Raw genomic sequence first — 72,089 nt, 5'->3', positions numbered from 1 at the left:
ATCTACTTACTGTATGTTTTACATGATATAGGAAACTGTATGAGGAAAAAAAGGTCTAAAGAAACAGACCTATTTCTCATTATGCTGCACTTGATGAAAAGTGAACATCCACAGAGAAATAGAATATGTTATAGAATACAAGAAAAGTATACTAAACTGGGAGAAATTTGGGAAGCCTATTTGTTCAATTTTCTCAGTGTCCTTGTGTCTTTGGAGACAAGAATGCTCCTCTCCTGCAGGTAAAGGGAAAGCAAGCACCTGTATGGGTTTTATGATTTGTTGCAGGAAGGGTAGGGGGAAGGTCTGACTGAGCTTGTTTCTGTTGTTTTCTCAGACTCCTTCAGCTTAAAATATCCAGTATGCCAAATTGTCATATTTTGGGGTAGCACATCCTCACCCTAGTCAATGCAAAGTAGAAGTTTAACTATATTTGTTAATGAGCTGTTTATATAGGCATATAGGCAATGAACCAATACTAACCGTGCTATAGATCAAATAATCCTTCTCATTGAATTATTGTGCCACATTTATTATTTATAATAAAACATGTGACTAATCTCTACATTCTATTTTATTGATCTGCTTTTCATTTCCTGCAAATCCACATTAATGTTTTTTAAAAAACAATTGTACATTAGAATCTGATGGAGTCATTCCTTCCCTTAGTTCTTGTTTCTTAGAACTGGACTTAGTTATTAGGACATTTTTTTCCACACACACACAGACAGACAGACACACACAAAACTTTAGAATATGTTCATTTCATTTCACAAAAATATCTTTGAGAAATCTGAACTGAGATTGTACAAAAAGTACATTAAAATTCTCTTGCTCCACAGCTCCTTCTGCCCATGGGACCTGTCCCCACGTTACTTAAATAAATTAAGTTATACCATAAAATGTCTCGAGAATTTTTTCTTGACCATTGCAGTCGATGATCCCATATCATTTTTGATGGCCTATATGGGGAAAGTGACAAAAATAAATACAAGAGCTTTTATGTGGCTTCGTAAGTGTTCTTTACCCCCAGTCTTTGTTCCTTCTCTATTCTTTTCTGGAGATGTCCTGAAGAGTACGACCCATTGGAGTGTGCCTTGCCCAAGTGCTCAGGAGAGAACTTCTTGCTCATGGCTAAACTACAGGAAGGAACTTGCTCCCACAGCCCACCTAGACACCAGTACCTTGGCTATAATGTGTTGGGCTCAGAAATCACTCTCTCTGTTTTACCAGTTAATACTTATATTCTTGTTTGGCATGGGACAACCCTACGTGTCATTGGGAAGGCTGCTGATCTTGATCCCCATGTAAGATTTCCTCCTGATAACCTGGTAAGATCCCTTGAGGAGCATAAAATCCAAGATATACCTGACTGGGTGTTTCCTGAAAGGAACCATCAGGCCCATTACCCAACTGGGGCATTCTCTCAAAGGTGGACCACTCCCTTGGAACTGGATCATGAATAAAGCTCATGAGAAAGTGGCTGGGATTCGATTGGATGTCTATACTTTTTTTTTTTCATGTCTCTCACTTGTCCTTACCCGTGGGCTATTGGGCATTCTTGGTCCTGCTCTCAGATTAAAGATACTTCTAGCTTAGATATATGACACTATATATATATAAAATAAAATATAAAATAGCTGCCCCTTCTCAACGAAGGCCAGACCTCCTCCTCATCGCTTACAAAGGTATTATTATCGGTCCCCAAATATATTAACTCTCAAAACTGAAAGATGTAGCATCAATGTTTGTGGCACCAGCACCTACTGAAGCCTACAGTGTGGTAGGAAAGGAAGGAAGGTCGATATTCCTTCTCAAGTATTTTTTTTTAAGAGTTCATTTATTTATTTGACAGAGATCAGAAGTAGGTAGAGAGGCAGGTGGGGGGGGGCGTGGGGGGAAGCAGGCTCCCTGCTAAGCAGAGATTCCTGATGAGGGGCTCAATCCCAGGACCCTGAGATCATGACCTGAGCTGAAGGCAGAGGCTTAAGCCACTGAGCCACCCAGGCGCTCCATCCCTTCTCAAGTATTACAAAGGTGTAAGAATGGTCTAGAAAAGTGATGCCTCTTGCCACTCTGAACCCCAGGAACTTTCAGCAATATTCTATATGGGATGCCATTTGGAAGCTGAGAGCGATTTTGATAATGAACTCCTAGGTAATACATCTTCCTCATTTTGTGGGATTTAACTATGAGATCGACCTCCTCAGTCCCAAAGGATTCCCTTTTGGGCTGTCTCGTAACACATTGGAGTCAATTTGGATTTAAAGACAAAGTGCCAAACCTTAGCTCCCACCCCCAAATAATAAATATTCCACCCCCTAGTTAACAACTGTCAATAAAAAATAGATACCCAACCCCTAGGGTGTGCACCTCTCTCTTGAGCTAGCCTACTCTCAGATCTCGAGAGTGTACTTCTTGCTTTAATAAACTCCCCCACTTCTTTTACTCAAACTCTGTGCTTCATGTCTGTCCTTGCATTCCTTCTTTTGACAAAGGAATCTTCAGGGATTCCTTTAGGTCTAGCTGGGTCAAGGCCTCAGTGCTGAGGGTCTCCCCACTTCTCCTGGCAACATCATTTTGGCATCCTTAAAAGGGTAACAGCGGGTTGGAAGACTCTTCACCAGTGAATCTCCAACTCTTGCCTTCTTTGTGCTGAGGAGTTGCTCTCACTGTTCTCCTTTGTTCGACTTTTTCTTTCTGATCTATCTGGGAAAAGGCCTAAGAAGGAAACAAAAACCACTGGTTCATCAGATTAAATGCAATCTCAGTGTAGGGGAGACTTCTCCCATCTCCCAAGGAAATGCACGTTAATTAAAAGGAAGGACGGGCTGGGGCTCCCTCTTCAGGAGATGTGGTGGGCCTAAGAGGTTGACATGTTGGGAATGCTCACCTGCACCAGGGATGATAGTTTGATGGTTCCAGGGAGATGTCCCTGGTACAGAGATTTTCCAAGATGAGGCACTTGGGGCCAGCAGGGATACCTCTATCCCAGGTCTATCTTTCCTCTAAATCCTCAATCCCATCTAACGCTCCCTTGTGTTGGGTCCATTATCAAATGAACAAGACTGAGACAAGGTTATGCAAAGCCTTATTCTATGCCAAGCAATAGAAGTTAGACTGACCGGCCAGGGAAACGAGGCTGAGATAAAGTAAAAGTTATGTAAAGCTTTATTCTATGCCAAGCATTAGAAGTCAGACTGACTGGCCAGGGCCGCCTCCGAAGAAAGTGAAGCCCCTTGGTCTTACAGGCTAGTTTTTATAGGGCACAATCGCAGACATCTACATATGTGGCTTTGGCTGATTGGATGTCTCCTACCTGTGTGTTTTAGTAACGGTTACCTGGAACCCATACTAGTAACTGTTGAGGTGTTTATTAAAAAACAAAATGGCCTTGTTTTAGGTATGTGTTTTAGTAATAGTTACCTGGAACTGGCCTTGTTTTAGTAACAGTTACCTGGAACTGAGAACAGTAGCTGCTGAGGCTTCTATTAAACAACAAAATGTCTACCTAGGCAACATGGAGTCACTATGGCTAAGTAGGCCCAGGCAGGCCCTAGGGGGTTAACATGTTTTAACATGGAATCGACCCCAACACTTGGGATATCTTGAGAAACTGGCGCCAGTTTGACCCTGACCCTTTGAATACTTCCTTCCCAAGTCTGCTTCTCTCATGACACTGTTGTCCTTAATATAAATTAGAGGCGGGGAGGGAAGACTGACCAGAAAAATGGACTGAAATCCTATCTGACCAGGTCTTTATGGCCTTACACTCAAACCCTGATCTCTCCATACTCCTTTAGGGGGCCTGAGAACACCCATCTCCTCACCCTCTACTATCCACCCAATCATCATCAGATTAGCTACCTCAGACACTTCTACTTCTGTTAATCCACCACCTTGCCTGTGTTCTGTCCTATTCTCTATGGGACCCCCCCCCACGCCCGTTGTTTCTCACACCTCCCTCTGTACTAAGACACTCTTTTTGTTTGCTTCTCCTTTTGTGTGTCAGATCGGCAATATATCTTGAGAGGACTGGATGAATGTCTCCTGGCTCACTTATGGGTTTTCTCCCTCATTCACTTCCTGGGTTACTCACTATGATAACTGGAGACAATCTTCTGGTTAGTCTACCTTACCAGGACTTTGAGGAACATTCCCAAGCAGCTGCTGAAACTCCTTTTGTTTCAGGGAGGTTCTCTGTCTTTTAGAGGTTCCAACTGAAGGAGGTTCAAACTGAAACAGCTCCCAAATCAGCATGAAGGGATCAAAGGCCTCCCTTGGACTTAAGCCACCTCCTTCATATTACCCCACAGGTGTCCCAAGTAAAACTGACAGTGGAAAATAAACTGACTTCTAGTGGGCAAAGGTGTAACACATTCTGTATCAAAGCTAATTCAAACTTCTTAGTTTAATGAAGATAGACATGTGTTCAGAGTTACTACAGTTAAATATAAAAGGTTTTTTACCAAAGTTTACTGAAGGTAAAATAAGCTCATTTTGTCTTTGTTGCAATTTTTCAGCAAAAAAAATGGCTTAAAATGATGGTTAATTTTGTGTCTTACAGAATTCACGTGGATAATTGTTAAGAATGAGCACATTGGATAAATAAAAAGTTTTCTAGGTAAAAGTTTTAAATAGCTTTCAAAATCTTTGGTAACCTGAAACTTTAAAATTTTGCTAAGTTAAATAAAAATTGGGTGGAACTTATTGGATATCCAAGTCTTTCCCAAATAAGATAAAATACTAAAGCACTAGTTATTGAACATAGGCTTGTGCTTTTGGCTTCTTCTCATGGAGAAACTTCAGTCTGTTGGTTAGCATACGTTATGCTTTACTGAAAGATTGTACTATGGGAAGACATTTTTTTTTAGAAATTATGAAATGTATTCATATACTTGCCAATCTAAAGAACTCTGTTGCAACAGACAGTTCATAATCGGTTACTACTTAATTTTCACTGGAGACTAATTTCAGTGGGGACTTAATTTTCACTGGAGACTTAATTTTCTAACTAAAATGTAATTAAGACTGATGGAAATGATAAGTAAAGTAATTCTGTATGTAGAAAGTAGGCAATGTGTAAGGAAAGTATAAGAAATGTAAATACATTTTGTTCAGGGACAAAGAAAGTAATTGTGTCCAAAATGAGACTGGTTATTTAGAAAGAAAAGACCAAGGACAAATCTGAATGCAAAAGAAAGCCACAGAAGGTTTGTGAAAGGAAATCTTTGGAAAAGAATTTTATATGTTGTCAGAACTAAGATTAAAAGTACACAGGTATATGAATGAAATTCTATTTTCCTCTCTGTTAAAAAGACAGTCTGCTCTTGATAAGAAATTATAAAGAAAGTTTTTTTTCTTCTTTATCTGCCCAGAAAACCAAAGCTTCTGTGTTTTGTCTTATTGAGTAGAAATTCAAAGGAATTCTCAGAAACTTTTGTAATCTGATACTCCCTGCATGCTCCTTCCCTTTGATTACTAAGTATATAATCACCAGCTTCACACGGCAAAAAGTAAAGTTGTTTCTGCCCATGGATCCTGTCCCCATGCTACTTATATAAACTTATTAAGTTGCATCATAAAAAAAAAAAAGAAGAGAAAAGAAATTCTGTTGCCCTCTCTATGACAATAATTTATTACTCTATCTTGTATATCTTCTTTTAAATCATTTCCAAATAGGTCATGGGAAAATTTGATATTTTGCTGCATTGTAAAATGATGCTTTATTTTATATTTTATTTTCTAGGTGTGTATTGATAATATTGAAATAAAATTCATTATGTTCTTCAAATTGATTTTTCCAGCAAAACTGCCTTAATTCACTATTAGTTTAACTAGTTTAAATAGGTTATGTGTTGATTCTGTTTGACATCTCATATTATTAATTATACCATCTCTAACTAAGAAGAATTTTATTATTTCCCTTTCAACTGCTAAGCCCCTTTTTTGTTATATTATTTTGATATTAACATATTGTATAGTAGCAATAAAGATACTGTCTTTTATTGCTTTTTTCCTCCAAATTACACGGAAAATAGCTAAACTTCCCTTTTTAAGTATGATATTTAATATAAGTTTTTGGCAGTTAATCACATTGAAAAATTGCTTGCTATTCCTAGTTCTCATTTTCTTATACAAATAAGCAATGAATAAAAAATAAATGATGAAATTTTTCACATTCTTTTTCTTCTTTTCAGATATAATCAAAGATCTTGTTTGGTCAATTATAATGAATTACATTGTTACGATTTTTATATTATTACTGGGAAATAGATCAGACATACAAATGAATGTATGCACTGTGTATTTAAGTTAAAAAAAATAAAACAAAGGTCGTGCTTCTAGTAATGGCAGAGTAACTACTATTTAACAATCATCTCTCCTACAGTTAAAATTTATGAACTCTTGACTAGATATTCACTAACGACTGTCATTGAAGAACAGAAACTGAAAGTTATTTGACTCTTAAAAGAAGGGAATAGTAGGAGAAATCTATGTTTATATTTACCTTCAGTGAGTGCAATCTCCATTCCATTCAATGCAAGAGAGCTGGAATTTAAATAAAAATTGTAGTCTTTTTGGCTTGAGAGTTGTAGTAGGAAGTTTGTGGGTATGGGAAACTCACAGCTGTAACCCCAAAAGAAAAGACTCACAGGGGTGAAGCCCTGATATGTGCATGTGAACTCCATCCAAATCTTTGTCCCCTGACTGGATTTTTAAGGGAAATTTCAAGGAACTCAATGATAAGCAACAGATGAAAAGCTAAAAGAGCTTAGAGTGTTCAGCTATTGCCAAACAACCAGATCTCTCAATCTGAAGAACACAAAAAATACTGATAATATTAAACACAACCTTAGTGATCTGTAAGACAATATAAAGCAGTCTAACATTCATGGGGATAGGAGGAGAAGTAGATGAGGCACAATAAATGTTTAAATAAATAATGACAGAAATGTTCCATATTTGATGAAAATTAAAATTTTTAGAGATACAAATATAAAAAGAAAATACACACCAAGGCACTATAGTTATATTGCTGACAACCAAAGATTGGTTATAAATCTTGGGAGTTATAAGAGAAATGGTACAATACATATAGGGCAATAATAATATGATAATATGCAATGATGAGCTAACTGCTCATTAGAAGTAATAAAGGACAGAAGACAGTGGAATAATATCATTAAAGTTCTGAAATTAAAAAGTAGAAAAGCTGTTAATCCCAGATAGATAACTAAAACTATACCTCAAAAAATACCAAAAAAGTTAAGGTCACTAAAAAAGAATTTATCATCTGCAAATTTGAACTAAAAAAATATTAAAGTCATTTTGGATGAAGAGAAATGACACCAAAAGGAAATGCAGATCCACAGAAAAGAAGGACTATCAGAAATGACAAATATGTGAATAAATGTGAAATTTACTACATATATTTCAAAATTTTGTTTGGAATTTTATTTAAAGCAAAACTCATAACACAATAATATGCAGTTTAGGATGAATACTGATATAACATAGAGGGCAATGACAGCATACAGGATGATATAAACCGAAATAATCCAAATGTTCATCAATAGATGAAGGAATAAAAAAACATGGTATATACACACAATGGAATATTATTCAGCCTTTAAAAAAAAAAGAAATTCTTCCATTGGTGACATCATAGATGAACCTGGAATGCATTATGCTAAGCGAAATAATTCTGTCACAGAAGGAAAAATACTGCATGATTCCACTTGTGGGAGCTAGCTAAGAATGGTCAAACTCACAGATCAGGGAATACAGCAGTGGTTATTGGGGGATGGGGAAGGGAAGTTCAATGGGTGTAAGTTTACAATTATACATGATAAAAAATATTCTAGAGATCTGCTGTAAAATGAACAAGAGCTTATAGTTAATGATACAGTGTTGTGCACTTGAAAATGTGCGAAGAGGTAGATCTCATGTTCAATGTATGCCCACCATAAAGAAAAAGACATATGAAATCATTTGGAGTTGATGGAATCCTTTGGTTATGGTGATAGCATCACTGGTGTATGACCATGCCCAACTCACCAAAATGTATCCATTAAATATGTGCAATTTTTATATATTGACCATACGTTAATAAAGCTGGAAAAAAATGGTACTGCTGCAAATTTATAATGTTTTACATAAAGTCATCCATTTTAACTCTAAGTAAGTGTGGAAACCTGAAGATATATATCGCTATCATCACAGCAACAATTAACAGAACAAGGCAAAAGGCAGAGCTTTTCAGATTGGGTGTGAAAGTTAGAAACCAGTGCTTTCTAAAAGAGACAAACAGCTCTCTTGAAAGTAAAAAGATGAAGAAATATGTACTATGAGAGCAGGAAGCATAAAAATGCTGAACAGGCTTTATTTTTCCATGCACGTGTTCCCTTTTGACTTCTTGCTTTTCTCTCCCTTGCTGTCCTCCATCCTTCTTGCTATTTTTTCTTCTGTCTGTCATAATTCAGAGCTAAGTTACTAGTTAAGCCATGCAAGGTTTGAGGCTATGTGTCCATGTCAAGGTCAGGGGCCAGTCACCTAGAAAGGAGTTTCAAAGCTTTGCAGGGTAAAGAGGGTCTTCGTATAGGAATGGAAAACACTAACAAGAAATATGCTGGGGCAAGCTGAGTAGGACATCCATGCAAGTGGTGGCAAAAGTCCCATGGTAGGTTTCCAAGCAAAAGAAGAATGTTTTCCAAGCATGGGTGATAGATCACAACAACATGACTTACTATACTTCCCAAATGATGGGACACAGAGAAGAGGACCACGTAACTTCTGTAGTTAAGAAAAACTAGAAAGAGAATTTTTCAGAAGCCGAAGAACTATAGGGTCATGGCAAAAGATAAAATAATATTACCAAGATGGAAGGTTCTGATAAAAAATTTCCCTAAATTTATAATTTTTCAGGATCCCAGGAATCTCTCCAATAATGGGAGTTTTTACACTATGTGCGATTTTTAAGCTTTTTAAAGAGAGACTGTTTTCTCTTTATTCCCAAAGCCCAATATTTCATGTATTTAAGATAAATATATGTCTAGTTCTTAGGACAGTTCTGTCATATGCGGCAGCCAGGAAATCACCTTCTATAACTAATATACATAAGTTTCAATTTTTTATTTATCTGCGCATCCATCCATTATCCACACAAAAAGTCAATATATATTTGTGAAGTACTTACTCTATTAAGTCACCATGATAGGCAACAAAGTATAAAAAGATGAACACTATTTTCCCTTGACATATCATTCTTGAGAACACCCAGGGTATCAGTGATAAGTAAAATTTTGTTTGATTCTAAATATGTCTAGTGCTGTTCCATGATATAAGAACCTTTAAAAAACATTACAATGCAATTTGGTTACTATCATTTGGTTACCCACTGCTTTTGTTGTTGCCATTTTTGGTTCCTCTATAGTATTTAATTGCCTATGTTTGCTGCTGTCACACTTTCCTCCTCCCATTTTCCCACTCAAATCAGGCAACCAGCTCTATCAGTTGAAAGACCTTTGTCAAGATTGCCAATACACCACAACGTTGTTGCATCCTTGATCAATTCTGAGCTCCATCTCGCCTAACCCACTGGCAACATTCGACACTACCCTCTTGTGATTTCAGGACATTGTACTCTCTTGATTATTCCTTTACCCTTCTTTCAGTGTTTTTTGTTTGTTTGTTTGTTTGTTTGTTTTGTTTTGTTTAGCTAGATCCTTCTTGTCCCTGTCCTCTATATGTAGGGCACTAACTTCAGATGCCTTTTCTTCCCAGAAAATCTCATTCAGCCTCCTGAAATTAAATAGCATCTAAATGCATGATTCACAGATTTTCATTTCTAACCCAGATATCTCACATAAACTTCTTTTATAACCAATTGCCTATTCAACTTTGTTATTTGAATATCTAGTAAGCATTTCAGTATAATATATACTAAACAAAGTCCAAGACTTCTTCATCTATACTACGAAACCATACCCGTCCCAGCTATAAAAGATATCAACACCATCCTTCAAGTAGTTCAAGCCAACAACGTCAGATTCATTCTTAATTCTTCTTCTTTCACACCCACCTTCTGTATCAGAATATCATTTTAGTTCTGTCTTTAAAATACATCCTGAAACTATGTAACTCTTGGTAAGTAGTAACTTGATAATATTGAATTCCTAAGTTGGGCATGAAGTTCAAGTCCTCACTGTGAAACTATGTTGAGTAAATCAAAGTACTTGCCCTCAAAGACTAACTGAGGTGAAGAAATAGAGAAAGGTATAGATAGAAATAAGACGCTTATAGGAGTTCAGAGGAGACAGGGGTTAATTTGGGGCTGGTCAGCTTTCATAGTAGTAATGAATTTGAACTTAACCTTGAGGAAGTGTTAAGTATTATACAGCTAAAAATAGGGGAGAAACATTCCCAGGCTGTGTAAACAGCATGAATAAAGGCAAAGAGGAATTTGGCACTTAGCGTGTTTGAGAAACGCTGAATGATTCAATGTGATTAAACCATAAGGAGCATAAGACCACTTGAAACTGGTAAGGTAGTTGGAAGTTAAATTCTAAAAGTCTGTTGTGAAATACTGGCTAGCAAGAAATAAAGAAACTTCTTCAGATAGGGGACAGCAATTGAGTAGACAATTCCCTTTTAAGAAATAATGCTACATGCTTGTTCATAAATTCTGATACCCTCAGATGAAAAGTATCTTTTTTCTACATTATTTTCCCTTTGATTGAAAAATCGTATTTTGCACTCACTTGCTACTCCTTTACTCCTGATAACTCCACAACTATCATGCCTTCCAGTTTTGTGTTTCTTATAAAACTAGTCCACTTTGGGCTGACCACTGTTTTTTAGTTCTTTTTCACTATCACCCCTCAATTCAGCAAGAACTGTCTCTATCTTTAACACTACATAAATAACATTGAAACCCCCTTTGGACATTGTTCTAGAAAAAGATATTTTATAGTTTTTCTGTGGCTGAATTATTAATTTCTTAAATCTCTAACATGTAGATAAAACTCCCCTTCATACCTGTCAACTCTGAGAGCTAGAATGCAAACAATGTACTACTGTTGGAAGAGATCGTGAATTTCCTTTAAAATTAACCACCTCGACTAACCAAACATTCCAAAAGTTTGGAGAGAATTCAAATTTCTGAACTAAAGGTAAAAGTAATTCCAATATTTTATTCTATCTGATCTTCACCTCTCCAGTGTCTTGGTTGTTTCATCCTATAGGATTCAGATATTTTGATTCTCCCATAAACAGAAAGTCTTAATAGTAACATATTAAGTAGACACAAATCTTTCTCAAAACTGAGGATCTAGGAGCGCCTGGGTGGCTCAGTGGGTTAAGCCTCTGCCTTCAGCTCAGGTCATGATCTCTGGGTGCTGGGATCGAGCCCATTGGGATCTCTGCTCAGTGGGGAGCCTTCCTCCTCCTCTCTCTCTGTCTACTTGTGATCTCTGTCTGTCAAATGAATAAATAAAATCTTAAAAAAAAAAAAACCAAAAACTGAGGATCTAATGTTGCTAAAGGACACTTACTGATTTCAATATTAATATTTCTAGATTACAAGTTTTTAAAAAGATAGATGTCTATTGCATGGGCACTATCTTCACAGTCAAAGTGTATCAGCTTACATAACAAAGAGTTGCCTTTATTTAAGGCCATGTTTAGACAGTGTAGTCACCGTCTGGAGTAGTCAGGGGAAGCACTCACACACTGAAAGAGTCATAGACGCAAACCAAAGAAATATGAACCAATGTGAAATGGACAATGATAGAAAATGATTGAGGGAGTGCAGAAAAGAGTGTTGACCAATTTAACAAGGAGAGACTGAAGATGATTTCACAGAGTAATAATCTGAACTGGGTGGGTCTGGAAGTTTTGTGCGCACATGTGTGTGGAGTGGGGCAGGGAGGTGGAGTAAATAAGTGAGGTCAAACAGGAATGCATGGGACAAATGAGGCATATTTAGGAAAAACACACAGTGAAACATTTATAAACAGGATGTGTTAGGAAAAGTCTAGGCAGAGGCGCTGACTGTGGATCAGCAAATAGGAGCATGATATGCCATAAGCAAGAATTCCAACACCATCCCAAAAGCAATTAAAAAAGCACTGTAAGTTTTAAAGCAATGAAGAAGAATAACTAGATATGTGATATAGAGTGTTGCCTCTTATGGCAGAAGCAGGTGGTATCAGTGGAGGTTGGAAAGATCTATGAAAATGCTAAGGCCATGGAGAGCATCACAGCAGGAGCTCAAGTATGACAAGTCAATAGCTGGAGATAAGTTAAATTGAAAAGAATTTTAAAAAAAAGATCCAGATAGCATATAATGCCAAAAAATCTGGAAGACATGAAGCAATCTGTGAATATTTGCTGAAAAAGCTAATTGGTTAAAAGATAAAATAGAAGGCAAACCAGTTATTTCCAAATAAGCAAAATTGGAGTATGATGGTGTCATTGGTGATAGAAGTTCAAGTGAAAGACTCTGGATCAAGGTATATAGTGCAAAATAGGAGAAAAGAGAAAGAAAGTGGAGAAAATACAGACGAGATATTTTGGAGATATGTTTGGTCAAGTTTCTTAATTGTAGGACCTAATTTATAAATAGCAGGCTGAATTTTGCTTAATATCAGTAGAATTTATCATAGCATTTGAATCTGTCATTGTAGTCTTTAAACAAAAGACTACTTTGAGCACGTATATATAGAACTTTACAATAAATGAATACTCAAAGAAATAATAAGATTACATCAGTATTTCAATTCTACCTCAGTACATAATTCTCTGATATTAGTCAAATTCCTTGTTTAGGCTTGGGGTGCCTGGGTGGCTCAGTGGGTTAAAGCCTCTGCCTTCGGCTCAGGTCCTGATCTCAAGGTCTTGGGATTGAACCCCGCATAGGGCTCTCTGCTCAGCACGGAGCCTGCTTCCCCCCCCCCCTTCTCTCTACCTGCCTCTCTGCCTACTTGTGATCTCTGTCTGTCAAATAAATAAATAAAATCTTTAAAAAAAATTCTTTGTTTAGGCTTAATTTTGCCATCCATACAGTAGGGAAAACAATTCTTTCATGTCATTGAAAGGAATAAAGGACATTACATGTGGGGTGCCTGGGTAGCTCAGTTTTTAGGCGTCTGCCTTTGGCTTCGGTCATGATCTTAGGGTCCGGGGATCTAGCCCAGCATTGGGCCCCCTGCTCAGCAGGGAGTCTGCTTCTCCCTCTCCCACACCCCTCTGCTTGTGTTCCCTCTCTCGCTGTGTCTCTCTCTGTCAAATAAATAAATCTTTTGAAAAAAAAAATTACATGTAAAACTCTTAGCCAGTATGTCTAACACAAAATAAGTACTCATTTGATAATATTTATTACTCATAATAGAAAAGACCTTGAAAGATTTCTTAGTAAATTCTTATTGATATTTCCCAGAACATAACTAAATCATACTGGGAGAGTAAGTTTTTCTCTATTGGAGGAACTAGAAAAAACAAACAATATTTTACAAGTGTTTCTTTGGGCAATGGACTTCATTATATTCCAAATTATAACCTTTCCTATCACCAAACAATACTCTTTCAGTGAACACTCAATAAATCACAACTCACTTTCTTAAAAATGTGAATTCCAAATTTAGTTTTTTCTTGTTTCTTAATCTTTTCCATAGTATTATTTTACACGCATATATGCCTCATTATTTCTACTATTCCTCAGAGATTAATTCCCTAGGATCATGGTCTTTGTTCTCGCGCCTTCTCCTACTCTTTTAACAAGATTCTGTAAACCTTTACAGCTATAGCTTATCCACACTTCCTTTCACACAATCCTTGCCAACTGGCTCCAAAAGTGTTTTTCTATGGCGTGCTCAGAGACTAGGTTTTGCTGTGTCTCAAAATTTGAAAACCTCCCTGTGAAATATATCTTAAGTTTTAGGTGGTCAAGAATATATTTTCATATCTAAATGGAATTCCTAAAATTTAAATTAAAGTTGGTCATTACAGAAGAGAGAAAGGTGATTATATCAACTTCGTCTGCTTCTTAGAAACCATTATTATTATTTGAAAATAGTCTTTTTGCAGTGTTCACAACCCTGCCTGACTCAATGGCTCCTTTAAAAAAAAAAATACCCTATAATGCTAATTCTATTATTCTAAAATTAAATTAAAAGATAATGTAGGCTACCCACATGCATAATTTTTTTTTAAAGATTTTATTTATTTATTTGAGAGAGAGACAGTGAGAGAGAGCATGAACGAGGAGAAGGTCAGAGAGAGAAGCAGGCTCCCCGTGGAGCTGGGAGCCCGATGCGGGACTCGATCCCGGGACTCCAGGATCATGACCTGAGCCGAAGGCAGTCGTCCAACCAACTGAGCCACCCAGGCGTCCCCCACATGCATAATTTTTAAATAATAGTAGTGTCTATTCTAATATAATGGAGGATAAAAGGGAAATAATTTATAATTAAATTATATGAAATTTAATATATAAATGCTCACATATAACCACACTGGGAAACAAAATAGAGTGGCCAAATATTTTACATAGTTGTTATATGAAAAACAGTATTAAAAGTAATTCCAATAATCGAAAGTAGTTGAACACAGAGAGAAGAATGGTGCTTGATGGGATGAGGAGATATTGGTCAAAGGGTAAAAAACTTCAGTTATCCAAGGTGAATGAGTTCTGGAGGTCTAACATACAGCATTGTGACTACAGTTATTAGTACTGCATTGTATAACTGAAAATTGTCAAAAAGATAGATCTCAAATCTTCTGAAAATTGTCAAAAAGATAGATCTCAAATCTTCTCAACATACACAGAGACAACTATGTAGAGGTGTTATTTAGCTTGATTGTTCTTTTCACAATGTATAAATATATAAAAACATCAAGTGGTGCATCTTAAGTCTACACACTTTTTAGATGTCAAACATATCTCAATAAATTTATTTTCGAAAAAAAGAAGTAATTCCAATAAAAAAGATTGGTATTAGAATAAGAACTATTGTTTTAACAAGTTAATAATGGACCAGAATTTCTTGTATATGGTAACAGAAAGAGAAACAATTTCATCTTAAGTTGGAATAAAATGGGGTGCCTACGTGGTTCCATCAGTTAAGTCCTTTCAGCTCAGGTCATGATCTCAGAGTCATGGGATCAAGTCCCACATTTGGGGGGGGGGGGTCCCTGCTCAGTGGGGAGTCTGCTTCTCCCTCTGCCCTTCCTTGCTCAATCTCTCTGTGTCTCAAATAAATAAATAAAATCTTTTAAAAAAATAAGTTGGAATAAAATGTTAGAGCAAGTTAAGAATTTTTAAAATAGAGAAACCAAGAAATATTATGTTGTTATAAAGAACCTTATTGATAAGCGTAGTGTCTGCATAATTCTGTATGTTATGATATAGCATGTAAGTGATACAGAAAACAAGTCTTCTTTTGTGAATTCTGAATTCTCACCACCTGTCTAAATAAGACATATATTCAGACTCTAGAACTAGGAAAAAAAAAAAGAAAAATTTATCTTAATTCATTAAGAGTAATAGAAGATGAGTTGGAAAGGAAAAGTAAACAAAGAAGGTATAGAAAGTGAAGTCCTCTGAAGACACTCCTGAAGACTAAAATAAACAGGCAACCCCAAGTAAGTAAATATTTCAATATGTAATGTTCACATCATATATTGTAATATTACAGTTTTTCAGTATATTATAATTTTACCATTATTTACATTTCTTATTCTCTTATATATAATAGTATTTTGCTCAAATTTATTAAAATTGTTATTCATACTTAAATGGGATTCAATGGGTAACTATATGAATGACTAAGAAGACATTCAAAGTCATGTTAAAATTGGGAGAATTTCATGTTGTGAATCCATTCCACTAAGTCCAGTGGTGCTCCACCAATAACTGTGGCAAACCAAATGCTTTTGCAGATTTAAAAATGCTTTCTAGAAGAAGGGTATTATCACCCATACTGAGATAGAACTGTAAGATATCTTCAGCTCCTTTCTGAGATTTATAACATGGAACATTTTTAGAAGAACAGAGAAAATATGGATGACTCTACTATAAAAAGGCATCTTTTTTTATTTTAATCAGACAAGTAAGGTTCAATTCCAAATTTCCACTTATAAATCTATGATGTTGGACAAGCCAATTATCTTCACTGATGCTCAGGTCCTTGTTTGCTGGAGATTTTCCTGGTTTTGCACTAAGAGACCCATGTCACAGGAATCACTTTAGCTAAAAGCAAACCAAGATGATTAGCTGGTTACCCTAATTTCTCCTATTGATAAAATAGGATATCTCATTACGTTTTTATGAAGTTGAGTTATAAATGAAAAAATATTTGGACAGTACTTAAAACAGAGTCTAGCACCTACAGAGGAAAGCTCAATAAATTACAGATATTATTATTTGATCCTAAATAGATAGCAGAGTAATAACCTGGAAAGTGAATATATGCTTCAGTTTCAAAGCTAAAATCTCAACTTGTAGTTCCTGCATATTGAGTACTTAACATCTAGCCTAAACAATAAAATCAAAGGAACAACAATGATAAATGATATTCAATAAGTATTCTTATATATAGCGGAAATTCTCTTGAAGGGTTTGATTATTTCATTTTGTTTTCATAATTTTCTTACTTTTCCCATTAAAACAGACTTAGCAATGTGAATATTTGCCAAAGATCACAGTTAGAAAACAGAAACGGGATACAAAACTTCACATTGATCTGACCCTCAATTTTTTGCTTTTAAGCAGCCTGCTCAGTGGCCTCATTTAAAGAAGGTAAAGGAAATTATAAAGGTATTGAAATGAGGACTAAATTTCTCAGATAATAGTACTAAAATGTTCAGTATCCACATCACACTAAATTATACACTTATACTACTTGTCAAATGCACCTTGCTGGTGAGCTTGAAAGAAAAGAAAAGAAGTTATTGGTGCAGAATCATCACACAGGATGGAGAGGACTCTTGGATTCAGTGACTCTTAGAAAGTATTACGTATCAATTAAATCCAAGTGTTTCAGTTTGTACTCCATTAGTAGCAGGGTCTGCGAGAGTCAAGGGAGAGTGTTTAGCTTATTTAGGTGTAATCTCAAGCAACACCAAGAGGGAAGAAGGAACAGAAGGCAGGAAGAGAGCAGCCAGTAAAGAATGCACTAACAAGACCATTATCATGAGGGAACCGGAAACTCACCCTGCCAGGGAGCTCAAGGAACCGGAATAGAACATGATATTCAAGAGTTGTCCAGTCCAAAGTGAGGAAGCGGGAGCATTAAAGCACAAACTACCTCCAGTCACAAGCTGAAGGAAGCTTCCAGTAGGCATTTACTCTACTATTTTTTCCTCCAGAGCAGGCTTCAGCCACCAGAGAGAGCCCTCAGACAGTTGAAAATGGGTCAGGACGCACTAAAACATACAGCCCGAAGAGATGCGGCCAGGGAACAACAGAGTCTGGCGTCTGCTACCCATGGCAGTCTACCTATCTCTTCTTAATGCTACTTATGTTTGAACACGTTCAAATCTGCTATATTATCTACTCTGCCATGCATGCTTAGGGATTTTAATTTTCTATGTCCTTGTTGAAGCTGTCCAGTCTTTATTAAATTCCTTCATCTCTCTAGTTGGAAAACATGTATTCTAAAAAGTTTGACTTAAATACAACCATTTCCAACCTCTTCTCTGAGAAACAAAACTGTATTTTCACTTAAATTCTCTCTCGTGATATCAATAAGTCTTCCTATTTTATATTTACATATGTTTCTAGATCACCTAGAAGCTACCTGCTAATTTTGATTTATTTAAGAAGTTTCAAAGTACTATTTTGACACCTTTTGGGTATGTGGTTACCTATCATACTGCCAAATACTTACCATGGGTTCAATAAAGGTCGAATTGGAACAAACATAATCATCTTTACCACTGAAATCACAAATGTCGGCCAAGTATTTTGAACACTAATATGGATTTCTGTTCAACAAATGGTTAATACATTTCCCATAGTTTAAAAATATTTACATGAGATTAATCTCAGAATAGCTTTTCCTGATTCCTGATCATATAGAAAAAAAATCATTCACAGAAAATATCTGGAAATGAAACCTCAGGTTAATTTTTCTGTAAAATTACACATTTGTTTAGGTTGATTTACAAAAATTACAATCTAGGCAGATAGTTTGGGAATTTTCCTTTGAAATTCTTCAGGACATATATTTTTCAAAGCATAGATTTAAAATTCTAAGATTATTTTCCTATAATTTTCAACAGATTTTTGCACAGAATATCAAACTTGTCTTATGAAAGTGATTCTTAGGTCAACGTAATTCACCAGTGATGTTCTTCAAATTGCAAGTATTGATCAAAGGCAAAGAACATCACAATGATTTTTCCCTTCATTAAGCAAATAATTATCTTCGAATAAATCACTAGAATTTTTTTAAAGCTACTTTTTATTTACATTAATGTTTGACAAACTATTTTTTCACACTGAAACTTCTTGGTGTTTCAGAGTTTATATCCAGAGGCACAATTGCTAGGGGCAGATATATCTTTTCCTTCTAAGTATACCCAAGAGAAATAAAACTTTGGATGAAGGAGGACAGGAAACTTCATGTTTTGGTATAATAGAATTATCATTTATATAAATGGCTTTAATATAAAATAAAAGATTATAGAATATACAGCTAGACCATAGTTCATAGTTCACCCAAGCATTTTCATTTTATAAAGAAAATGATGCCCTGAGAAGAGTAGTTCTTCTAATATTCAAGGCTAAAAAGAAATAAATTCACATCCTTCTGGTCTCCTAACTACATCTATTTCAAAAGGTAACCTCCCTCTGCCCGTTTCTTAAGTTCAGCCAATTAATAAGTAAGGCACAGAAGATGGTAAGGAGGATCAATACACAGTACAATAGATGTAACCTACTAATCCATAACTTCATGAGGAAGTTCGAATAAGGGGCAGGAAGTGTTACTAGAATTATTGCCCAAGTGCAGGGTTCTCAAACTTAGCCTCAGGGGTCTTTTAGACTCTTAAAATTACCAGGTACTCTAAAGAGTTTTTAATTTAAATTTTTAAATCCATTGATAGTATATAGGAAATTTAAGCCAAGAAATACTTAAAATAGTATTAATTATTTAAAATATCAGCAAACCTATTAAATGTTAAAACAACATTTTATGAAAAATACTTATAGTTAAAAAACAGTGTTGTAAGTGGCATTGTTTTATATTTTCCCATATCTTTTTAATGTCTTCCATAGTAGACAGCTGGAGCCCTACATCTGCTTCTGCATTCAGTCTGTTGCAATATCAGTTGCATTGTCAGATAAACTCTGGAAATCTCTATTGTATATTCATAAGAGAATAAGCATGAAAAAAGGCAAATAACAACTTAATATTGTCAAAATAGTTTTGATCTTCTGGATCCTATGAAAGGGTCTCAAATCTTCATGGTCCCTAGACAGCACTTTGAGAGTCAACGCATTAGTGTAAATCTCTCCTCATAGAAAATGGAAGCTCTGGGAATGGAAACATCCATAACCACATAAACAGACCTATAGAAGAAGCTTGAGCTCTGGACTAAAAGGAATAAGATTCGTAAGCTCAATGACTTTTTATGAATCCCATAACCTTTCTGAAGTTAAGGTTTATCAGAATGGCAAGAACATTAACATATCAAAGGCTTACTTTAAAAACTAAACAATATGAAATCAAAACTCTATAAAACTTCCTACAAATATTTTTCATGATCACTCACATTTTCATCCTATCATTTGCTTGTACAGAATCTTGTACCTTTACTGCAAAAGGTTTTATGGGTTTGTCTTTGCAAACCTAGTTCCTGTTATATCCACATGTATTTCCTGTCCTTAAAAACTGTCATTTCTATTCCTTTTATAATATCCTTGATGTTATAAGAAATGGCTTTAATAAATTAAATACTAATTTAAGAAGAAAAAGCCAGAAAGCCCACTTTCCTTTTCTTGAACTTTCCATGTTGTGATATATTTTCAATAAATATTAACTAGACAATTATATTATAGAACATTACTAGTATTTCCTTTCACCTCAGGCTGTTAGCCTCATTTTCATTTCCCTTGGAAGCTGCAGGAGCATTTCATAATTAGAAAGGACGCCCCGAGAACTCTTCCTGCTTCCAAAGGAAAAGGACTGGAAGTGAGACTAAATCTGACCACATATAAGTCAACTAATTCCTACTTGTTTCACTAATCAGAGAAGTTTCCCAAAGGACAGAATGATCTGTTGCTCAAGATATCCTGAGATCAAAAAATCTGGGGACTGAAAATGTATCAATGAATTGGTTTTAAAAAAAAAAAGCTAATAATGACAGCTATTCACATAAGTTAAGGAGAGTCCAGAAACAGAAACAAGATTACAAAGAAATGAAATGGGAATGGGAAGACATGATAAAAGTGCCAAATGCAAATTACTGTGCCAGAACATATGATGGTTGGATAAGGAGTTCAGAACTGTAGGCTTTCCTTGGACTGGGGGAAATCTGCATATGTTCATGAGGTAATCAAAGGTAAAGACTGAAGGAAAAAAAAAAAGAGTACTTAATGGGCATATGTTGAAAAAAATCTATAGCACAGACAACAATGTTAGCCTTGGAGAGGCATTACTCCACCCTCTAGTAAAGAAAGAAGGAGATAATTCATTCCTTAAATCAAAATTTATTTCGCGTGTGCCAATAGGTGTCGCTATATGTAGACTCTTGGACACTAGCAGTGATTACAACAGCCAAAACTCTGCCTTTGGGGCTTACATTCTAGTTGGCAAAAACTGCCATCCAATTATTCAAAGTAACCATTCAATCAAATGGAGAAGGAAGGAAGGGAAGAAAAGAAGGAGAGAAAGAAAGGGAGAGAGGGAGGGAAAGGGAAAGGGAAAAGGAAAGGGAAAGGGATAGGAAAGTAGGCAGGAAAAAGAGCAAGAGAGAAGGGGAGGGAGGAGAAAAGGGAGAAGGAAAGAAGTAAAGAAGTGGTCCATGTTATGGGGATATTATATGGAATGGCGATCTAATTTTAAATAGGGGAAAGGTGTACTAAAAAAAAAAAATTTGAACAGGGACCTGAATGAAGATGGAGGTTAGTTAACCATGTAAAAATCTGAGGGAAAAGAATTCTAGGCAGAGGAAATGGCCAGTGAAAAGGCCCTATGGTGGGAATGAGCTAATGTGTTAAAGTGAAAGCAAGGCAGGCAGTGAGACAGCCCAGAATGAGCAAGGGAGAGGGTAGTGGAGCGTGAGGTCCATGTGGTAATGAGGGTCTAGTTCATGGATGATGTGATTGGCCATTTTAATATTTTTGGGTTTAATCCTGAGTGATGGAGTTCTGAGCAGATGAGTTATGAAAAGGATTACTTTATCTGCTGTGTGGAGAAGAGATTTTAAGAGGTCAAAGAGAGGGGCAGGGAGGGCCATTAGGAGTCTATTACGATAATGCAGGTGAGAGAAGATTGTGGCTTGGACCCAGATGGTAGCCATGGAGATGATCAAACGTGGTTAGAAGATTCTGGATATTTCTTCATTCTAATCTCACAGAATATGCTGAAAAGTTTTGATGTGAGGTATGAAAGAAATGGAGGAGTCAGGAATGAATCATGAGGCTGAGGAACCTTATAAAGAACGGGAAGAAAAAAAATGGGAATGAGTTCAAGTGAAACGGACTTACACTTAACAGTAAAATGTCTTTGAGGTCATATTCCAAGACAGGGTGTCGGGCAATTTTAAGACAGTAAAACGTTTGAGACAGCTGCTGTGCAAAACTTGATATGGAAGTGGGATAAAGATTTCCCCACATTTTCCAAACTCTTTGAACCTCCCCACCGCTATAAGGAGCACAAGGACATTGATGTGTTCCTTGACTGAAACCTCAGAATTACTATGTACACCACAATTCTGGGTTAACCGGATCCTGTACATTTAATCTTTTAATATCTCCTGAAATTCACTGCTCCATGACACTCATACGAGACTACTTCTTTTCATTGACATAAACTAAACTCCATCCCTGGATCGCTGGCGTTTGCCTTCTGCCCCAACCAGTTTCTCATGGAGTATAATTTTTTTTTTTTGGGTGATATGAATTCTTCTCCAGAAATTCCTTAAGCAGTCTAGGGAATAAAATGTTCGAGAAAACGCATCGATCCATAAACAGTAGTTAAAATAATTAATAATTGTTGGTCAAATATGTAATTAATATTATCTGGGCAATATGTAATGTGAATTTATGGTTAGACAGTTATACAAGATTTTTAGCCTCCCAGAGTGTTATATAAAAATATATACAGTCATTATGCATGACCTTTATGGGGAATTTGGTTGTAGTTAACTACTATTCATGTAGCTAAGTCATCTTACTTCTACCATGGGATGTAAAGCCTCAGCATGCCAAACAGAGTGAAAGGAACAAAGCAGATATGTTGACCAAAAAAGAACAAGTTTTTCTCTTCCAGAGCCATGGATATTTTCATTCATCATTCAGCATGTGTGACATCTCTTAATTTTCAAATCTGTGGATTGTGGAAAGAATAGGAAAGGAAGAAGAACATTATATATTTAAAATTTAATGTGAACAGATTAAAAAAAAATGGCTCTTCCAGTTTCTGGACTGATTTCCAAACACATGAATCTCCTATATCTAATTAATGACCTCAGAATTAAAAAACAAACAAACGAACAAACAACTTCAGTAATACTTTAAGACTAGTATATTTTAATTGGTTAATCAAAAATTAATACATGGATTTATAAAATTATGAATTTTAGTTCTAAAAGGACCTTTGAAGATCACTTCTTGATTTTATGTGATTAGATTACTCGTGTGTTCATTTAATAACAAAAATTTTGAGCACCTGTCATATGCCATTCACTTTGTGAGACACACAGAGTAAGTAGTGAAAATGATAGACACAAACACTTCCCTAGGAGGTTTCTAGGATTCGTAGAAGAGGCAATCAATTAGAACCATACATCAGTTCACAAAACTATAGAACATGTAAGGTTCAGATTAACCCCAAGAGGGCCTGAATCATTAAGGAACATTTTTAAGAGGAGGAGACATTTAAACTGAACCTAAGGAATGTTGAAGAATTGACCAGCTGAAGTTGTGAAACAAACAAAGCCCAGTACATGTTAGAGTCTAGATAGGAGACTCTGCAAAGCAGCTAATTGTGAACCTAAAAGAAGTTCCACAGTGTGTACATTTCAAATTGGCAAAGATAGCAAAGACTCTTATCCTCCTTCAGAATCTGGAATGGTATTGTGATACATTGGCTCTGAATGCCTGTCCTGCATTTTTCTAGGTTTATGTTGTTTTTGCCTTGATGTTAAAGCCCTAGAATTAATGATCTTTTAAAATTTCTGTGTGTGCATATTTAGATTTCCCAACATTACCATGTTTTTGCCCTTTTTCCTGATCAAATCTGTTATTTGCTTTATCCATTAATTCTGCCAGTCATTAAATCTATTCACATTTAATCTTGATTCAGTTTGCCATTTTTTTCTGCAAATAACAATTTTGTTCTGTTTTTGCATAATTGGTAATGTCATTATTTCACCCTGACTCTTGAAGCACTGATAGATTATTTCTGTATAAAATATGTCTAGATTAATCACTCTTTACTAGCACTGTGAAAATATTATCCCATTATCTTCTAGGGTGTGTTTTTACTCATGAGAAGTTGGCTGTAACTCTATTTGCCTTACACTTTAAGTAAACAGTCTATTTCTTTGGGTGCTTTTAAGATTTTTTTTCTTTAAAAAGTGTAACTGTCATGTGTCCACATAGAGATTTCTTTTTAAATGTATCCTATTCAGGATTACATGTGATTCTTCAAAATTTGAACACATATTTCAAATTAAAAATATTTTTTCAATTTCAAAAAATATTCAACCGTTATGAATTGGAGTGGTGTTTTCCCTCCATACTTTCCCTTGTTTGCTTCTGTAACTCCTAAATTCCTTCCCACTCTCTTTTTTCTATCACTTTACTTCACTGTGCAGATTTCTAGATAACTTCCTCAGAGATATTTGTCATTAACAAAATCACTTCCTTTATTTAATGTACTATTTAACCTATCCATTGAGTACACTTACTGCAATAGTGATACTTTCTATTCCTAGAACTCCATTTGTTTTCTTCACATAATTGGCCACTTGAGCATTCAATCCTGTTCTCTCAGTGTTCCCCTCTGCTCATTATTTTAAAATATTTTAAATATATTTCCAAACTCTTTTAGATTATTATCTCTAGATCTCATATATAAATTCATTTAAATACTCTAACTTTCTCAACTCAATTATTTTCCATTTTTTCATACTATGCTTTTACTTGTTTGTTTTCTTAATGGTGATTTCATCTGAAGTGTGTGTTGTTCAGAGTGCAGACTGCGATAGTCTGAAGAATTTTTGAGTGTCTGTGTTGTAAATACTATTCAGCAGAACCCTTTTGTGTTTTCCATCTTTAATGGAAAATTAATGGATTTCACTGGTTTTAGGTCTATTCTCATGTCAATATCTTGAACAACAGGCATTTTGTTCTCTGTCCATAAGTGATCCAAATTTAATATTACCAAATAGTCACAAATGAATCTAGTTCTATTCCAGATCTCAATATATATCAGGCTTCAGGGCCATATTTTAAAATTCCTACTTCATGAAAAAGACATTACTTTGGGTTTTATCTATACCACAGAAGCTCAGTCCAGGTTCTCTGCATCACATAGGCTTCAGGTCTCAATTTCTCTCTCCAGGGATCTTGAAACCCCAAATTCTAATGCCTATTTTAACCTTCTTAATTCCATTATCCATTTAGCTTCAGCAATCTTTCAACACTATCTTTGAGTTAAGTTTTCATTTTGAGTATTTGATAATCAATCATTTTTGGTTTTGATCTTAGATAGGCACTCTAAATTATCTTAATACATAGCTTTCTAATATAGAATTCTAAGTGTTTAGATCCTGGTGTGAACTCTCCCAATGAACACAGTCAGCCAACATAATCTTCCATATCAACATGTCAACATGATCAAGTCTGGAGACAGGAAATCCTGTTTGGAGTGTTTCTCAAATTCATTATACATACATGCATATATATGCATGTATATATGTGTGTGTGTGTATATATATATACTACATATATATATATATATATATACTACATATATATATATATATATATATATATATATATAGTAGTGCCAAAGAATTATGAGACTGATGCGCTGCCTACTGCGCTAAGGAGACAGGTAGTGCCAAAGAATTAAAAGAAAAATTATCAGGTTATTCATTGGATTTTTGAGTTTAAGAAGAGAAATTTGTCATGATTGTGTTAATATTCCTGCAAATGGGATGAGTGAGATGTCATTAACTAAAATAGGAAACATATGAAGAGGCTTAAGCTGGAAAATTAGATTATAAATTTCATTCTGGATACACTGATCTTGCTATCCCTTGAGACATCTATTCATAAACAGTTTGATATATGGTCTAATACCTAGGAAGAGATTTGAACTGGATATTTTAAAAACTGGTAACAATCTGCATCTCATTTATAATTCAAACAAACTGAATGGGTTGAACACTGAACACTCAGCAGTGTATATAAATTGCAAAAAGAACAGATTTAAATTTTACTAAAATATTCACAGGGTATGTTCCCGACTTACTTTTTTCCCTTCCAGATTTACTGAGATATAATTGACGTATAACATTGTATAAATGTAAAGTGAAATCCTATTTTGAAATAGAAGAAGCGATATGGTGGCTCCAGGAGGCAAGATTTATCATGTTAGATCCATGCTGTGCAATCAATAGGAAGGAGGATGTGGGAGGAAGAGTTACAATATAAGAAAAACACTGACACCGTGTTGGTGAGGACTCAGTACAGCGGAAAACATTTCTTTGTTCTACTCTGTACACAGATTTTGCTCTTAGAAAAAGCGTATTAAAATTTATCTAGATTATTGTCTTTGTTTTAAAAATATATGTAAGAAAAAACATGGACAAGGAATTGAAGGCATAGTACTTTCACCTTATTCACTTTTAAAAACGTAGAATTGGGAAACAATGGTTTTTGTTTCCTATTAAGCCACGTTTCTGATAAATAATCTTTCTGGTCATTGCAAAAAAAAAAAAAAAAGAACAGATTTAAGATAGAAACCTGCATTATAGTGACATTTAAAAGATGGCAAAGAACTGGAAAGGAAAACTTAAATAAAGAGCATCCTTACCAGTAGGAAGAAATGCAGAAAAAGATTATGGACTAGAAGCCAAAGGAATAAAATTTTCATAATGGAAGTAGTAGTCAAGAAGTAGTGTCATATACCTGTAGTTAAGCAAAAGAAGAAGCAAAAGTCCCCTCTAAATACAGATACATTGGTGAGCTTGATTAGAAAAGTTTCAGTCACCAAAAAAAAAAAAAAGAAAGAAAAGAAAAGTTTCAGTCAATTCCTAAGTGGTGAGCTGCAAATTGCAATGGAAGTGGAAAGCTTAGGTGTTATGCAAATGGGAATTATTACCATGGATAAATGCTTAATTTGTTAAAGAATTAAGAAATTAAGAGGACTTAATAAACGTTGATGGATTGTAAGACTGGATGTCATAAAAGCTAATTCTCCCCAAATTGACCTATATATTTAATGAAATCAGAATAATTTCTTACTCAGTTTTGCATTCTGTGTAGAAATTAGGAAACCTAAGGTACAATTTCTGGGCAGATGCAAAGGAGCCAGAAGCGTCACGATGAACTTGAAGATGCTAGATAACTTATACTATTAGACCCCTAAACTTAATAAAACTATAAGAAAGAAGACAGTGTGTATTAGCACAGGATTGTGTCATCAAACAATGGAGAAAAACAGAATTGCAAAACATATTCAGATTTTTATTTGTAACAAAGGTGACAAAGTGGTGTAGAAAGGAAGGGATGAACTTTTCAATAAATGATGGTGAGTCAACTGAATATCCATATGGGGGAAAAATTGTCCTTACTTCATACCATTCACAGAAAATCAATTCCAGATGTATTATAGATCTAAGTAGAAAATATAAAACAATAAAGCTTTTAGTAAATACCTAGGAGAATATCTTCATGATGTGGGATACACAGAATTTCTTAACTAGTACTCAAAATACACTAATTATAATGAAAGAAACTGATCAATTGGACTATCATGGGATCCAATCCTGTACCAATTTTGCTAAGATAAGTGCCCCTTAATATAAAGAAATATGTGGAATCCCATGTGTGGCTCAACTGCTTCAAATCGCCTTGAATAGTAGTGCTGGTTGTGAACATGCAAGGAGAAAAGGCAAACCCATGCTTAAAATCCATGTCTATTTCCATGACAATAAACTGCTGACTCTTCCAAGGTGGAAGGATCCAAATGGCCAACCTGCAATCAACTAGTTTGTCCCCTTAAGGAATAGTAACACATTTATAACTCATTGCTAGTCTCTGTTCCTGGAAGGTTGGACATTTGGCAACAGCGGTAAATAAGTCAGCCTTGGAAAGTGGAAGTCCATGTCATGGAACCTATGCATAGCTTTCATCTCCGCCATCATGGCTACTTTCATTGTATACCCCTTGTTCCAACACTGGAGTAGTTGATGGCAAAGACTGGCTGGTCAACTGGCATTTTTTTGGTCTACATCATTATTTAGTGCTTGCTGCATGGTTTGTGCATCGTGGTAGACATATGTATGCTCTATAGATTCTTCATTCTTTTTTTTATTTTAAAGATTTAATTTATTTATAAATAAATGAGAGAGAGAGAGAGAGAGAGAGAGAGAGAAGAGAGAAGAGAGAAGAGAAAGGGAACCAGCAAGAGCACTAGAACAGGGGAAGGGAGAAGCAGATTCCCTGCTGAGCAGGAAGCCCAATGTGGGGTCAGACCCTAGGACACTGCTGCCCCCCCAGTGCCCCTCTTCATTTTTTGTTACCATTTTCCTATGTGTATTTGTGTGTCTTTACCCCCACACATCCTATTTCTTCACTTTTAATTTTTTAATTTTATTTTTTTCCAAGTTTCTGACTAGTCTTCAATCTCATTTAATACTGCCCATGAGTCTATATATTTTCTAATCTTGGGACACTTCTTCCACACAAGTTGGATGGCAGGGTCACAATCTGAAGATCTTCTAACTGGCAGGTTTAGTCTTCTATAATCTCTTTCATGGCCACTCCAGAATGAGGCTGTACTATAATCACTATCAATTTCCAAGCCAACCACCTGTCAACTAAAACTTGTTCATTTTTCTTTTCTTTCTCCTCATTTAGCTAGTTGCAAAACACTCCACACATGCCTACATTGTAAGTGGAGGAAGGGGCACTGATGCAGACTTGGTATGTGCCATGGGATTCTTGGTTATCTTCTCATGCTGCTTGCTTGGGCCCTCTGTTCTTGCTTGGGATTGATCCCAGCTAAACAACTTCCATTTTACAATGACATATATATAGGGCCCTCAACTATATGAAATGATGATTCTGATAGGATTTACTTCATGATCATCATTACGTGATGGCAGGGAGCAGAAGGCAGGAGCAAACTTGTCCTTAATTAGGAACCATTGTTCTAGAGCACCAGTGATAATCAGTAATAGCTATTTGGTCCATTTTTCTTATTATTATGCTTTTTCTTCAATACCTGATTCATTTTCTTCCATCAGTGACATTCTCCCAGGTCACTACTGGTGAACGTTTCAATAATTGGACCATGACTTTGTAGGTGGGATTGTCTGTGCTCTGCCTGTCACCAGTAAGGGAGTCCTCATTGCCAATCGAACATTAGTGATCTAGTGCTGAAACACCATCTTACCTCCTGTGTTCTTGGTTTCAACTGTCACTGGTTAGGAAACAGACATGGACAAGATGTTTATTAGGAATGAGCATGTGTTAAGGGGAAAGGAAAGAGGCATGATTGGGAAGAAGAACTAAACTGTGATGTAGGTCTGACATAATGTCAGTAATCTCTGGGGGGTGGAGATCTGGAGGGAATATTGCCCATCAGACTGTCCATGATGGGAACCAAATGACCAGATTTTAGATCCTGACTCTCAGCAGATGTAAGCTTCCCTGGAGAAAGATATGAGCTCTGTAAAAAGTGGCTCTCTGAAACTTACGCAGACCCTGAAAATGTGGAGAACTGAAGGATATCTGCTGCCCATGTTTCCAGCAGCCAGGCAGCAAGCCCTTCCTTGAGAGATCTAGGTGGCACACCTCCACATTAACTATATATATATACACATACATATATGTATATATATGTGTATTTTTTTACACAATGAAAAGAGTATAAATTAAACAATTGTTATATGAAAACACATGAATCTTATAAGTGTAACATTGAGTGAAGGAGGCCAGACCTTCCTGCAAAAAGGAAGACTGTCTATATTATGATTCTAAATATCTGCATTTCAAAAAGAGGCAAAACCCACAGATACTGTTGGAGGTCAATATAGTATTTGTCTTCAAATGGTGAAAGCCTAGGGCTTATCTAAGATCTTTTGCCCCACTGTTTATGTTCTATTTCTTTATGTGGGTACAGGTTACACAGCTAAATTCCCTTAATGATTGCACATTTTTCTCAGCATATTTAACACTTAAATTTTTTTAAGGAAGTGTTAAAATATGGCTATTAAATGGATGATAAAAATAGGATAGTAATTATGAGTTACTTTACTTAAAAGTTGTATTAGTCTACACTTCAGTGTTACAAAATTTCATGAGAATCACAGTATATTATTTAAGATTCAATCATAAATTACAATGATCACAAATAATAGCTTTAAATAAACGAAAACTTGATTTCTATCTCATACAAAAATTTAGAGGCAAAAAGTTCAGAGGTGCCGTGTTAGTTCTGCTCCCCAAAGTCCTCAGGGATACAGCTCATTCCAGGTAATTATTTCCCATTCCTATGGAAGGGACTTGTCATTGGGCACATGAAAATGGCTAAAACTGTAATGATAACACCCTATTTTAGTAGTAATAACACCCTATTTTAATAAAAAGTAATAAGAAATAAAGAGAAAGGAAAGAGGGTATGAGGCAAATGTTATTTAAATAAATGTCCAAGAAACTGCCACAAGACTACAGCCATACCATGGAGATGGTGTGGTTCCAGTTCCAGACAACTGCAATAAAGCAAGTATCACAATAAAGGGAGCCAAATGAGTTTTTCAGTTCCCCAATGAATATAAAAGTTATATTTACACTATACTGTAGTGTATTAAGCACACAAAAGCCTTAAGTCTAAAACAACATACATAACCTAATTAAAAATGCTTTACTGCTAAAAATGCTAAGCACTATCTGAGCTTCCAGCAAGTCAAACATAATCTTTTTTGCTGATGGAGTTTGTTGCCTCTTTGTGGAATGCTACTAACTGATTGGGGTGGTAGTTGCTGAAGGCTAGAGTGGCTGTGGCAATTTCTTAAAACAAGACTGTCGCCCTCGGCCCGCAAGAACGACAATCAGCCTGGTATGGTGTTAATGCTTCATCCGCTTATTTTGTCAACTTCCTTAGCTTATATGCAGCAGGGTGACCAATAAGGGGCCAAGCAATGGGGAGAGCCAATGAGAGTCCTGTTACTATGCTGATTAAATCTGAAACAGCCAATGACTATGTCCTCCTTTAGGCGGGCTTCACCAGAACGTTTGTTGTTTACTTGCAGCATATTTTGCTGGCAGTGAGCCAAGCGCCATCTTGTAATGGCGGGGACTTTCCCAGCCGGAGGCGGTCCCCGACAAAGACAATTATGTTTGCCACATGGATTGATTCTTCTTTCACAAAAGAGTTATTTGTAGCATACAAAGCTGTTTTATGGCATTTTCCCCACAGAACTTCTTTCAAAAGTCAATCTTCCCAAACCCCACTGCTGCTTTATCAACTAAATTTATATAATATTCTAAATCCTTTGCTGTCATTTTGACAATCTTCACAGCATCTTCACCGGGAGTAGATTCCACTTCAATAAGCCATGTTTTTTTGCTCACGCATAAAAGCAACTTGAGATTTTTTTCATGAGACTACAATAATTCAATCTCATATACAGGCTCCACTTCTAATTCTGCTTCTCTTGGGGCACTTGAGTGGCTCAGTCGGTTAAGCATGCAACTCTTGGTTTCTGCTGAGATCATGATCTCAGTCCTTGGGATGGAGCCCTCTTTCACGCTCCCCACTCAGTGGGAACTTTGTTTGAGATTTTTGCTCTACCTATCCCTCTGTTTCTCCCTCACATACACACTCTCTCTCTAATTCTACTTCTCTTGCTGTTTCCACCACATCTGCATTTTCTTCCTCCATTGAACTCTGAAACCCCCAGAAGTCATCCATGAGGACTGGAATCAATTTTTTTTCCAAATTTTTGTTCATGTTGATATTTTGAACTCCTCTAATAAATCATAAGTGTTTTTCATGGACCCTAGAATAGTGAATCCTTTCCTGAAGGCTCTCAATTTACTTTGCCCAAATTCATCAGAGGAATCACTGTCTATGGCAGCTACAGCTTTACAAAATTTTCTTAAATAGTAAGACTTAAAAGTTGAAATTAGTCCTTGATTCATGGGATGCAGAATTGATATTGCATTAGCAGGCATGAAAACAATATTAATCTCACTGCACATCTGCATCAGAGCTCTTGGTAACCAGATGTATTGTCAATGAGTAGTAATATTTTGGAAGCAATCTTTCTTTTCTGAGCAGTAGTTCTCAGTGGTGGGCTTAAAATATTTAGTAAACCATGCTGTAGACTGACTGATGTCTTCCAGGCTTTCATGTTCATTTACTGAGCCAAAAAGAGTAGATTTTGTATAATTCTTAAGGGCCCTTTGATTTTCAGAATGGTAAGCAAGCACTGGTTTTAATTTAAAGTCTCCATCTGCATTAGCCCTTAATAAGAGTCAGTCTAGCCTTTGAGGCTTTGAAGCCAGACATTGACTTCTCCTCTCTAGCTAGGAAAGTCCTAGATGACATCTTCTTCCAATAGAAAACTGTTTTGTCTATATGGAAAATCTGTTGTTTAGCACAACCACCTTTATGAGTTACCTTAGCTAGATCTTCTGAATACAGGAGTAGCACTTTTGACTTCCTTCAAGAACTTGCTTTTGCATTCACAACTTGGCCAACTTTTTGGTGCAAGAGGTCTCTAGCTTTCTGTTTCTCTCAACTTTAGGCATGCCTCCTTCACTAAGCTTAGCCATTTTTAGCTCTTGATTTAAAGTGAGAGATGTATGATTCTTTTACTTGAACACTTAGAGCCCATAATAGGGTTATTAACCAATTTTAATATTGTTGTGTCTTGGACAATAGGGAAATATGAGGAAAGGAGGAGGGATGGGGGAATGGCTGGTGGATGTAGCAGCCCAGACACACACATTTATCAATTACATTTGCTGTTATCTATGGGTGTGCTTCATGGTGCCCCAAAACAATAACAATAATATCAAAGATCACTAATCACAGATTACTCTAACAGATATAATAATAATGAAAAAAAGTTTGAAATACTATGAGAATTAACAAAATGAGCCACAAAGACACAAAGTGAGCAAATGCTATTGGAAGAATGATGCCAATAGACTTGGTCAATGCAGGGTTTCCATAAACCTTCAATTTGTTAAAAAAAAAAAAAAATAACTACAAAGCTGAATAAATCAAGGTATGCCTATGTTTCTATTCATGCCATTGACCCCAAATTAGTCACATGTCAATCACTTGGAATAAAAACATTCGGGAAATAAAAGACTCACTTTGAACAGTTGTGTATCCCTCTAAAAAAAACCAAGATTCTTTGCCTCGGAAAAAAGGAGAAAACAGCTGTTTGGTTCAGCCATCAATCTCTATGGCACGGGGGAAACAGGGACAGTTTTTAGGTTCCTGGTTTAAAATAACACTACTGAGTTTTAAAATGTCACATTCACCACAAGGAACTTTAAGAAAGAGTTAGCATGAATAATTCTTACATCATTTGGGAAAAAATGATCACCTGAATGAAAGTGAGGTAATACAACATAACTAAGACAAAGAACTGTGTCAGTAATAGACTGTTATTAATTTTTAAAAACATAGTCTGTCACCAGCTGATTGCAAACACTTTTGAGGAGAGGCAAAGTTTCAGGAAACACAAAGTAATAGGTGGAGGAAAGTAGATGTTCTCACAGATATTACATGTCATTAGTTTAATCATATTGGAGAGTACCCAGGAAAGTATACTTCCTTTATAATTTGTTAAGGTGAAAAAGTCATGTTCACTGAAAATTGCTCCTGATTTAACTCATCCCGAGATAAATATTCTGAAAAGCAGGGAAATATTTTACATTTCTCCATTAAATTATAGCCATATGCATTGCACACACGTAAGAAATGTAAATATGCTGTAATGAAGTATACTTTGAAATATGTAAGAAATTATTTTTTTCCATTTCTATAAAATTATGTTTAAGTATCCTCTCCAATCCTTGTCCTTCTCTGCCTAGAATTTTATCTCCATTTCTTTAAAAGTATATTTCTTGAAAATGTTGATTTTCACCACTAGATCCGTATCCTTACCTATCATTCGTTATTTCTAATTTTATGATCTGCTATTTTATGTACCAGTGAAGTGCATCAGCTCTTACAAATTCAGCCTTAATAATCAAATAAATCTGGAATTTTTTCAGACTGTACTTTACAGATTAACTGTATAGTGTTTGATACTATTGACCACTCTTTCTGCTCATGTATTCTTAAAATCCTGATCTTCCCTCTAATAACTTCTTATACAATCTTCTTCATTTCACTTGCTGGTGACTGCAAAATTTTGGCTGCTCAAACTTAAATCTTTGGGGGTCATCCTAGATTGTCAGTTTCTCTTACACCCTACTTCTAAATCCATGAAGAAACCCCCCTGGTTCCACCTTACATTTCATTCTCTCCACTGGAACACTGGAACTACCCTCCGCCATGCACAACACCTCTCACCTGATTCATTGCAAAGGCCTCCAACTGGTCTCCTTTCTTCTTTCCTTTATTCTGATATATAAGTTAGCACTATAAGTGATTCTCCCAAAACAGAGATGAGGCCACTTCTCTCCTCAAAAATCTGAAATGGTTCCCAACTTCACTGTGAATATAAGGGAAAGTTATCCAACGATGTACCAAGTCCTGTGACACCTGCCCCCATTCCTGTTGCCTCTCTGACCTTATCTCCGAACACCTTTGTATCTTTTTTAGTGGCCAACAAGTCTACTTGCTACTAATAAAACATTGCTTTAGATGAGTGCTTTAGAAAACCCATTCGATTGCCAGAAAGAAAAAGTAGTGACCACCCAAAGCACAGAAAAATGCTAGCATGTAAGTGGTCTCCAGAGCAATCAAAACAAATCCCTAATACTGCCAGTACTCTTTCTCTCAGCATGCTTTGTTTCTCCACACTGGCTTCTTTCTTTTTTCAAGCTGCCATTCTCCACAGGTGGGAAATACCCCCTCCTGGCAGATCCTAGATTCAGACCTTCCCAAGGTGAGCCATAAAATGAAAAATTCAAGAAACATTAGGGTAACAGACTTCATGTTTGTAGCCCCATAAAACTCGTATGTTAAAGCTGCATTTCCCAGTGTGATGGTATTTGCATATGGGGCCTTTGGGTAATTAGGTAATTAGGTCATGAGTGTGGAGACCACATGATAGGATTAGTGACCTTATAGGAAGAAACAGAAGAGAGTTTGCTTCTCTCTGTGTGTGTCCACCATGTGAGGCTACAAGAAGACGGCTATCCACCCACAAACTGGAAAGAGAGTTCTCACCAAGAACCAAATCTGCTGGTATCTTAACTTTGGACTTCAGAGTTTTCAGAACTGGAAGAAATAAGTTTGTTGTTTAATTCACTCAGTCTATCGTAATTGGCAGAGCAGCCCCAGCAGACTAAACAACTAGCTTGGCTTGAAGTATAGGAAGAGACTGAACTCAGGAAACAGATTGTTTTATTCAAATCTCATCTCTGATACTAATTAACCATGTGACTTTTAGAAAGTTACTTAATTTTTCTGGACCTTATTATTCCCAGTAAATTGTGAATAACAATAGTGCCTATCCAATACAAATGTCATGAGATCAATGAATATATGTAAGGTACTTAGAAATGCTACCAATTTCCTGTGCTCAGAATAAAGATTTTCCACCTCTATAGAATTATGTGTTTGAAGTGAGAGTGGGGTATTTCTCCAAAACTAGGAATACTAGTTAGAGAAAAAAAAAAAAAACCCTGATAACAATGAGAAAAATGATGAACATGATACATTCATAATATATCACCATTAATGCCATTAGATCTCCTATAACCTTAGTCTAGCACAAATTATATATTGTGATTTTTTTTGAGTTTTTAAAAATCAACAGAAGAAAGAACTGTTATTTGTTATATTGATGATAATAACATTTGTTGCAAAATCTTGACTTGAATAGCATCTTTCTATGGGAACCATCTGAAAACACTGAAGGCTATATAAATGTCTGTGCAATGGAAAACATTACTCAAGTGAGCACATTAGCGGATGTCAGAAGTGTCTTGGGAAGCCGAAATCCAAGGAGCTGGATCACTTAACAAATGACTGCTAAAATACTTAAATTATGCCAGCATAGCACAAAAGAAAGGAATTGGTGATTTTTGTACTGTGAGAATTTATAGTTAGCTGATTGGAATGAATCAGGAGCTCCTGTTTTGCCAGCAGTGCAAGTTCATTGTACCATGCCAACTAAGGGGCAATAGGAAGAATAATGTTTGGGCTCATGAGGTTCTGCCATTTACTAATAATAAATCAATCTCGTTTTAGAATTCAAATGTTTATTGCTTTTATGTAGTGTCTACTATGTAAGGGTGTGTTTAAATTTAAAACTGGTTTGAATTTGTTTCTCTTTGTGATTCCAAGATAAAAGACTTACCACCAAGGAACTCTACATGGTTAGAATCTGAAGTAGCCGGATACCTGCAAGAGATTTAATTCACATACGGTGCATGGAATTGTGGTTTCAGAGAATCTAACAACATACCAAGGCATGGGAGTTGATATTATGTTTGAAAAGAGCATAAAGATTTCAGATTGTTCTGAAATTCATAAGACTCCCAGCTTCTAGTTCTTTGAAAAATAAGTTTCGGTTGTCTATAAGGCAAAAAAAAAAAAAAAAAAAATTAAATACAGAAAATAAACACAGGAAAAGTGAGTTGATTGAAAATATTCACTAGAACAAGCTATTTTCAGGCATAACAAAAAAGAATTCTGAGTATTTGCAGCAATATTATTCTATGTGTGTGCATGTGTGTGTGTACTGTACATGTATGAATGTGCTTTAACACCTACCTACATGAATACATATTAAAAATCCCAGAGAGGCTGATGGCTTCCACTGAATGAGCCATAAATGTCAGGTGTCAATCCCTGTGACTCACTGTACAGATTTTCAACATGGCTACAATAACAGATCCACTCTGTGGAACACTCTGTGGAACAGAGTGGATATGTAATTTTAAGTATGAAAATTTAAAACAATAATAATAATTTTGTATTTATTATTTTATTGGGCATTTTCAATGTGTCTAATTCAAACAACACATATTAATTAGATTATTATAATCCTTTTATTTCTGTAGTAATTTGACTCATTTTTTCCTTGAGTGTAAATACCACAAGAATGAAGGGTCAATGCTGATTTTGTTCCATTTTACCCTTGATCCTAGAGTACAGCCTCTGATTCAATAAATATCTGGTAATTAAAAAACCCTCCATGACCTAGTCAATTAATTTATGATTTTTTTTAAAGATTTTATTTACTTACTTGACAGACAGAGATCACAGGTAGGCAGGGAGGCAGACAGAGAGAAAGAGAGGAGGAAGCAGGCTCCCCTCTGAAGAGAGAGCCCGATGTGGGGTTTTATGCCAGGACCCTGGGATCATAACCTGAGCTGAAGGCAGAGGCTTTAACCCACTGAGCCACCCAGGCACCCCAACGTGTGTGTTTATATAATTAAAATACATATAAAAATTTAACAATTTTATCATTCTAAAGTATACAGTTCCATGGCATTTAATATATTCATTACGATGGGGAAGTATCACTACTAGCTAGTTCCAGAATATTTTCATCACATTACAAGGAAAGTCCATTCCCATTAAGCAGTCACTCTCAATCCCTTCCTCCCCCAAATCCCTGATACTAATCTGCTTTTTATTTCTATGAATTTATCTATTATGGCTTTTTTCAATCAGCACACTTTCAATTTTGATCCAATTTGTATCATTTATTTGTATTTCATTTTAATGACTGAAATAATTTCACATTGCATGGGTGTACCACATTTTATTTACCCATTTAGCAGTTGATGACATGTGGCTTATTTCCACCATTCAGTTACTGAATCATCCTGTGACAGCCATTCATGTACCTGTTTTTGTTTGCACACCAGCTTTTAATTCTTTGGGATATATACCTAAGAAGAGAATTCCTGAGTCATGTGGTATTGATGCTTAATGCACTGGAAGTTCTAGTGATCTGCTGTACAACAGAGTACCTGTACTTAAGAGTAACATATTATGCACTTTAAAATACATGAAGAAGACAGAGCTCATGCTAATTGATTTTTTTCAACAAACAAATAAATCCAAAACACATACACAAAAGAACATAAGGAAAGGTGATAGATATATAAATATCTTTATTGTGGCACTGGTATTAAGGATTATGCATATACCCAAAGTCATCAAGATATATACATTAAATGTATACAATTTTGAGTATCAACTATACCTCAATAAAGTTTTTAAAAAACACTAGTGAGGATGCAGTGTTGCAAAAATGCAAGTTTCCACAGAATTGAGAAAAAATATACTTACAAATGGAGATAATAGAAGAAAAAAAACATGATTTTAAGAAAAAAATATTAGACATTTTTCCAAAAAAGACTTACAGATGACCAGTATGTATATAAAAAGATGCTCAACATCACTAACCATCAGGGAAATGCAAATTAAAACTGGGGATAGCATCTCACCCTTGTTAGGATAGCTATTATCAAAAAGACCAGAGGTAACAAGTGTCAGTGAGGGTGTGGAGAAAAGGGAATTCTTGTACACTGTGTTAGGAATATAAATTGGTACACCATTTTGGAAAATGGGGTTTCCTCAAAAAATTAAAAATACAACTACCCCATGATCTATCAATACAACTTCTGGTATATATCAAAAGATATGAAATTAATATCTTAAAGAGATATATGTACTTCTATGTTCATTGCAGCCAACATTTTTCAAAATAGCCAAGACATAAAAACAACCTATGTGTCTATCAACAGATGAATGGACAAAGAAAATATGTCATAATACATATATAATAGAAAATTATTCAGCCATACAAAAAAAGTAAATCTTGTTATTCACAACAACATGGATGAACTTCAAGGACATTAAGCTAAATAAACCAAACACAGAAAGCAAAATATTGTATAATCTCACATGTGGACTCTAAAGTCAAACTCACATAAGCAGAGGGTAGATGGTGATTGCTAGGGGTTGGGAGGTGGGGAAAATAGGGAGATGTTGGTCAAAATGTACAAACTTTCAGTTAGAATATGAGTAAGATCTGAAAATCTAATGAACAGTATGGTGACTTAGTTAATAATACTGCTTACTTGAAATTTGCTAAGAGAGTAGATCTTAAAAGTTCTTAACCACACACAAAAAATGTCAACTATGTGAGGTGATGGATGTGTTAATTAGCTTGATTATGGTAATCATTTTATAATGTATACTGATATCAAATCATCATGCTATACACCTTAAATACATACAATTTTATATCAAATCATCATGCTATACACCTTAAATACATACAATTTTATTTGATAATTATACCTCAATAAAATTGGAAAAATAAATGCCTTAATTAAAAATATTAAAAGTGAGTATAACTATAGTAAGAGGCTAGGAAAACAATTTTATCAAGAAGTAGGCTTGAGCTAAAATACATGAAGTGAGGAGGTTGAAAGAAGAACTTTCTGGGCAGAGTTTACAACTCATTCAGAAACCCTGTGCAGGAATCTGAGGAAGTAAAAGGAGGCCAGTACATCTCAACTTCAGAGAAAAAGTTGGAGGTTGGTACGCGAAGAGGATGGAGAGATATGCAGAGTCCAGGCATGTCATGGAGAATATGCTTGAAACACAGGCTTATTTAAGATATTTATTCTTTATCCAAAGAGCAATGACAGTTTCTGGAAGGCTTTAATTGTGCAATAGAGAATAAAATCAATTTTGGGATTTTTAAAGACTATTATGGTGATAACCTAGAAGACAGAATATGAGGTGATGAAAATGGATGTAGTAAAATTAGTTAAGAATTTATTCCTTACAAATAATTAATTGTGTCTGTCTATACTTGGACCATCATAGCAGTGATGTGGGAAAATAAAATATGCACTACTTGGTGATGATTTATATATGGGGACTAAAGGAAAAATAAGGGAAAAACCCAAGTGAAGAAATGGAATTAAGAGTTAAATCTATAGAGTTCGGAACAGAGGTCTGAACTGTATATAAAAAGTTGGAAGTCCTTGAAATATAGGTGGTGACTGAAACCAAAGGTTGGATTAAGTTTGGAGAATATGGACCAAGGAAAGCCTTAGCAAACTTTTGTTTTTAATATTTAATTACCAGTTAGAGAAAAATGAACTACCAAGTTGGGTTGGCAAAGAACTACCAGACAAGTAGGAATAAAGCACAGCACAATGGGATTACTAAAAATCACTGAGAATTAAGTTGGGCAAATTTTGAAATCAGTCCTTTGAATTTAGCAACATAGAGAGGCTTGCTAACCTTAGGGAGAACTACTTCAGGAGTAGTAGTAGAAGAAATCTTCCTCAGATTGAAAAGCAAGTGAAATAGGAAAAAAAAAATTAGAAGAGTTTTTTTGTTTGTTGTTGTTTTTTTTTTTAAAGTTTGGCTGTTATGGGGAAATGAGATTTAATGTTTCAGCAACAAAAAGATGTATTGGAGAAAAGGACAATTGAGAGGGCATTGATATTTGGTAGGGATCTGGAGGAAATACATCTAAAGCTCACTAGAAAGATTATCTTTACATAGGAGAAAAAAGTACTGTATGTATAAAAGTGAAACATCTAATGATGGGTAAGATTTGGGTAGCTTTATAGTTTTGTAGTGATGAGTAGAAATTGAGAGCTTCAATTTTTTTTTTTCTGGAAAGTAGAATGAAAGATTATTTGGAAGGTGTTGGGAGAGGTAAAGATTTGCAAAGAGGGAAAGATTTCAATGTATATTTCAGTCTCTAGGAAATTTCTCCAAGTAGGTGAGGAAGCTTGACTCTGGAATCTGACTCGGTAGAATCCCACAGATATGAAATTTTCCCATTTGGACACTGCTTGCATAGACGTCATAATTAAAACCAATCAATTTTTTTAGTTATAGCTCTCCATCTGGCATTGTTTTCTGATGGTTGCAAGCCCCAGGTAAATTCTTATTTCAGAGATTACAATTATCTAAAATACAGAGCGTAGTAAAAGAGATTAGAGGGCATGTGGACAATGCACTGGCTGAGGAGCCACCATGGGCACCTTGTTGCATGAGCACCAGCCTACAGCCAGCGCTGAAGCTATAAGAAGCTTGACCAGGACCCTGGGGACAGTAGCACCTCCAATGAATGGTGGCCTCAAGCATTGGGATTGTGGTCACCTCCCTCTTCATGACACTCCTGGGTGTGATGAAGGTATGCTTGCAGTCTCGGTGCCCCTCAGTGGCCAATAAGCCAATGCCCTCTTGCAGACTCTGGAGCCCACTCTCAATCCCATTTCTGATATATATCAAAAGATATGAAATGCAAGTAGGCCAAGAGGAAGTACCACTTCTACTGCAGTAGTGCCCTGGAGCCCCGGTTCCTGTGCCCAAACAGTGCCTGCTGTGCCACCTGATTTCAGGACACGCTCCCTTCTCTGGCACCATGACTGCCGTGGTGAAGATGATAAGACATGAGGTCACTAGGACCCCGTGGAGCAGCCTCCCAGCCACCTGGTTGTGACTATGCCAACCTCTGCCTTGTACTTCCCTGCCTACAGCCAACCCAACCCAAGACCTTCTTTTTGGTTGACCCAACTTTTGACCTCTTCGCACACAGGGTGGCGGGGGCACAGGCTGGCATGGGCACCGTGACAGTGACGAGCTCCCTGGAGCTAGTGTGGACAAAACTGCTAGCTCTGCACATGTTACACCATGGCTGGTACTCCTGTCTGGGTGGCCGTGACCCAGGGCACCTGGTGATCAGTGTGGCAGGGCTGGGACCCCACTGACCTTCAGGATGCACCCTTTTCTGCTCTGTACTGGTTCAACTATGAGCTGGTGAAGAGCTGATTGAGTGGGCTCAGGTCAAAGGACCAAGCACTCATGGGCATCAGCTTTGTGGCTGGTGGCATCTCAGGGATGGCGGCAGCTGGCAGCTGTGCAGATTCTACCACCCTTCCCCGGGGTGGAGACTCAAGGCCAGGTCACACTGAGAGCTCTGGAGGCTGTGAGAGTGACACCCCTCTCTTACCCCCTCCGCCTGACTGCTGCTGCTACAGAGGATCCAGCTGAGGGATGTCTGGGGAGCTCACCGGGCCTCCTTCCCAGGACAAGGGTCTTCAGGGGCACCCCTCCCTCATGCGTCATCATGATCAGCTCTTATGAGTTGAGTTCAGCAAAAGCGTCTTCCAGAGGCTCAACGGGGAAAAGCCTCTGGGTTCTTGAAAGGAGCCAGGGGGCAAGGACCCTATCTCCTCCATGGATGAGGGTGGGGCAGAAGGAACCTGAGCCAAGAGCCTAGTCCTTAGCATTGAGAGGAGGGCCTCATTTTCCTTCCCTTTCAACTATGAGCCCCAGGCGAAGGGGGCTGCCCCTCTGGGCCTGCCCCCACCCCATCTTAGAAAACTTTCTTCCTGCTGCTCCTCATTTCCAACCCCCAGTGATCATCAACTTTCCACCCTCCCTGCCAAGTTAGAGACCTACTATGCGTCCCCTCCCCTCTCACCATTTCCCTGTGTTTGCCATAGCTGTGTCTACTCCCAACAGACTCAAAACCCTGGGTCTGGTGTAGTCTGTATCCACACTCCTTAAGTCTAAAGAGGATGAACTTCTTAAAAACAAACAAACAAACAAATAAAGTGCTTTACTGATTATCCTTTTTTGCCTTATTTTGTTGGAAGCATGTTCTCCCAGATTTTTTGCCTCTTTCTGGCCATTACTGAAACAATTCCATCATCTCAATCTTTAGGAATTTACTTATAAGAAAAAGGGGATATTTGGGGCACCTGGAAGGCTCAGTCAGTTAAGTACCTGCCTTTAGCCCAGGTCATGATCCAAGGCTCTTGGGATAGAGCTCCATATCGGGATCCCTGTTCAGCAGGGAGTCTGCCTCTCCCTCAGGCCTCCCCCTGCTTGTTCTCTCTCTCTCTCTCAATAAATAAAATATTTAAGGGACACGTGGGTGGCTCCATTGGTTAGGCAGTTGCCTTCGGCTCAGGTCATGATCCCAGCGTCCTGGGATGAGTCCCACATCGGGCTCCTTGCTCGGCAGGGAGCCCGCTTCTCCCTCTGCCTCTGTCTACCATTCTGTCTGCCTGTGCTCACTCTTTCTCCCTCTCTCTCTCTGACAAATAAGTAAAATCTTTAAAAAAAAAAAAAATATATATATATATATATATGTACACACACACACACACACACACACATATAGGCCCAGACCAGATAAATTACGCTAATTTCTGGGAGGTTAAATATAAAGCTAAACATATTCTTTAGAAATAAACTAATGTCAAATTTATTTTTTAGAAATATTAATTTTATTACTATTAATTTAATTTATTAATTAGTTTATGTTAAAATTATAAATTTTAGAAAATTATTTAGAAATAAACTAGTGTCAAATTATTCTTTTAAAAAATTTTATTAACATATAATTTGTTTTATTATATAATGTTTTATGTTATATTATTTATATGTTGTTATATTTTATAATATGTTTTATTATATTATAATTTGTATTACTTGTTTCAGAGGTACAGGTCTGTGACTCTTCAGTCATACAATTCACAGCACTGATCATAGCACATAGACTATGTTATTCCTAAAGTCTAAGTGGGAGGAATTTTTTTATTTTTTAGGAGACCTATCCTTTAAGAATTTTTTGAAATCTTAACTGGAAAAAACCATATTACAGTACTTTTTCATTAAAAAATAAAGCTGACATGGTTACTTTCTCTAGGAAATAAAATTCTGTTATTCGTAATATGCCAATATTACAATAATACTTGGCTAACAGTTAAAAGATCTTACAAGCCAATAAATAAAAACTGCAATGAAGCTGAAATTTTAAAAAGAGCCGTATAGAGAAAAAACTATCCAAATAAGCAGAAACAAGTTTTTTGAATTATCTACTCTCCTGTCACCTTCTACCAGCACAGTTTTCATGCTGCACATCAAAGTCCAACATAATAATCTCATTGGGAGGGGAAAGTAGAGAAACGTCTTCTGTAAGTGTATAAAGAACTATCAGTGGCAATGAATAACATTTTTTAGTGTTTAGGATATGTTTCCATAAGTACTAAACTGTATCTCTGGCAGGGATTTCTTAATGTTAACATAGTACCGTGGTAATAGATTCTCCACTACCTACTTATAATATTGTTTTTATCCCTCAAATTATCTAAAATGGTATATTGATATGTTTTGAGTCTAAAAGAATGGCAAGAAAAGAATACTGCAGTCAGTGAACTAATAACTCACACTTAGGATGATGAGAAAATTTTGGAACCGACGATTCCAGTCTCATAAATGCTGTTCCACAGCAGATAACTGGGTCTAACAGGATGCTGCCAGCTTTCTCTCTCTCCTTACAATTGGATCTACATCATTCAATTAATTCAACACATGTGGTGTTCACTATATACTCCACACTGCGTTGAATGTTATGCAAAGTGATATTAGATACAGTTCTTATCCTCAGAATTTCACAGCCTGATATATTAAAAATTTTTTTCTACGGATCCATTGTCCTCTGTGACATCCACAGGGCATGAACCCAGCGTTCATCCGGAATTCCTTGCTAACCATTTAGTCATCTTAAAGGTGCTTAATGCTTATGATATCCCTTATTAAAATAGAATCATTACATCCTATTATAAATAAGAAAATAGAGCTGGGTGCCTCGGTGGCTTACTCAGTTGAGCCACTGACTCTTGGTTTAGGCTCAGGTCTTGATCTCAGGGTTGTGAGATCTAGCCCTGGGTCAGGCTCTTTTTGGATCTTCTCCCCTTCTTCCTCTGCTCCTTCCCACTACCTCCCCACTGAATAAATAATTAAAATCTAAAAAGAAAAAGAAAACAGAGCATTTGAGAGATTAAGAAAATTACCAAAGGGAAAAATGCCAGTAAGGAAAGATCCATGATTAGAAACCAGGTCTTATGATTCTACAATCTATGGTAAGAATAACGTCATCAATTGTCAGCAAAATCAGCTGCCTGTAAACATAAAGACACGTGTTACAAAACAGTCTGTCAGTATTTCTCCTCTATCCTTCTCTAAACCAATCTCAGTCTTTACCAGGGCTCCTAGCCTCAAACCACTACTAATTCCAAATCCCAGCCAGGCTTCCTATTATCATCCTATACTTGATCCAGGCAGGGAGCAGAGCCAGCTGCACATAATTATTCATAAAATAAATTCAATTTAGTATAGCATTTCAGAAACCTAAAGACCTCAGGGCCAGCTTTGGTCTGGAGGTTATTCTCATTACCACAGCAAAGTATCTATGACCACAAAAGACCGGTAAATCTTACAAACGATTGAAAAAAAAAAAAAAAAAAAACCAGACTGTCCCTCTAAAATCCCCTATCTCCACTTGTAGCCATGGAGAGGACAAAACAGAACTGGGATTGAATTTGCCTTGGACATTCTGTTTACGCAGGGAAAATTTATTCAAGACCTGGAACTTCTCCTGGCACCTGACCGAGATGCTGACATATTTCCCCTGTGCTCTGATCGTGTCCGACACTTCACACGCCGATGATCAACCAGTCACAGGAAGAGCTAAAGCTCTCAGAAACCCTTGGAATTCCTAAAACCCTGCATGTATACACACGATAAATCCAGAGAGTCTGAATAGAGACGATCTCTTAATGAGGACTAGTAAATCTACATCAGGCTGATGGAAATGTTTTGTCAACGGAGATTTTCCTGTACATTTTTTTCCCTACACTTTCAACAGCAAAACAGAAAAGTCGGGAACATTACATCTGGGCAAAATGTCTTCAATGTAGGTGTAAAATTACTACGGTGGGGAAGGCAAAGAAAAATAGAGAACGGGGAGCATATGCTAAGCCTAAGCGTGGCTTGATTTCCCAAAACATGTGTTCAATAAGATGATGCCTTGTGCAGCTTGAAAAACACGGCTGCAAGTTTTTTAATATCCATAAGATAAAAGTTCTAATTGAGATACAGCATAATAATATCTCTAGTAAAAACATGGTAGTATTGTTTTTTTTTCCAATTTATTTATTTTCAGAAAAACAGTATTCATTATTTTTTCACCACACCCAGTGCTCCATGCAAGCTGTGCCCTCTATAATACCCACCACCTGGTACCCCAACCTCCCACCCCCCCGCCACTTCAAACCCCTCGGATTGTTTTTCAGAGTCCATAGTCTCTCATGGTTCATCTCCCCTTCCAATTTACCCAAAAGCACATACCCTCCCCAATGTCCATAACCCTCCCCCCTTCTCCCAACCCCCCTCCCCCCAGCAACCCACAGTTTGTTTCGTGAGATTAAGAGTCACTTATGGTATTGTTTTGACAGTGCATTTGCTTAAACATTCTTTGTGCCCAAATAGGGATTTGATGTTCTCTCAGGTTTTCTGAAAGCTAGGCTAATTAAAAGCATCTATTAATTCAAGCCATATTACATATAAAATGTTCTAAGTATATCTCTCACCCCTGAAGGAGCACAATAAATTTAATCCTGTCTGCATCGGTGCGTGTGTTGCTCCGCTGTTACTCTGTAAGTCTAAGAGGCCGTCTGCTGCTCCCGTGTAATAGTAAATACCTCATTCACAAGGTTTTGCATTATGCATAGTTTGTCTCCTGAAGGCATTTCACACAACAGGAGCCATCGCCGATGAAAACACTCAATCCTTAAAACACAATAGTTCATAATAATATGGGGGGAATTTTAACTATACAAGCTATAAAAATCTTAACAAATTGCCAGTAGTTATGCCCTCACTGATGCATTCATTTCTTTACTTTCCAGGGTCACCCTGGTTAATCCAACCATTTAGATCGAAACTTTGTACAGTAGCTGATGGATGACATTTTCCATTAAAGATGCTATAGGAAATAAGAAATAATTAGGTGCTACACCATTCACCATAGTAGCTGGTATAAAATATGAGTATGCTGGACCAAGAACTGTTCACCTAAGAGCTTACTTAATTATAAAGGATAACTTTATCATGTGCATGAGTTACTGCTCCTCAAAACCATGAGTACATTTCATAATATCCAATTAGGTTAAAACTGACCAAATGCAGATGAAGTTAGAAAAACAAATTATTAGGAGAAGGAAAGGTAAAGTGAAGGGGGGTGGAAATTGGAAGGGGAGAGAAACCATGAGAGACTGTGGACTCTGAGAAACAAACTGAGGGTTTTAAAGGGGAGGGGATGGGGGTTGGGTGAGCCTGGGGATGAGTATTAAGGAGGGCACGGATTGCATGGAGCACTGGGTGTGGTGCATAAACAGTGAATCTTGGAACACTACATCAAAAACTAATGATGTATTGTATGGTGACTAACATAATACAATAAGAAGAAAAAAATAAATAAAAGGAAAAACAAATATTATTTTCTGAGATTAAAGAGTATGCACTGCTAGATGTTAGTAATATACGCAATCAGTTATCCTAATAGGGAGTTTATGGGTGTTACTTGTGTCAAAGGAATGCTGCATGACAATTTAGTCCTCTCTTGGAATTTCCAATATTGGTTTTGTGACTGAGGACAATGAGGCTATTATAAACTCTAAGTATAAATTCTACTCCTGGAAGTTTGTTAAGTTTTCTGAAATTTGATTTAATTCTCTTCAATGACCAGTTTTCAGCAGGCTTCCCTTCTTAGTTTTAATCTTGATAATGATCTAATTTCATCACTCGGGATTCTGCGCAGACTTTCTTTGTCATATCTAGTTTGCCTCAACCAGTTAGTCTCAACCAGGGGGCAGTGCTCCTCGCCAGGGGATTTTTGACGATGTCTGGATATATTTTTCATTACTGTAACTGGGAGGATGCTACTGGCATCCTGCTGGATGCAAAGGGGCTGCTGTTAAATAGTCTACAATGCACAGGATAACCTCCCACAATGAAGGATTATTCCGGGGGGGGGGAAGGTAATAAAGCTGAGATTGAGAAACCTTGATCTAGATCTAAATTTCCCCTCTCTCCTCCCAAAATGGTTGTCAATTAGGAGCATGTTTATAATTAGAAGAAAAAAGAAGAGACAATGTACAGTCTGTTATGTTTTTTCAAAGCTGGTATGCTGTGGGAAGTCAAACTGAACAAGTAGGCAAATTTTTGTATTCATTTAAATTTTATTGAAATTGACATATGGAGAAAAGCACATAAACCATAAATGTGCAGCTCCCCTAAATTAAAATAAAAACACAACTAGGTAACTCTAACCCTAAAACAGAATATTACCATGACCCTAGAAATGTCCTAAATTTGAATATTCACCCCTGGATTTCTGAATTCTACACTTCTATTTTCAACTGTCTCTTGACATGATGCCCTTCTATCAATTTCAGTGGAAAGTTAGAGAAGATATATGTGGGTTTCTTTCTTTCTTTTTTTTAGCAACATGTTAAGTCGGAAAGGTTTCTTTTAAAAGTAGACTTAAGGATAGAGTCAAGAGAAAGGTAACATCAAGTTAAAACACTATTGCACCACCATCTTAATAAAACACATAATCATTAATATACATTTAATAAATAGTTGTTTTTTTAATATTTTATTTTTATTTATTTGACAGACAGAGATCACAAGTAGGCAGAAAGGCAGGAAGAGAGAGAGAGGGGGAAGCAGGCTCCCGCTGAGCAGAGAGCCCAATGTGGGGCTCGATCCCAGGATCCTGGGATCATGACCTGAGCTGAAGGCAGAAGCTTTAACTCACTGAACCACCCAGGCGTCCCTAATTAAAAGTTTTTGTGTCATCATCACAAATTATATTGTAGAATTCATATATATATATGTATATATATATATATAGCACTGCACATTTATCTTTTTTTAACATCTTAATTTTATTTTTGTCAGTGTTCCAAGAATCATTTTTTATGCACCACACCCAGTGTTCCATGCAATACATGCCTCCTTAATACATTTATTTTTTTTTTAATTTTATTTATTTATTTATTCACCAGAGAGAGAGAGAGAGTGCACACAAGCAGGCAGAGTCAGAGAGAGAAGCTGGCTCCCCACTTAGCAGGGAGCCCGGATGTGGAACTCATCCCAGGACCCAGGGTCATGACCTGAGCCGCAGGCACCAGCTGAGCCGACTGAGCCACCCAGGTGTCCCAATACATTTATCATTTTAATGGGTATCAGATCTCCAAAAAACTGCATCAATTCCCATTTTATTCTACAGTGTATACTTTCCTCTATATTCCCACTAGTCATAAGTATTATCATTACATAATATTCCACAATACTAGGACATGCAAACCATGCTTAATTATATCTATTGAATTTCAATGATAAGCTAAGAAATATTTCAGGCATTTATAGTATGTAATCCATTTATTTAAAACAAGGTACATATAGGTGTATATATAGGGATATAATTACTTAAGGAGAAAGTTATAGGGGAATACATACCAACTTACTGAAATCAGTTCATGAAGCAAAGAGGGAACAAAAGAAAAGCAGGCAGTGTGGGGAATAGGTGGTCTTAATACTTTTACAAATAACTAAACAAATACAAGTAATAGAAGTAAAATGTAAATACAAGTAATACAAGTAAAATGCTAAAAAAATTCAGCAAAGATTGATTGGTAAGGAGGAGAAGAGGGGAGGGGGAGAAGAAGGGGGAGGAGAAGGGGAAGGAGAAGGGGGGAGGGCGAGGAGAAGGGGGAGGAGAAGGGGGAGGGGAAGAGAAAGAGGAGGAGGAAGAGGAGGAAGTGGAGGGGGAAGAAGAAGAAGGATTCCAACACAAAACTGAATGAAACATGCATAGAAAGATCTGGAATTGTATTGGAACTCTCTTCGTAGTTAGACCCACTGGTTAAATATTGTTACAAGTTCTTTAAGGAAGAGATATAGGAGGCTGCTACGAAAAGCCACATTCTGCCTTAGAAATTTAGCTTTGTATTAGTATCTGTTGTGCTATGTAGTGTTCTTATTAAAATATGCACCGTAAAAAATCCAGCTGAAATTTTGTGGTTTGAGCTCACAGAAATCACACAAATGTCCCAGCTCTTTGAATTCATTATTCTTAATAGGATTTCTGTGGGCACACAAATATAGGGAGAGTTCACTGTAGTTAAGTAACTCCCCACACGATATTTATACCAGACACTAGCTGGGAGTTGGAAAGGAAGGGTTGTCTAATCAGATTTGTTTGGGAATTCTGGATTAAATGAAATTAGATAGATTGCTTCACTTTAGAGCTCTAATAGGCAATGTGTAATGAAATCCCCTAAGGGAATAAAAATGGAAAACTCTTGGCCCTGTTTTGAGGAAGTAGATAGATGGAGATGTGTCTTGTGCTGACACAGCAAGATGCTCAAGGTATAGAATCAAACCATTAGAGCATTGAGATGTGTCTTGCTGAGAAGCAGTATCATTGCCTTATAGGATGGCATAAGTTGCTTCTGGGTACTGATAAGTTTGGGGATATAACACGTAGCAACTTTGCTGTTCTGGTTCCTCTGACCTAGCAAATGCTTCAATCCATGTGGACTGCCAAGACCAGATGACCTAGATGGCCAACTGGAGGAATTAAGAGGGTCTACAGCTATTTACTTTTCCACCGCAACTTTCTCCTTATATTTACCTGTTCCTTCTTTACTAGTAGTTTCTGGAGCAAAGTAAAACAAAGACAACAGATTTGGGAGCCCAGCAGGAACATCTCAGAGATGTGAATATGCTATAGTGGATCACAGATTTCCAGGGAAGGGAGAATGCATGCAGCACCTTACACAATGTTTAACTACTGCACTTCTTTTTATCAACCATACATTTCAAAGGCAAGCAACCATAGAGTGCATTTTGTAAAATAATGCCAAAATGTAGTCAAATAATGTACAAGAGTATTGCAGTAGCACAGAAGACCAATAAGACAATCTTCCTAGAACTTACCAACTAATAACAGAAAGACAGAAGTTGGAATAGAGTCTGTGTGTTTGGTTTGGAAAGTGCAAGTTCAATAAAATAGTACTTCCTGTTTAAATATATATTATCTATGCAAGACCAACGAATATTTCTGGTTTTTTTTTTCTTATTTTGAATGATTTCTTTAACACATTATGATTCCACTTTTGAATTTAGTTTTGACCTGGCCAAATGAAGCTGAAAATTTTTATTTGCAGGGTAAACATAAATTAAAGCATCACACATCACTATCATGTTTCTGTTATATTATCATTAATTTTGTGTTGTTTGAGAGTAGTCTATACAGTCAAGTGTCAAACCTGCCACTCAAATTCAAACATTTATTTCGGGGTTCCACCCCGTATTTTAAATTAATGCTTTTATTCTTTATAAAAAGTAAAAGAAAAGAGCATTCTAATAGATTTATGTGTTAGTAAATTCAACTTATTTGTGGAAGGTTTGCTGGATGGAGGTTTGCTGAGATCTAGTGTTAGTGACAGGATGAAGTTAAGTGCTTCTTGAAGTTATTGATTATACAAAAGAGCTTCATTGTTATAAAAACCTGTAAGAAAACAAGTAAAGTAATCTTAAAGCTGTATATTTTTGACCACGAATTTTTACCATGATAAATTTATTTTTATTTTGATCATGATCCTCAAAAAATGTTGTTTAGATGCTCATGTTTTTTAATCACTCTACATATGAGTATAGCAAGGCTGAGACCTCAACATCAGGTCAGGCTTTTGCTTCTTGGAATGGGAGCACATGCACAATGGAACTTGAGGTTGGTTAAAATCAGTCCTCAAAAACCAATATAATGTGAAACCATCAAAAAAAGTAAAAGCAACCTACTGAATGGGAGAATATATTTGCAAATCATATATTCAATAGGGGATTAAAATCCAAAACATATGAAGAACTTATACAGCTTAGTAACAACAACAACAATCCAAACGGGCAAAGATTAGGATCTCAATAGATTTTTCCTAAGAAGACATACAGATCTCTGTTGACACATAAAAAGATGTTCAACACCACTAATCATCAGAGAAATGCAAATAAAAATCACAGTGCGATACCATTTCATACCTGCCACAATGACTACTATCAAAAAGACAAAAAAACAAAACAAGCAAACAAACAAAACAAGTGCTGTTGGCAAGCACATGAAGAAAGGGAATTTTTATGCATTACTGGTGGAAGTGTAAATTGGTGCAGCCACTATGTAGACCAGTATGGAGGTTCCCCCCAAAACTAAAAATAAAACTACCATGTGATCCAGTAAGTCCACTTCTGGGTATTTATCCAAAGGAAATAAAAATACTAATTCAAAAAGATATAGTACACCTATGTTTGTTGCAACATTCTTTGTAATAGCCAAGATATGAAAGCCATCTAAGTGTCCATTGATTGATGAATGAATAGAGAAGATGTGATATATATATACATACAATGGAATATTCAGCCATTAAAAAAAAAAGAATGAAATCTTGCCATTTGCAACAACATGGATGGACTTTGAGCATGTTATGCTAAATGAAATAAGTTGGACAGAAAAAGACAAACACTGTATGATTTTATTTATACATAAAACAAAACAAAACAAAAAGAACCAACCAACAAAACAAAACTCAAAGGTGCAGATAACAGATTAGTAGTTGTCAGAGGAATGGAGTTGGGTGTGTAGGCAAAATGGGAGAAGGGAGTCAATAGGTATAAACTGCCAGTCATAAAATAAATAAATCATAAGAATCTAATGTACAGCTTGGTGAATATAGTCAATAATATTATGTTACATATTAACTTTATATGGTGACAGGGGAAACCAGACTTAATATGGTGATTGTCTTGCAGTGTATACAAATATCGTCATTATTTGTCCTCCTGAAGCTAATATAATGTCATATGTCAATTAGATCTCAAATAAAAAAGATATGAGAGTTTCCTACAATGTTCTAACTTACAATAGAAACTGTATCCCATGAAGAATTTTTTTTGACTGCTACAAAAGCTAATCAGGTCAGAACCACTAAGATAAATCATTTTTACTGGGGTTTTCTTGAAGCAGAAGGCATACATTACAGATCACCTTGATTGCCTTGGTAACTTTTGCCTACTAAAGAAGAATATTTTGGACTTCAAGGAGACTCAAATTATTATAGGAGAGATGTGCATATTTATACTTTATCAAGATCAAATTCAAATACCTATCCACATGAATACTTTTCAACATTTCTATCACCATCTTGTTACCATTTCATTAAGTTAATTCATTTGTGTACGAAGTATTCATTGAGTAAGGATTGTTTGCTTGGCTTCTTGAAGGACCTACAATGATAAGTTCCTGACTTCCTACAGCTCACTTCCTGAAGCTTAGTTGATAGGACAAATATTATAAATTTTAAAAATAAATAAATAAATAAAGGTAGTTTGATCAATGAAAGTATGTGTGTGTGTGTGTGTGTGTGTGTGTGTATCTTTTTTATTTTGTGTGATAACAGAAACTTTCTCAGAAGCAGTGATATTTAAACTGAAATGTAAAATATGAAGGAAGAGTAGGTGTTTCCAAGGGATAAATATATTCCAAGTCTTTGTATTGGGAAAGACTAAGTATTTGAAGAATTCAAAGCAAGTGTGCTAAGAGTATAATGAGGTAGAAATAGCACATGAGGTCTTGAAGAAGAAGGCAAGAATGTTCCTAATTTTGTATTTTATACTTAGTAGAATGGGGACATTGTGAATGGGATTTAAGAATGGGAGTAATGTGATCCAGACATATCTACATGGATCTTTCTCACTGCCTTGGGGATATTAGAATATTAGGAGGTCAAATGAGAAAAAAAAAAAAAAAAAGGCAGAAGGGGCACCTGGTTGACACAGTCAGTTGAACATCCAACTCTTTGTTTTGGCCCAAGTCATGATCTCTGGGTTGTGAAACTGTGCCCTACGTCAGGCTCCAGGCTCAGTGAGGAGTCTGCTTCAGATTCTTTCTCCCTCTCCTTCTGTCCCTCCTGCTTTTGTGCTCTCTCTCTCTCTAAAGTAAATAAATAAATCTTTTTTAAAAAGGCAAAAATATAAATGATACTTTGCCAAAGAAGCTATATGATGACAAATAAACACATGAAAAGACAATCAACAAATTGTAATAATAAAATACAAATTAAAAATCATTATGAGGTACAGCTTTACACCTATCAGAAAAATCCAAAAAACCAACAATACCTAATGTAGACAAGGATGTCGAACAAAAGAAATTTCCATTCAGTAGCAATGGAATGCAAAATTATATAGCCACTTTCAAAAACGGGTTGGCAAGGTTTTATTTTTATTTTTAAGTTGCACATAGACTTATACAATAAAGCAACTGTTAACCTAAATATTCCTCCAAATTAATTAAAAATTTATGTTCACAAAAAAACCTGTACATGAAAGTTTACAGCACATTAATTCATAACCACTAACAACTAGAAGCAACTAGAAAGATGTCTTTCAAAAGAGGAATACATAAAGTACTTGTGGTACATGCACAGAATGCAATACTATTCATTGATAAAAAGGAATGAGCTATTGATTCATCCAACATGGACATATCTTAAATGCATTTTACTAGGTAAAAGCATCTGGACCCAAAAGGTCACAGATTGCATGATCCCTTTTGTTTATTTGACATGCCACAGAAAGGAAGAAAGGAAGAAAGAAAGAGAAAAAAACTACAAAAAGAGAAAGAAACTACAAAATGGAAAGCAGTTGCCAGGGATTGATAGCGTAGGGAAGGTGACTGTGAAGAGGACAAACATGGGAACTTTGAGAATGATGGCACTGTTATATATGCTGCTGAGGTCGTGGACCCACGACTGTATACATTTATCAAGACCCAAAAGACTATGCATCACGAAAAGTGAATTTTGATGTATAACAAAACAAATACACACACGTGCATATACACACTAATCCCAGGATGCAGTGCAAGATGTGGCCACTGTATCAAACTTTTAAATTGTATGACACAACCTCAGTGAAACAGGTTCTATGAAGGGCTGACCTAAGAAACTTTGGGAAAACAGTTTGATTAGGAGCTGTTAAGTATAAAGACAAAAGGAACTGTTCATGAAGATTAGCCCTCAGAGCACCAGGAACAGTGTATTTGAATACTTTTTATATACTCTATATAGTCAAAATATATCGTGTCTTTCAAAATTAATGAATTGGCTAGGCAAAATCAGATTTATCACATCAACAAAGTTAAACTACCTTATTAATATACCAGGCACTTAAAATTTGTGTATTTAGGGATGCTTCAGTTTATTATGTGGTTTGAGATATGAGAGGTTGGTATTCTCTATGTTCAAGTAGACAGCAATGGAATCCAGGGGAAAGGAATCTACTGACACTATCTTAGGCACAAATATCAAACCTGATAGACTACTGTTAATTCAAGAATCAATAAACAGGAAAAAAAAAACCACAACATTTCGATTCAAAAGGCATTCTGTGACTTAAAGACAAACTATTCTTTTTTTTTTCTTTTTTTTCTGTCAGAGAGAGTGAGCACAGGCAGACAGAGTGGCAGGCAGAGGCAGAGGGAGAAGCAGGCTTCCTGCTGAGCAAGGAGCCTGATGTGGGACTCAATCCCAGGACCCTGGGATCATGACCTGAGCTGAAGGCAGCTGCTTAACCAACTGAGCCACCCACGCGTCCCAAGACAGAAACTATTCTAAAACTATAAAGCAAGACAAGTGTTAGATAAATATTTATAACAGAAAGCCAAAGAATAATCTAGATTGTATCTGCATTATAGAAAAAAAGAAGAAGAAACATAGGAAGGCAGAGAGGGGGGAATATCAGATAAATGTGAATTGATAAAGCAAGTGAATCAGATAACATAAATGATAGCAATAAAAATAAAATGAAAAGGGTTGAAAAAGTATTAAAAAGTACATTAAAAGCAATAATGGGAAATTTGAAATACAGACATTGAATTAGCAAACTAAAACTAGACTAGAAAAGATCTCAAGATAAAAGGAAAAAAGAAAAGCAGAATGAATATTTTAAAACAACAAAGGAAATGATAGACACAGAGGCAAATGAGACAGTCAAACCAAATAAGAGGCTGTCTAAGAAGGAAACAGACTAGTTTAAAAAATGCAATAGAAGTCATATCACTGGAAGAACATAACATTCTTCAGGTTCTTGACTAAATTAAGTATTTGAAACTTGCAGCAATTTGTACTATATCATCAATACAACATAATATTTTTTTCTTTCTCTACCTAAACCACTTTGACAAGAAAATTGGAATATTATATTTATGTCTTTGCTATTATGGTGAAAATATGTACGAACTTATAACATAATAGAAATTGAGATAGTATCAATAATAGCTGAGCGCTTACAGTGTGCCAAACACTGCATTACTTTAGTTGATCTTTCTTATGAAACTCAGAAGTTGATACTTACTATACCTACATTATACATGAGCTATTAATATTTAAAGAGATCAAGTAACTTTTCCATGGTAAAATGGCTAACACGTAGTTAAGCCGCAGTTCAAACTTGTCTACTCTTAAATCAGAGTTCTGAAATTCTACTCTACACTGTTTCTTGTATAAACTCTTTAAAGATTAAGGACATTATCATTTCTCATTCACGCACATAAAAAGCTATTACTCGGGTTGCTGTTTGGAATTTAGTTTATATTTTTGACCATATCAAACAGTTTTTTTCAATACATTATATTCACAACTAGAAAATCCCTTGCCAACTGATTATGTTAATATCCCTGTCAGATTTTAGGAAATATTTTAATACTTTAAACTCTAACTTATTTAAGAAAATCTACCTGACATTTATTTCAATTTTGCTATAAAGTTGGGATATAAATTACTTATTAATAATGGATTAGTTTTTCAGTACTATTTATTTTATCACATACCCATTCCTACTAGTTAGTAATTCTTGCACATGATTTATGAAACATTTTAAACACTAGAGTCGGCAAGTATGTATCATTGATCAAAACACCCACTGATGTGCTCTAATAGCTATGTAATGTAGCTTTTAAATGTATGTGCATATCTGGAAGATCAGATACACAGTTATACTTCTCTTTTCAAAATATTATGAGATTACTGATCTGGTTTATTTTTCCAAGATAAATCTGTATTAAATCCTGAAATAGACCCTAAGTACAGAATGAGTGCTCTTAAAATCTTATGACATTGCTATTTCTATGAGACAGCTAGATGATAGATAGACAGACAGACATAGATAATATAATATTTCTATTAGTATATTACATGTATTCCAAAAATGCACAAAATATGCAGAGAGCAAAATGAACTATTGCAAATGGAATATCTATATTGTCCAGGAACCTTTCGGGGGCCTCTTCCAAGTCACTACTCTCTTTTCCCAAGAAATAACCACTATTTTGACTTCTAAAGCTGTAGATTATTTTGGTTTGATTCTTAACATTGTATATTTTATTTATATAAAACATATAATCTGTATTGAATTTGGTTGGGCTTCCAAAACAAAATGCCAGGACTGGGTGGCTTAAATAACATACATTTATTTTCTCATAGTTCAGCAAGCCAGGAATCCAAGATGAAGGAGTTTCTTCTGAGGTCTCTCTCCCTGGCTTGAAGACTGTATCTTCACATGACTTTTGTCTGTGTGAGCACATTCTTCGTGTCTAACGTAGGTATATGTCTTGTTTAAGGCATATTTTGTTTTATATCTGGCTTCTTCAATATCATATTTAAGAAATTTGTAAAGATTGCGCTTTGTAGCTGCAGCTAATTCATCTTCATTCTTGCCTATTATTCTGTTTTATTAACAGGCCATTCAGTTTTTTAACCTATTCTACTCCTAATATTTGGGTTTTCTTCTAGTGTTGACTATTAAGAATAATTCAGTTAGGTACATTCTCATATATAAGACTCTTGGTATGCATATAAACTTTTTGTTGCGTTTATACCTAAGATTGGCTTTACTGGGTCACAGATTACATGATCAACCTCAGAAGACAAGCCAAACTGGGTTTCAAAGTTGTAACAATTTACATTCATTCTCTCCAGCAGTGTACTAGAGTTCTGATATCCCAAGTGTCTACTAATATTTGGTACCATCATTCTTTCAATTAGGAAATGCATCAATGGTGAGTGTGACATGGTATCTCATTAATCTCTCTTTTAATCAGTATTTCCCTTAGTAGTAATGAGGTTGAGCATTTTTTTTCTGTTTATTAGATAACCGGATGTCTTCTTTTTCTGAAGTGCCTGTTCAACCACTTTGTCAATCATTATATTGGAAGTCTTTCTTTTCCTTTTTAATCCATAGGAGTCCTTTTTTCATTTTGGGTATAAATCCTATCACATATATGAGTTGAAAATTCACTGTTTGCTCTTTTTTTTAATTCTCTGAATGCTATTTTTTAATTGACAGAAATTTTACAGTTTAATTTAGTTCAGCAAGTTTTCCCCCTTATGGTTAATTTTTTTGTAAGTTGTTTGAATGTTTTTCCCAATTCAAGGTTGTAAGAATATTTTTCTGTATCTTCACAAGTCTGTTTGGCCTTTAACATTTTAGAACTGTAATTTGTATAATTCTTTGACCCAGTACCATTCGCTAGCCAGGCCTTTCTATTACCCCTGCTCAGCAATGCTGTCTTTGTCATAAGGCAAGCGCTCATACAGCTATGAAGCCACAAAAACACACTGATGAATCCTAAATCATACTGACAGGTAAAAGAAACCAGACAGAAAAAAGCTACCTACTATATAATTCCAATAATATGACTTTCTTAAAAGGCAAAAATATAGAGAGAATAAAAAAGATCAGTGGTTCCCAGGGGTTCAGGGGTGAGAGGTGAAGTACAGCAGATATTTTAGGGCAGTGAAATCATTCTGTAGCATACTCTAATGGTAAATACAATAAATCAAACATTTCTAAAACCAAAACTTTATAGCACAATGAGTGAGTTTTAATATATGTAAAGTTTTAAAAATTTGAAATCTCAGGATGGATTCAGAATGTAGACAAATGTATATTTGTCTCTTCACCCTCAGTGAAGAGGGTGAGGGAGTAAGTGTTGACCTCAGTGACTTTGGAAATGAGTGGGGTTTATAAGTCTAAAGAAAAATGAAGAGTATGTAAACATTTTACTGTAGTTGACAGCTTTTCTACCCTATGGGGTACTGTTTAACAATTCTGAAAACATTATAAGTCCATACTTAAATTGAACAATTCAGTAAACAGTAGAGGGTGGAAGATGGGCTTTTCAGTGGTGCAGCGGGAGGTTAGAGAAAACCAAGGGGAAGATCTTAAAATCATTCTTGTGATAATGATTCAGAGTTTGATACATCAGTATGAAGTTGTGTTTAGCTTGACACAGATAATTTCAATTTGAAATATTTAGAAACACACGTTTGTATCTCCTTGTTCTTTCAACTGGGAGGACCTAAGAGAAATAATGTCCCAATCTTATCAAGCATACCAAGTGCCCAGATACTGGTCTCTGATTTTACTTTTTGCCCATTAAGAGAAGCCAGGGCTCCTTGGAGAAATGGATGAGTTGGGGATTGGGGTAGGAAAGAGATAAGATGATCCTGGAACATCTTGTGGAGACAGAAAGTAAGAAAATGCTAAAAATGAACAAACATGCAACAAATAATGATGGAGTGTGTCTAAGTAACGAAGAAATCAATGGAAAGAGGTTCCATTTTTCCAAAGCTGGAACAGCTTGAGCAATAACCTAAATAAAGCAGCATTGTATTTTAACCTAAATTATAACATACTTTATATTTCATAGTGCAGACTATACTCTACTATGGACCATACTATGGACTCAGTCCATACATACTGATATAAACAAATTACTGAGTCCAAACTGATGTAAACTATTGAGTAATTTAATAAATGGAGAGAAGAGAGATATTTCCCATTCAGAAGAATTTCAAATCATTGATGTAATTACCCTTATTAAAAAACAGAATAGCTCTTCATTCCTTAAGTTTGGGCCGCACGTAGTGCTTTTCTCCTACAAAGCACAGTGTGAGAAGGTGAGGGAAAAAGAGTAACTTTATAGCGCAGAAACCTGATGAACACTATCTCAAGCTAGGTGATCAAGGCTAACCTCAATATCAATGATCATATTGATATGAAGTGATGAGAATGACAATTCACCTCTCCAGTCTTCCTCCCCAAACCTATAACCTCAGCCTAATTATAAGAAAAATTTTAGACAACTGCCAATAAAGGGACAGTCTACAAATTAGTGACCAGTACTCCTCAACATTGTCCAAGTCATCTAAAACAAGAAAAGTCTGAAACGCTGTCACAACCATGAGGAGCCTAAGGAGACACGAATACCAAAATGTAATGTGGTATTCTGAATGTAATCCTGGAAATGAAAAGGGCATTAAGAAAAATCTGGAACACTTGAATAAAGTATGGACATTAGTTTCTAATAATATATCAATATTGGTTCACTAATTGTGACTAATGTACTATACTAATGTAAGATGTTAATAATAGAAGAACCTGCTTATGGGGTCTATAGAAACTCCGGTACTATCTTCAAAATAATTCTATAAATCTAAAAACATTCTAAATAAAAAGCGTATTTTAAAAAAGAAATGAATTAACACAAAGACCCCAGTAAAAAAATAAACAAAAAATGTTTTGTGATTTTAATAATGTTTTAAGTTTGTTTTAGCTTAATTCTACTGTGAAGAATTTATGCTGGGGCCCCTGGGTGGCTCAGTGGGTTAAAGCCTCTGCCTTCGGCTCAGGTCATGACTGACTCAGGGTCCTGGGATCGAGCCCCGCATCGGGCTCTCTGCTCCGCGGAGAGCCTGCTTCTTCCTCTCTTCCTGCCTGCCTCTCTGCCTACTTGTGATCTGTCTGTCAAATAAATAAATAAAATCTTTAAAAAAAAAGAATTTATGCTAAATGATTTCAGTTTTAACTTATGTTCAGAGATTATATGTCATGATTTAACTCATCAGAAGTCCACTGAAACTTTCTTAAGGCCCTATATGTGCAATTTTTACAAATATTCCAAAACAATATGCATTATATGTGTTTTAAAATTTCCCCAATGATTATAGATGGTTATCTTTCTCTTTTAGTTCTTTGAACTTTCACTTTATGTGAATTACATAATTTATAGAAGACGCATATTATAAATTCTATAAGTATAAATTATATATAAATTTTTTTATATATACATACTATATATACATAGTATGTATATATATATTACATACAATTGCATTTAGAATTGTTACAGCTTCTTAGTAAATCTGTTCTTTATTTATTATGCCATGACCCTGAACCCAATCTCCTTTGTCTAATACCAGTGCAGCAAGTAACAGTTTTCTATGGCTAGTGTTTGCCTGGGTTATCTTTTTCCAGTTTTTTTTTTTGTTTTGTTTTTTTGTTTTTTTTTTTACTTAAACTTCTTATCTTTAGTCACCTATCATGATTTTCTAAGAGCAGATAGTTGTTTATTCTTAATCTGGTTTGGCAATTTGTGCATTTAATTGAAGTAATCTATTCTTGGTAATTGTCAACAGTTACTGTTGAGTTTAACTCCATTTTACTACTGCTCTGTATTTGTACCAGTTATTTTTCTTGTCTTCTTTTTTATAGATTAACTTTATTATAACATTTTTCTCTTCTGTTAGCATGACACTTATATACATTTTATTATTACTTTATTGATTATTCAAGAGGTCATAACATGCATCTTTGCTTTATCAATGCAAGGGTTTTAGAATATTTCAACTCTATTTTTTCTTTGCCTGAGTTTATATTTGTCATGTATCTCAATTCTATGTCTATTTTAATATTCAGAAAACAGTATTCTTGCATTATTAGTTAGTATTAATTTTTGTTTACCATATATTTAACATTTCTGTTGTTCTCCATTCCTTCCTGTATCTCCAAGCTTCTATATACACTCTTGACTGTGTCTAGAAGGTAGGAAGCTTACCGAATGGAAATAAGAACCCAAAGCAATATTTGATTCTTTTCTTCTTCCTGTGAATCACCTATGAAAGGGTATATTATGGATCAAACTCCATCCCCTAATAACTATGATCCTGTATGTATCTGATTCTTACCAAGTGAGCTACCAAATCAGCAGGTGAAGAGTTTGAAATTTCCTCCCCCAGCACAACTTCCAAGGGTATAAAAATATAGAGAATATTTTCTCAGCTGTATCGAGTCCAGAAAATAGAGACAAGAAGGAAGTTCTTTCTTGACATTGTAATGTAATTTTTATTATTGTATGTGTGCTCTTTGAGAGATGAAATTTTGCTATATTTATGTGTATAAATTATTGACGCCAAGCTGAAACAAAGTGATGAAAATACCAGTAAAAACAGCATACTCTTATTTAATTTACATTTAGAAACAAGCAAAGCCCCCATTTTAAAAAAAGTGGGTTCTTTTTTACTGTTTGTTTTTGGTTATTTTCAATAGTCAGCATGACTGTATCTGGATGAAATTTCTGAAATATTAATCAGTAGCTTTGATCTCTGTAGTCACTGTTGTTCCTGCTTAGCCTAACATTCCCAGTCCATTTAATCACAGGTGTTCATTGCTTCAGGAAGAGTAGGTTATAGAGCAGAACAAAGATATCTGTTGAGCTGAATGGATTTTCAACTCACATCAGGCACAATCGACCGAAGGCAAACAATTTTTGATTTACAATAACTAGGCACTTGAGAGAGAAAAAAATTTGCTTTGAATTTCAAAAAGGGCTTGGTTTGGCTTGGTTTAACTCCAGTCAGCTCATGATACAGAACCCAAATCTCTGGATGATGAGGTTAATAACAATCAGAAAAGAACATAAGATAGGGCATAGATCAGTTTTCCTGCTGCCAATATATACTGACTCATGTATACATTTGACTGAAAAAGTAGCAAGTGGATAGAGAGAATATGAGAAGGGAGAAAGGGAACTGAACCAATAGTGCCTTGATAGAGTTTTATCCTTGGCTCTCATTCAATATTGAATTTTTTAATATGATGTCTTGGAATACAGGACCTGACCTGATGGATGTAGGAATTTATAGGGAAGAGGAACCAGTCCCTCCCCTCCTTTGCCTAGAACCCTGGAAGTATGAAGACCCTCAGTGGGCCACAGACCATGTTGATATGGACAAAGTAGGGGAGAAATTTTGGTAAGATGGGTCATGAAAGAGTCTGACATAGTATCTATTCCTCCTTCATCCTGAAATTTCTCCTGGGTTCCATGTTGTGTGAAGAGTATCCAAGGGTTCCCACATGCCCCAGTGGAGGAGTCAGAAGATAGCAGAGAATGCTGGCTATCATGTGCCTCAGGGTGTGTGGACTGGGGGAATGGGCTATGCCAGTTTACTAAGGACCTATGCTTTCCAGAGCTGGAGAGAGGTTGGAGGTTGATTCACACCTCAAGAGGCCTGTATGTCATTACTGTATGTCAATGCAGAAGCTTGGTCAGGCAAGAAAGATGCAGGAAAAAAATGGCCAACCTCCTCAGGACAAAGTACCATGAACTGACCTTGCTGATAAGTATAAAAATAAGTTATAACAGTGGTGGGTGCAGTGGAAACAGAGGCAAATCTAGGCAGAAAGTGTCCCTATGACACTGACCATGAAAATAAAATGTACAAGGAAGAACATGTGAAATCACACGACATTGCCCAGTAACTATGATATTACATAAGCTTCTGCTGAACACAGATTCCACCAAAGGCAAGGAAAAGCAGGAATTAAGGAAAGAAACCTAAAAATTTAATGTACTCCAAAGGGACTTAGTTAATCTGGAAGTAACCAAGTTACTTTTAACAGGCAAATTTAATTTGATATTGCTGTGGGGCGGAAAATGGGGTCAAGAGCTAAATAAGTAATACTAACAGAGAAGTAAATACAGTTACATTTTTGCAAACTTGAGTGTGGAGACAATGAATTATAAATCTTCTCTAAACCTAAAAGGAAGAACCAACAATAATCAACTCATTCTATCTGTGCTAGGCATATCATGTATAAAAATGTTCTACAGCTTCTACATTGGAACCAATAGTAGAACACGACTATTTATCTACAAATTGACTTTTAAATCCAGGATAGCCTCACCTAACTTAAGTGAAGAGAAAAAAAAAAAAAAGTAATTTATTTTGTTCTTTCTTTTTTTCCAATATTACAGAAAGCAATATAATCATATGGAACTGTCTGAATATTACAGTCAGGATATCCTTAATGTATGCTGTATTTTAATTTTATTTAAATTTTTGCTATATTCCTTGATTTAAAAAATCTACTATGCATGCTTGTTATATTTATCAAATTTGAATAAAAATCTTAAAAAAAGAATAAACATGCAGCCAGTATACCCACCAATTCAAATACCTTTTCCACATCCACAACCAAGCAGTGAACATTGAATCAGCAGTAAATTTACATCTCTCAGATCATTCCTCATTTTTGATTATATGTCATATTCTCTTTTCTGATTCCTGCAACTAAGATTTTACCATTTGCCTGCCCACCTCCCTCATTCATCATTGTGATTTTTATTTTTTACGTCTACTCATTTTGATTCAAATTTGTTCCATGCTAAATGACATTTATTGCCTGAAATAAAAATTGATCCTACAAAACATGTTTCATTTAATTTGCTTTCAATAATTCCTACACTAATGGCTCAAAATAAATTTACAATAAAAATCAAGGTAATACTTGAGGACTAAGTGTTCAAAAACACTTGATCATAAACCAATTTAAAAACATTCTTAAATAAAATAATAGCAACATAAATTTAAAAACTAAACTTTCTACACTTTCACCAACTGAAGATAATCAGCATTCTGCTCTATATCATTCACTGCCTTTTCTATACAGTGTTCTACTGAAATCTTTCCACAGTGTTTTCTCCTAGTTTATCTTCTTGATTGTGTTTTATAAATTATTAAGATTTTTAATATGGCTGTTTCTTGTGTCCATTCCAATACTGAACATTCTGTGGGAGCTAAGATGACATCACCTAGTTACAAAACATCTCGCTAATCTGAACTAAGACATATACAAAATATGCATATGCATACATAAAATTGGCAAAAACCCTTTCCATCTGTCTTCTTTTTTTTTTTTTTAGATTTTATTTATTTATTTGACAGAGAGAAATCACAAGTAGATGGAGAGGCAGGCAAAGAGAGAGAGAGAGAGGGAAGCAGGCTCCCTGCTGAGCAGAGAGCCCGATGCGGGACTCGATCCCAGGACCCTGAGATCATGACCTGAGCCGAAGGCAGCGGCTTAACCCACTGAGCCACCCAGGCGCCCCTCCATCTGTCTTCTTTAAATAGAGCTTCTGCTGGCCAGATGTATATTAGAGTAGAGTGGTAGCCAATCCAGGTAGAATCTTTGACAGAAGCCTGTGCTTTTCGGGCTCCTGGTTCCTGACTTGGGGTGATTCATATCCCTTAAATGTTATTTAATAGGATTTAAATTTTGTTTTCAACATTGAGATCCCCAGAGGAACTTCTACCCTACCTGTGCATGGAGATAGGCTTAAAGATTACCGAAAAGCAGACACAAAAGTTTGCTCAAGGCAGAATTTTGAAGTTTCTCCCATGTCTAGATAAGCAGGTGATGAAGACCTCAAGGTCCATTCTATATAGAACAGCATTTCCAGGGCCTGGCAACAGAACTTAGTAAGTGGTTTCAATTAACAGGTAAGGAAGAATAGCAGAGAGTAACAAACTGAGAAGTGAAAGACAAAAAAGATGGAGTAGTCGCTTGAAAAGGGTGTAAGTCCCAGGAAAGATTGTTTGTTCAGAATTGTACTAACAAGGCTAGGCAACCCCAAATTTTCAGAGGCTTAGAATCACAAGGATGTTTTCTTGTTCATACTACATATCTATCCTTTGGCTGCTCAGAGATTCAGGCTAATGTAGCAAGTGCCTTCTCAAAGGTTTCTAGTTAGAGTAGAGATCTAGCCATAAATTGCTTATCAGGTAATGCCTTATTTCACTTCTGCTTGTAACTCATTGTCTGTAACTCATTACTGGCCCAACTAAACCACCAAGAACCACAACATGAACTCCTATCATTTGACCCAAGCATGGAGAGCTGGAAATATTTGAAAACATCACTAGATATTACCACAAAGAACTTGGAAGGAAAAAAGACAATGGAGAGAAAATAAAAATAGAAAATGTGAGAGCAATCGTTTTTAGAATAAAGTATAACAGCAGGGGAAGATAGGAAACAGTGTCAAGGTAGAGGAGTCCTCTTTCTCTGAGAGGACAGAAAATATTGAAGTAAAAATTGAATTTAAAGGAGCAAGTGTTAGAAGTTGAGAATATCTTAATACTCTCAGTGTTTTCTATGAAAGAAGATTTTGACTTAGAATAAGGGGAGTGATTAAGAAATAACTCACTAGGGGTGCCTGGGTGGCTCAGTGGTTTAAAGCCTCTGCCTTTGGCTCGGGCCATGATTCCAGGGTCCTGGGATAGAGCCCCAGTAGATCGGGCTCCCTGCTTCCTCCTCTCTCTCTATCTGCCTGCTTCTCTGTCTACTTGTCATCTCTGTCTGTCAAATAAATAAATAAAATCTTTAAAAAAAAAGAAAAGAAAAGATATAACTCACTTAAAATACTGGCAAAGATTTGGAAAATTGGTTAACATTGACGGGGTAAAAGAAAGTCAGTGGAATGTTAAATAATACTCAGTACTGGGGAGCCAACTGAGGTTGGGGACCATACGTTTCATAGGCTGAAATCTTCGGTTTAGGTTAAGTGTCCCAGAAGCAGAAGCAAAGAAAGCAGCAGGTTACATTTATTCAAGACTCAAGACTGAAGTGGTGAAAGCGAAGAACCAAGGTATAAACATGGTGAGGGTTGTGATGAAATGCTTTAGTTACAGACCACATTTGTAAGGATTTTGGCAAAGAAAGAGAAGTACGGTTGATGTTTAGAGACTGAAAAATAGGAAAATCCTGGGACTGAACTTTTCAATCAGATCAAAGGAAAAGGTTATCTGGAAGCAAGGAGGACAAGAGTAAAATGATGGAAAATCATGGTTCTTTTATATGTACATATAATAAATTTGTCATGATATTAAAGCTTGCTTCTCTAACAAGCAGCTCCGAAATTTTAAGGCTTAGCACAATACACACTTACTTCTTCCACACACAGTGATTGATGGTGGTGTTCCTAAGTGAGACAGCTTTCCTGGGCAGCTTTTTCTAAGCCATGAATTAAAGGGATCCAGGCTCCTCCCTTTTTGTGACTCTACCATTTCATGATTCTTTGTCTTCGACCATAAAGGCAGGGAAGAGAGAGCATGGAAATTCACAAGGGATGATTATTAGGCCAGGTCTACATAACTTCTGCCTATAATTCTTGAGCCAGACCTATTTATCTTCATCTAAAAGTAAATATATTCAGAAATGTAGTCTTCTTAGTTTCTAATAAGGAAAATAAAAAATGGTGTCATGAACTTGGAGTATTTTCTATCCCATGTCCTCCCCTCTAATCACAATTCATGTAATAGCCATTCCTACATGTAGAAGACACCATCTTCCCAAGGAGACAACCCAAGTCCTCACTAGTCCCCATATCCAATGCAAAGTTCAAGATGTCTTATTTTTGTACAAACTTTCACATCAAGTTTATATGTAGCTCCTAGTGTTCCATATTTATAGATAGCACAGAACAGGTAGGTAATATTTCAAGAAATACTAAAAATAAGAAGAAAAAAAGTTTTACATATAGATCTTCTTTGTTCAGCAATCTAGAAACTTCAAGGACAGCTTATCTGCCCATACCCTCCCCATTCATGCATATTCACAGATTCAATACCCAATGGTGGAATAGGGACAAATATACTACGATGACACTTTCTTTTGGAAAAATAAAACCGGAAGACACAATACAGTTATTAGTCCATACTACTTTTGAAATCCCACCGGAAGACATCAAGAATGCCTCTGATCCCGAGGTTGAGGACGCCCTTTAATAATACTTTCATTCTGCTCACTGGAAAGAACACTTTGACCCACGGTTCTCAATGACTCCTGGCCCTGCCCTAGAGTAGGTTCCTTCTTGCCCCATATTTTCCTTGGTCATATATGATATGTGTGTATATTGATGGCATCCTTACCTCAGGACCATGGAGTTTCAAAGTCTGCAACTACTCATAGAAAGTTGCAGGTCCAAAGGATTTTTAAACTTCAAGAATTAAAGGTGTTATTAAACGGGCACACTTTTTTTTGTTCTTTTGCAATACAATTCGCTCAACCTAGTGGGCTTCTGATCTATTTGCTTTTAGTTTCTTCCATGTGCTGGTAACCACACCAAAGTTTTTTCTTGGACTTTTCCAGAATCCCAGTACTGATTCCTTTTCTTTCTACTCTCATTCCCTCTCTTTGAAATTATAGCAGCTAACTTGAAGGTATCTGGAAAAATAATTAGGAAGACCACACCTTAATTTGTTCTTTTCCCTGAGTCACTTTATTACTTTCTTTAGCTGAGATGAGAGCTGTTTCACAAAGCTTCTAAAACAGCATTTCTTAATATTTAGGGTCTGGAAGATGTTGATTTCTTCAACCCAATGAAGCTCAAAATATCTGTACTCTCTCTTTCTCTGCCCTTTCCTACCTGTCTGTAAACTGGTTATTTCCCAAGCTCAAGTTTTGCTTTCATTAACTTACCAAATGTAGCTAGTAATAATCAACATACATTATCCTGTTTCTTTCTCACCTACAGTTAACAGATCAGAAACCCTATAATCTGCCTCCCAGATTACTACAGGCAACTATTTTGCCAATATTGTTTTCTACTGTTTCTATTGTTAGATTGTGATTTTTGTAAAATCTGATATCAGTGTTTTTGTTGTTGTAGGAACACTATTTTGAAGTATCAGTTTCTATAATTCTCACCAAAATTCATGCCTACCCCAAATCTTAGGGACTTGCATAAAGGTATGTATATATATGTGATATGTATATATACATGCACACATATATGTATACATACACACACATATATGCAGAAGTTTTTCCCAACCAGTACCAAGTCCAATGTGATGTTTCTTATTGGACGATTCTCCTGAATAGTTCTCTTTCAAAATAAGAAATAGTAATTTCAGAGGTTGTTGCTCTTTACCTTTTCTTGCCACCATTCACCAGGTAATCAGACTCCTGAGCTGGATCCCATGTAACCAGCCAGCCTGGAAGAAGAGAAAAAGAAGCACAGAGAATTGTGTGGGGATCTTAGAGACAGAACAGGAAGTAACTATATCACTTAGTAACCACACTGTATTGACCAGAAATATTTACATGATTCACCTGGATAGAAGAAGTCTAGAGAAATATGTCTTTATTGGGGCTCTAGAGGAAAATAAAATAATGCATTAAACACAGCATTGCCCCCTGGTACATATATACATGACATATATTTATGTAAATACATTTATAAATCATTTACATATTCTCTAGTTCTTTGCCTCAAAATGTTTAGACTAAAATAGACTAAACTATTTCCTGCTAATTCTCCTCCAAAGCTATTTCTAATTACTACTTTCAATTAGTGTAAATTCTCTTCTGTATAGCAAAATTTTAAAAAGCATAATCATGATTTGTTTTATATAATTTTACTATGTAATCCAAAAAGCAATTACACTGAAATAAGCAAAACATAAGATATAATGATAGCTTAAAAAATATTTAAGTAAAGGGACATCGGGTGGCTCAGTGGGTTAAGTGTCTGCGTTCAGCTCAGGTCATGATCTCAGGGTCCTGGGATCCAGCCCACTTAGGGCTCCCTGTTTAGCAGGGAGTCTGTTACTCCCTCTCCCTTTGCCCTTCCTGCCCACCCCCCTTGTACTCTGCCTTGCTCTCTCTGACTCTCTCTCATAAATAAATAAATAAATAAGGGTGTACATAATTTCAAAGACTGGCCCACTTTGAATTTACTTTTTTTTTTTTTTTTTTTTTTACATTTTACTGTATCCTGATACTGAATCACTAATCTGCCCTATCTCCTTTCAGAGTTCAATCCCTTCCTTGGACGCTGATCTCCTGAAAACTAATTAGCATATCTCCATATCAACAGTAACTAATTCCTGAAACCTTTGAAACAAATAGCTCCCCATCTGTTCAGGGAATAACATGATGTTTTTATTCACGTACATGCAAGAGGGAAGGAAGAAGCTTCAAGAGTCCTGGATCACGTGGCTGGTTCTGCAGAAGGAAGAGGCTGACTACACTCTCTGAACACTTCTGGTCTACAGGAAGTGGGGGCTGGAAGAGGAGCAGCCCCGTACATTTCTTTTTTTTTTTTTTAAGATTTTATTTATTTATTTGACGGAGAGAAATCACAAGTAGATGGAGAGGCAGGCAGAGAGAGAGAGAGGGAAGCAGGCTCCCTGCTGAGCAGAGAGCCCGATGCGGGACTCGATCCCAGGGTCCTGGGACCTGAGCCGAAGGCAGCGGCTTAACCCACTGAGCCACCCAGGCACCCCAGCCCCGTACATTTCTAAAGGCTTTGGATGGAGCACCTTTGCAGGTACTTGCAAATATACTAGATTGCAACATGAAATGACTAAAATAAGACCATGTTTAATTACTACAACATTTTGATCTCTTCTATTCTATCACAGAATGATAGATTCTTTCATACTGAGTCTCTTCTTTCAAGAAATACCTGAATCCCCTTTAAACAGACTTGCATGGTTGAGTCAGACCCACCCAAGATACACTCCCTTTTGATTAATTCAAACTCCATCTGCTTTGGAACTTCAGCAGCATTTAGACTAGGTGCACAGATCAGAGAATTCAAGCTGGATAAGAAGGAATAAACACGGGAGAATGGATATATATGGAAAAATTGAATACGCCATGGAATTAGAAGTACAGGTATACCTCGTTTTATGGCACTGTGCTTTATTACACGTCATACATATTGTGTTTTTCACAAATTGGAGGTCGGTATCAAGCAAGTCTATCAGATCTGTTTTTCCAGTAGCATTTGCCCACTTAATTGTTTCTATGTTATATCTTGATAATTTTCATAATATTTCAAACTTTTTCATTATTACTATATTTGTTATTGTATTTGTTCTGATGATCTGCAATCAGGGAGTATGGCTTGCTGAAAGCTCAAATCATAGTTCACATTTTTAAGCAATATTTCTTAATTAAGGCAAGTTCATTTTTTTAGACATAATGCTATTGCACACATTTTAACAGACTATAGCACAGTGTAAACATAAATTTTATAGGCACTGGGAAACCAAAAAAAAAAAAAAAACCTGACTCACTTTATTGCAATTTCACTTTATTGCAGTGGTTGGAACTGAACCTGCGGTATCTATCTCCACGGGATGCCCGCGATGAGAGAGGAAAGAGATGGGGAAAGATAGAGGGAAAGGTTGAAGTGATGTCTTCAGTAGGCAAGAAAAGCTAGGACTCAGAAGATAAATTAAGGGTTTAGCCTTAGAGAGGAACATAAATAATTCATCATAATAATAGCAGGAGCATATGGACATAATAATAATAATAGCTGAGCATATGGGCATCATTATAGGTAAGTGGGGAAATGTGGTGTGAGGGTCTGAGGAAGTGCTCTTTGGCCAAGGTCATTTTTTTAGACAAGGTTTTCCGAAGGTGGCAAGTATCTAATTAAGGAAATGCTCCCAGGAGAAAGCTGTTGGGAGTTGGGAAAGGAGGACAGAGAAGCAGCAGCCAAGCAAATGTGCAGTGTTGGCAGCGTTCCCAAGAGTAGCTTCGGGATGGTCCCATGGGGAAATGCTGGAGGGTAAATTTTATTTCAGAATTTTTGATGGTGAAAGCATAATGTGTCTGCTGTTTATGCTATTTCTTTTGTTTCTGTTCTTTCTGTTTCTGTTGGCAGGCAAGGTCGCATGGGCTTTTTTCTTTTTTAAGCAGAGTTAGCACAATCCAAGATTCCAGCCCTCTGTGGCCCGATGGATGTCCAGACAGAGCACAAGGCATCCACGTGGATTGTGGATTGTGGATGGGGTGGATTGTTCCAGGAGCAATGAGGGACTCATCTGAGAGAAGTGACGGCAGCTTCCTGGTCAAGAAGAAGAAGCAGCTACCACTGTTCCCTCCTCAAGCCTTGGAACCTGGAGTACTGCTCCTGAAATACTCTTTTTCTCCACTTCTCTGGCCCACCCACCGGCCTTACAGGACTTTTTAATCACTTGTTTGAACTGTTTGTCTTGGCTAAAATGGATTCAAATCTCTAACAAATACAGCTATTTGTAATAGAATCTGTTCCAGTAATATACATAGTATCTTCTTTCACTCTTAAAAATATTTTAATTTGGATGGGAAATTATATCATCAGCAAAACTCATATTCCTCCGGTTCTCCAGTCAATACTTGCAAATTGTCAGACTGTGTATCTTTACTGAACATATTTCAAGGATTATAACAGGAAGACTCGGCTGCAGAATATACTGGAACCTCAGAGTTTGCAGATAGAAGAGAGAGCAACTGGATGGTAGGACTTGAGGAAATGACCAAGAATCAAGATTAAATTTGAAAAAAATGGTCACCCTGTTAGAACAAAATTATAATATCAAAGGCAGAAGTGAACACCAC

General features: G+C 36.1%; 1 pseudogene; it reads left to right on the top strand.

The window, feature by feature from the left end:
- Positions 1–21,480: 21,480 nt before the first annotated feature.
- On the top strand, positions 21,481–41,801 carry LOC122905302 (annotated as a pseudogene).
- Positions 41,802–72,089: the final 30,288 nt, after the last annotated feature.

Source organism: Neovison vison, chromosome 4 (genome assembly GCF_020171115.1).
Source record: "Neovison vison isolate M4711 chromosome 4, ASM_NN_V1, whole genome shotgun sequence".
Lineage (NCBI taxonomy): Eukaryota > Metazoa > Chordata > Mammalia > Carnivora > Mustelidae > Neogale > Neogale vison.
The sequence above is the reverse complement of the archived record's forward strand: the minus strand, read 5'-3'. Positions and strand labels throughout refer to the sequence as shown.